Consider the following 72,089-nt stretch of genomic DNA (forward strand, 5'->3'; position numbering starts at 1 on the left):
GATAGTTGCATATTGTTTAATTTGGAAAAAATAAATTTGAATTTATAAGCCCCTATTTCCCATCTAAAATTTTTGGTTTGGGTCCTATTTAGGGTTTCAAATATGAAGATAAAATTTATTTTTTTTGGGTCAAAATTTTAATTATTATATATTATTTTAAATATTATTTAAAAATTTTAAAAATCCAGAAATTTCTGAAAGAAAACTGGAAAATATACAAAATTAAAAGGCACTTAATTATGTAGAGATTTATTTTATATATACGCAACCAAGTTATTTTTTATTTTTTTAATTTTGAAATAAGCAACCAAGTTATTATATTAGTCAATTATGTCTACTAACAGAGAGAAATTGCATAAGAGCTATTTATGATTTAATATATGGTAACATAAATTGTCCAATCTGATCAACTTTGGCAATGTTTACCTTACCTACATCCCACCTTTAAATATATATGTCCAGACTTGCATGTCAAATGCAACTTTGTGAAGGACCCCTGAGATCTTTAAAAGGATTGTCAATTAAAAGACTTGTAGTTTATATAATTTGTTTTTTAATCTCAACTATAATATTTGTTGTCAATTAATAATTTTAAAATTTGAGAGTTTTGATTAAATATAATATTATTTGATATACAAGTTTCAAGTGTATCTCTTCTAAATATTATTAATCAAATATAAGTAAGTTTAGTTTGATGTATGATTTTTAGTTTAATTTCATTTTGTCTTATTTCAATTTAAAAAAAAAAATTGACTTTGTTGTTCAGTTCCTTTATAACTAAATGCACAAATATAATCAAACCCCAATTCTTTTTTATGGAAAATTTACTATAGTTTAATCCTTAAAATACAGGTAAATATAAATAGAATGAAGCTGCAAATGAATGTTAAGCTTTGGGCCACTTTCTATTTTAACCCATAACCAAAAAACACTCTTGTCCTCCAAAATTGTGTATTTTCACGCTCATTATAATTTGAATGCCGAGATAGCTACTTAGAACGATGTGCAAGCTGATGTAGATAATCATGTGGCATATTTTACTATGTCATCATTTTAAAAATTATTTTATGAAAAAAAATAGCACCAAGTGAGTAATAAAAGGATCAATTCTGAAGTTTGTGTTCATCTTTGGGCACCATACCTGTAATGTTCACATGTACAATCATATATTTCTCCAATAGGATGTTTATAATATTGTACATTGTTCCTAGTCTTGTTTGTTATCCGACAACTCCATTCAAAATAAGTAAGTCCTTTATTGAGGATCAGCCTATGGTTTTTTTTTTTTAATCTACAACCATGTAGTTTTTTTTTAAAACTTTTTCTTTTTTAAAGAGCTACCATCTTCTCATCATCCATCAAGGGATGGAAACCTATCAACTGCAACATTCCAATCTCTAGGATCAACCCAGTTTTAAGCAAATTATCATCTTAGACATATATTTATAAATGTCTTCCACTTCTTTGGCAATTCTCCAATTGGCAGCATCAGTTCTATTTTCCACCTCCTAAATGAGTTCAACACAATCTGTGTAAAGGTTACCTAGCTCAATCCTAGTTGCATAGCGTGCTTAATTGCCTAGTTCAACGCAGCTGCAAGCCAGCCTCTCAGACTTCAGATGAGTCCATATTGTTGATACCCTACAACAATAAATCTCTTATCAATTGTAATTATAATGAAACCCATTCCCTTTGCAGTGCGATCATTCACCTAGGAGGCATTAGAAAACATTAACAAATTAGTTTGGTGATTGAAGCCATAGTTTAAGAGGAACTTCCTCAATTTGAAAAGCACTCCATTGGCATATTTGTTGGCTTGATCTATAGCATGACAAGCTATCCATTGAAAGTCAATCCTCACATCCTTCAAAATACCATCACATCTGGCATTCCAAACTAGCCATAAAGTAGTGGCTATGACTGTGTCTTCACCAAGGTCTAACCAAGCACAATTTATAACATTTCTATGAAAATGAATGTTGGAAACCAAGTAAGCACCAATTTGGCTTCACACAACATTAGCTTTGGGACACTTATGAACATATGGTGCACATTTTCCCAATTTAGGCTACGCAAGACACATAAAGTACAAGGGCCCATATAAATGGAATATAAATAATCATATGTTGCAATCCTGTTGTGACAGAGAAACCAAATGAAGAATTAAATTCTCAGAGCCACCTTGAGTATCTAGATTCTATGCCAAAGTTCCCATGAGAAAGTCTTGATGTTTTTGCTGATTAGAAACCTGTAAACTGCAAATGAAATTTTGTTGTTATTTAATATAGGAAACTTGCAATTGCTATTTGAATTGAGTCAATAGAATCACTTTTTATAATAGGAGAATTAAAACAATGATCAAAAGCAAACCTTAAGCTCTGAAAATCCCACTTATCATTAACAACAAAGTCCAAAATCTGATAATCATCAAGATCCAGATCCATGTTATGATAGGTAGGTTTGAGGAGCAAGGGAATATCAAAACACCAAGGGTCATTTAAAAAGGAAGTTGATTGAGGGTTAACACAATTGATCCAAAGATTAGGTTTAATAACTTCAAACGTTTACATAAGGCCTTGAAGAACCAGGGGTATCCCCACCGATTTCCAACCAACATTAGAGCCATATTTCAACTTTTAGAATTCCACCCCAACCACATTCTTAGAGTTAAAAAATTTTAAAATATTCTTAGACATCAAAGCATGCCTAGCCAATCTAAGGTTCTTAATGCCGAACACCTCAAGTGGAGCCCACTATGATTACAACTTTTGGCCCATAAGAAATCTCTAGCCAGTTTGGAAATAGAATCTAAAATGCAACTTGGAATATGATAGGAATATAAATAGTAAGTAGGAATAGAAAGAATAGAACTGTTAATCAAGATACTCCTATTAGCCTTGGAGATAGAATTATGGTTCTAGGAGAAGATGGTATTGGAAACCTTGGTGACAATAGGTTTGAACTGAGCAATTTTGATTCTATTAGTGACAATCATGACTCCCAAATAAGTAAAGGGGAAGCTACCAAGCTTAAAATTCAAGAATATTGCATATGCTCTTGGCCACTCTTTTATTAAACCAGCTAGGAAATTAGACAGCTGACTTAGTTGAATTGGAACTCTGGCTAGTGAGCTAGACGTAGATTGACAGACACATGTTATAGTTGATAAGTGCTTGATATAACATATTTTTCATATTTATTTTGATAGCATTTTATTTGATCTTTGAGCAATTTGATGAGTTTTGTTACTAAATCTTGTCCCTTTTTCATTACTAGGGTCATTTTATATATGTTGGAGAAAAAGAAGTAATTTGAGCATGTTTTGAACAGAAAATATATAGAAAACAAAGAAGCTATATTGAACACGCATATAAACACTACCGTGTTTAGATTTTGTATTGGCGTATTTTTTATCAAAGTTCCTACTCGATAGTTGTTGATAAAAAACATTTAACTGCCTAACATAGCCAGTAAAACATCCCATGTTCAGTAGCCGTGTTTATCCTTCTAGATTACCCTATAAATAATTTTTCAAGATTTGTTTCAATGGGAGGAGAATAGAGAAGAAGAAAGAAGAAAGATTTGCTTGGAGCTTTGTTCAAAGGCTTCCTAGAGATGATTTTAGCCCTCTTTATCAGCATTTTAGAGAGGAGGTTGAAGATCAAGAGAAGATTCGAGGAAGGGTATCAAGCTTTGAAGAGCACTAGAGTCATTCATCAACCTCAATCCATCAATTTGAGGGATTTCTTCATGAAACTCGTGTTCTCTAGCATTTTGATCATGTTTTGTATGATGTTTTCACCCATGTATAGCTAGACACCTTCTTGGTTCTTGGATTTGGTGAAACTTGGTTATAAATTATTTTCTTGAATTCTTTTATATTAATCTAATTTATTTTGGTATTAAGAATCAATTCTGGCAATGGTTTATTTGTGAATTTAGTTAGCAAAAGTCCAAATTTATTAGCTAGGTTTAGTTAGCAAAAGCACCATCCTATAGTTGATCACATGGTTAGTTAGAGAGCTCTAAAGTGTACATGCTCTCCCACAATTGAAAGAGTTTGAACTCATCTCTCATAATTAAAATGATAATAAAACTTTCCAGACTAGGATGACCTAATAGTGTGGTTCATGGAATCAAAATGCATTCAAGGGGATAATGTGTGAAGTACTTCCTCCACCTTGTCTACATGTTAGTCAATTAAAGATAAGGGCTAATCTAAGAATTAGGTTCAAAATTTCATAAATAGAAGTTATCATCTTGAACAACCAAGGAAAATCTCATCAGAGCACCATTCTAGTTATCTTGATCCTTGCTAGATTGTATTTACATTTATTGGAAGCAAAATTTTAATTTTAGTTAGTTTTCTTATTAAACACTTGAACAACACTTTGACTGCCTAGAAAATAGGATTAGAGCTAGTATTAATACTCAATTTCCTCATGGGATCAACTTTTTCATATTTGCACACTTTTACTACTAGATACAACATGTGTACTTGTGTCACATTAAGGCTCACTTGGTCACCTCATCAGCAGTTTGTAGCAGCCTTCCTTCTAGCTCTAGTGACCAAAATTAGATCATTGGGGTACATAAAGTGGTTGAAATTGAGGTTCATTCTAGAGTTAAAACCAGGGACCATATGCATTTCCAAAGATTTATTCAGGGTAGCAGTAAGGTCATAGTAGGTTAAAATGAAAAGGTAAGGAGAAAGCAGATCCTCTTGATGGACACACCTAGAAGGGGAAATCCAACCAGTGGGTTGTCTATTAATCAGAAAGGAAAATCTAGAAGAAGACATTCAAAATTTGATCCAAGATATCCAAACTTGAGGAAACCCCATCTTATATAAAGAGGCAAGAACAACAATCCAATTTAAGGTTTCACAGGCATTTTCTACATCGATTTTAATAATCATCCCAAGGGAGGTTTTGACTCATGTTCAATAGAGTGAGAAACCTCCTGGATAGCTAAAATGTTATCCTAGGTATTGCAGGAAACAATAAAGCCACACTACTCTCTACTAATGAGACTAAGAAGGACAACCTTAAGTCTATTAGCTAAGATTTTAGTGATGATCTTATAGCAAATATTGCACAAAGAGTTATGGTGATCATTATTGAACAACTTAAGGCTTGTCATTTTTGGAATTTAAATCCACATAAGCATTGCTCAAAAAGTTAAGAGGGGTAAATGTGTAGAAACAATTACGACTTTGAAGAAATGAGTCCCCACATCCTTCAAAAAAACAAAAACAAAAAAAATCATCGTTAAGGCCATCAAGACGTGGCCTCTTCCAAAAAGGGAAATAGCACAAGGTCTTGTAAACCTCATGTTTAGAAATCTGTTTAACAAGCATAACTTTATCAGACTCTGAAATATAGTTCATTAAAATTAAGAGCATAAAGAGTATCTGGCAAAGAAGAGTTGTTATGATCAACCCACTAATTAGAGTAATAATCTAAAGAAATGCTGCTTGACAATGGCTTTGTCTGTATGAGTGTTACCAAATCTATCAACAATGTGGGAGATGAAATTTCTACATCTGTGAATGAGGCACTATTATGGAATAAGCTAGTATTGAAATCACCGTTTTAAACCGACATAAGGCGAGAGTGTTGGGCCCATTTTAAGGAGTTTTGGTGAAGTAAAGCATTATAGTTATTATAATGGACTCTAAGTTCGCAGGACACATGGGCCAAGGACACGAACTTAAAATCAGAAGCCTCCAACTCTCCAATTTTCAACTCAATATTCTTAAGATCTCTTTCTAATGAATGTAAGCTAGAAGTTCTCTAGGTAATAGCATTAGCTTTGGTCCGGGCAACAAGGTGGGAAAAGGCATGAAGAGGACTGGACCTAGCATTGGAGTTCTTGGTTCTATTAATGAGACGATGATAATCAAGGTATTCTATTAATGAGATGGAAAACTTTGCTCTTAAAAGTAGTGCATCTTAAGGCAACAAGGAAAAGAGGGTTGTGACTCAGAAGAAATACGAGGTAAATGTGAGTTAAGATAAGAACCAAACCTCAAAGTGCAAAGAGGATTTATAAGGTAATAGTCCAATCAAGCCTACTGCAGGCCAAGGCTAACTTTCAGTTAAACCAAGTAGACCAAGATCCAATAATAAATATTATAAGCAATAATATTGGAAAAAATTTTTGCTTTGGGGGAATAATACGTGAAACCCCCACCCCCTCTCTCTCTCTCTCTATGCACCCCCTCCCCTCCCCTATGCTCCAAAGTAGAGAAAATAGAATTAAAATCCTCTAGAACAAGCTAGGGAAGGTCTAAAGTGGTTATACTTGATAACTCCCTCCAAGGTTTCATTTGAGCTTTAATCCTTTGTCCATTGTAGACAGTAGAGAGGATCCAAGCTTTTTGGAAGGTCTGAGGAAATGACCAAATGGAGGGTTGCTCTAGAAATAGTAGGCGAAGTAATCTTACTTAAAGATTCTTTCCCAAGAATGATGATACTGTTGAAAAGCCTTTATCCGGGATCACCCAATTTCAGTTCCTGAAACTGTGACAGATTGCCTGATTCTATCTCCATTGGCTTTACATTCAACTAGGAAAGAACACTTGCTTTATGCCTCTGAACAAGATCATGAATTCCTTGTGTTATTGCTTGAAGCACCCCTATAGTTCCAATAGATAATGGTGAATAAATCAATAGAAAAAAAAATGAATGATAAAGAAAGACAAAGGAAAACATGAGATAAGATTAATATGATATGAAATACAAGGCCATCAATTTCTAGAAGAAGTTGACTCCATTCTTCTTTTATTATGATTCAAATCCCCTTAGTTCTTTCTCTAACAAACTAAAGCTTATTTTATCACCTCTATTTAATCTTTGACCAATGTCATGCCATCATCTGAGTCCTCACTGTCCTCCAAATATTCATCATCATTGGACGAATCTCTCATGGTTAAATCATGCATCTCTGGATCAACCTATGAGTTCAACAAAGATGCAAAGACTTGATCCACCATCATGGCATAACGCATCAAGCTCTTCTTTGAGGAGGATGGTTGTGTGCCCGCAAGTGTACGGGGTCGCCAAGTAATATCTTATGCAAAAGCACAAGGATCGTATTCCACGGAGCTAAGGAGCTCCTATTACTCTTCCATCACTTACTTTCTCACCTTACAACTTAAACATGGTATACTACTCTAATACATGCAAGAATGTAAATAAATCACAAGTATAACAATTCCAAGGCAAGCAAAGAGATCACAAGAGTAATGATGATGTAAATAGGCCTATGGATGAGGATCCCCATGAGGGGTCATCATGATGTATGGATGCATGATAATAGTAATGCAAGGGTGATTTAAATCGAAGGATTTCAAGAATAGTCCAATCCCAATTTCTCGGTGATTGAACCCTAATCCCATACAAATGTCAATAAGGATCTCTCCTTAATTACATTCCTATGATCACATTAAGTGTAGGGAAATCCCTTAATGAGGACAAATTACTCTAAGTCTATCCTTGGGATTCGGAGGAGTTACCGACACCAAATCTCTTGGCATATTGATTCAAGAAAACCCCTTCTAGCTCATTAATGATCTAGTACATGCAAGTAGGTCACATCTACATGTACAACTCAATAAAGAACTAAGGATCTCTCCATTTTATAGTTCTAGACATGAAGAACAATGAGCCAAGATATAAATCAACCCAAATGCATTCCAAATAAAGGTTTAGCATCCAAAATACATGATGAACCCCCCAAGGTTCACCTACATCCGGTGGCCTTGGGGGTCTAGTGTGCCATCACACAAACAAATGTAACAATCTCAAGAAAAACATAAAGCAAATGCATAAAAGGCACTCCCTAGTCCGAATGATGATGAAGAAGAACAATGCCGGCCGAATGATGCTTCCTCTAGCCCAAGGAATTCCAAATGTTCCTCCTCTCTTGATGATGAAGCTCTCCCCTTGAAGTTCAAGCTCTTGATCACCTCCAAGCCTCAAGCCAAGCTCTACCAAGATGATGTCGTTTGTTTCTCCTCTTCTTCCCTAAGTGTTGGCTGCCAAAAATCCAAAAAATCCCCCAAGAATGGCCTCCAAATGCCCTCATATACCCTGGTGTACTCCCCTCCAAAGCAACCCGTATGCCTCTCAAAATAGACTCAACAACCCCCCAAAATGGCCTCCATACTGGCGGTATACTAGCTCAATGAGGACCTCCATACTAGTGGTATATTGGCTCAATAAGGACCTCATAGAGGCCGTTTGGGGTAGGCAAAAGTACACTCTAGCACTCATAATAGTATCCATACTGGCTCAATGAGCACCTCATTGATCCAGTTTGCCTTTAAACACACTATCCTCTTCTCTGGTTACAGTAATTATCCCGGGGTCAATCCAGGGCAGCATTGAGGCCGTTTGCCATGGTTCAATTTCTGACTTGAAAACTCTCCAGGTGCTACAGCGGCCGCTACAGTAATCTTGCTATAGTGTTGATGCTACAGTACCACTTCTACAATACGCCATCTACAATGTTTTTGCTCCAGTGAATTCTCTACAGTACCATGACCTGGTTTTCTTCTCTGTTTTGCCCAAAAGGTATCTTCGTGTCCTCTGTGGCATTTTCGTGCCCTTCAAAGCAAATAACACACGATTAAGCACAAAACGGGCATCAATCCTTATAGAAATACATGCTAAATACATCAAATATATACACTAAAATACATACATTTAGACACTTATCAGAGGATCATAATGGTGAAGATGAAGATGTTAGAATAAAATAAGATAACTCCTTGGAAACCACTATAGGCTCAATCAAGACCCCTTTTCTCTCTTGTCTATTCATGACATAAGCCACTTCAGATTGGACCGTAGATATTAAAGGCTTATTTCTCACTTGAGGAGGGTGACCATTGGATTCCACACAATTATCCACCACATCCTTATAGGATCTAATCATGCAATTACATAGTGTGGCCAGTGGGTGATCCATCGCATCATGCCCTATACCTAAGATAGGAGCATTAGAAAGACTCGAGCCACTATGTCCCTTCATCATTCCCATGCCAAGTGTTTTCTTATCACCTACAGGCCACGTCACTTGGCCCTAATATAGATACACCTTAGTTTTAGTGGTTATAAATGTTGTAAAGTGTACCCCAGTGAAGATGAGCTCACTGAAGCACCACCTCTTCCCCTCCTTAGTTACGCCTTGGTGTCACTACTAACCATGGTCCATAGCTATCTCATTCTTTCTTTAGTCGTTCATCCAGTGGGGGTCAAACATCCAACATCTAGAGCCATGTCCTACCTCAGTTCCAGTACCTTCAAAAGGATGCATGGCATCCTCATTAGGTGGTTCTTCAAAGGGTCTTAACTAACAGAGGTTCCCTTTCCCAAAGAATGATGACAGGGTGATTGTATGACTTTGAATTATACCCAATCATTCCATAGACATAATAGAAGATTGAAAAACGCTTGTAAAGGATGACAACAAGAACTTGTTGGTAATCTTCTTCTACCTAGAAGCCTCCCAAGGAAAACTCTAGCATACTTAACCATATTAAGTAACAATGTGTTTTTATTAAACTTTAACAAGGAACAAACATGCTTCGTAATGATCTCAAGGATGTCACCCTACCAATATTCAATTAGGAGGTGATAAAATTGCACCCACATAGTAGCACTAGTTAAGCAGGTTAGTACAAATTGAAAAAATCCTTCTAGTACAAGAGTTGAAAAACAATTCCGTTAACCATCCACGTCCACCACCACTTAAAGAGCACCGGCTTCATCATTTCTAGAGAATTACAACAGATGAGGAAATATCCATTTGGTATATCTGCTATATGACGAGTCCCAGGCTTGACATATTTTTCCATTGAAATAGTTCTAGCTTGCTCCCCGGGGAGGGAAGCTTTTACCCAGGAACTTCCCATAAAGAGCATTTCATAGAAGGTCATCAGCTCTTGTCCAAAGTCCACCATCAATGGGGATGAAATCCTGCGCAGAGTTCTTTAATTTCTCTAGCATCTCACATTGAACTAGAGGACTTTCATCATGTTGCCAAGAAGAGGACCTTGGAATTGTAGCCTATGAAACGCCATTCACAATGGCCAGCCCCAAGGGAGTAATTGTGAATGGCGTTTCATAGGCAAGTAGTGCCATGAAAAGTGAGGGCAGGATGGCGTTTGTTAGGACATTAGAGAAGGAATGCTCTACCAAGCACTTTATGGGAGCATTACAACTAAACTTGGTGTTAATTACTAATTTAATTTAGTTACTAATGAGTGGATGTAACTGAATGCCCATCTTTTTCATTCTTCGATAACACGAAACTTATCTTTTATTTGGACCTAAATACCTACTATCTAGACCCACTTATATAGATGAATGATAAATATATACATATCATAGTTCATTTTATCCATAATATGAAAACTTCTTTAGTTGCTAGACATTAATAAGGATTCTAGAGAGTTAATTCTATTTGAATCTCTTATGATGTCCTCTTGATGCGTGTTTAAATGTGGATGTTTTCATTGTATTATTTTATACACTTCACATGTATTTTTGATGGATCAATGCCCATTTTATGCTCAATTTGGTATTTTTCTTTTCTAGAGGGCATAAAATAGGCCATTATGCTTGAAAATGCATTGCGGATTATTTTCAATGTTAAATGGGCATGTTTGAAGAGGATTACTATAACAATATATTGTAGCAGTACTGTAGTAGTAGTATTGTAGCACCCGCAAGGAATTTTGCATGGCACCCACAATAGCATGCACTTGATAAGTTAAAAGGTGCGGGCATTTGTGCGCCTACACGGGAGGCCGCACACGTCATTAAGTTTTTTGGAATCAAGTTTTTACACTCTGTGTGTGCTCCGTAAGGCACACAAAGCAAGCTGAAAGGTGTGTGGGCACTTGTGTGCCTGTACGAGAGGCCGCACACATCCTTAGGTTTTCTAGATTCAAGTTTTACACTCCATGCAAGCTCCATAAGCCGCATAAAGAGAGATGAAAGGTGTGCGAGCACTTGTGCACCTGTACAAGAGGTTGCATGTATCATCAAGCTTGCCATGATTCCTACTTTTAACACTCCATGCAAGTTCCTATGTGCCCACACGTGACCCCTACATGTGTCAGACTATAAATAGGTCTTTTTAGATATTTTTGAGGAGAGCCTTAGAAACCATTAGCTGTCGGCACCTCTTGGAGCAAGTTTCTCATTATAGAGAGGAGATTGAGGCATAAATGTGAAGAGGAGAGGTTGGATCTTGAAGATCTAACACCAAAGAGTAAGCATTTTTGAAGGGAGCCGTATTTTGGGTGGATTAGGGGCAATGTCCTTGGGTGCTTTTGGTTCTCTTCTTTGCTCACCATCATCTCATCAAAAGGTGAGTTTAGATATGATTCTCTCATTGTTTGTCATGCTTTATCTTTGTGATTTTGTGTTTGTTGGATATTTTGGATTGTGAGTTAACCTTAGGGTTAATATGTGATTTTGGGATATTTTGGTTTGGTTAATGCATTGTTATTTGTTTGAGATTCAATCTATGACACTTTTATGTCTTTGATTACATTATGGAGAAAATTCATGTTTGAATTTTCTCTTTGAGGAAGGTGTTCCCTTTGCACTAGCTAATGCATAGATTGATAGGATTTTGATGTTTCGGCATAATTGAGAACTCGGTAGCTTGACAATTACCACATCTTATTCTTCCAACAATATTGGAACACTTTTAAGAGGATTCTCCTTAAGTTGTCGAAGAAAACAATAATTTCTATGATGGACATACCAACTTAGAACTCATTAATTGGGCAAATATTGAGCTTATTGCTAAGAATAATACATCTATTAGGATCAATGATTTCCATCCCATCAGTCTTATTAACTCACTCTTGAAGATCATTTCCAAGATATTAGTTTCCATGTTGAGCATTATAATGAATGATCTAATCGATACCACTGAATCTTCTTTTATTAAGGGTGGACGTATTATAGACAATAATGTCAAGTGGAGGAGTTGATAATGAATCTCTAGAAGTAGAACATGATGGCACAATCTTCAAAGTTGATTTTGTGAAGGTTTTCAACATGATTAATTGGACTTCCTTCTCAATATCCCTATGGCAAGAGCTTTGGACCTTATTTGACTAGCTAGATTTCCAACATTCTCTCCTCTACCAAGGTAAACATGCTAGTCAATCGGGGTAACTCATGGCTATATTTGCTAGCAATGTGAACTTTAGTAGTAGGATCCCCTCTTTCTCCTTCTATTTTCTCTAGCTACTAGTACTCTTGGTGCCATGTTGAGCCACAAAGTCAATGTCGGTGTTATGTATGAAGTTCCCCTTTGATACGGGGAAAAATATATCCCTAGTATATGGATAACCTTATCGTTCTCATACCATTATAGGTTGAAGATCTTTTGGCTTATTAAGCTAATGCTTTACATCTTTGAGAGTATTTCAGACCTGGCTATTAGTTATCCAAAGAGTTCTCTCTTCTATCCATGTTTGGGATTTATCCAGAGATTAGATTAACTTTGATCCTTAACTTTAGAAAGCAGGTCTGCCTAACAAAATTGGGGGTATTAATCTCAATTTGATGGCCTCATTGTAAAGACTAGATGAAAATGATGCTCTAGGTCTGATCTAGGTTCTCTTATTAGGAAACAAAATATATTTCTCCTAGATGAAGAATCACACTTCTCTCGTATGTAGAGACTTCCTCTAGCATGGATTGAGTTTAGGCCTAAAAGGTTTTCAAGTTGTTCTAAAGAACCTGATATGCAAGTCTTGCCAATAAAATGGATGGGGTATACTCCACCACTAGGATTTTAATACCACACTATTGGGTAAATGGTGGAGAATGATCTGATTAGGATAAATATGGTGTTTGTTCCTAGTTGTCCACAATGGACAGTATAATAAGGATTTTATCTAGAGCATCCATCACACACTTCTAAAGAGAATGTCATGCTTTTGGATGGGAATCATGTAAATTCTATTGGATTTTCAAGCTCACCTACTACAAATTATCCCAAATAGAACATTCACATTTTTTTATTTTACAAATGGCTTGACAGTATGGCCCTTTGAAAATTATGGATACTCTCTTATGTATCACTTTCTCATTAGACTCAATCTAGGATTTCCTTACTGGCCTCTTCACTTCTACATACATGTTCCATGAAATATCCCCCTTTAGAACTACCTAGCCATGGAGCCTCTCTTTCACCTTTCTCAAATAATTCAGGTGGCTTTAAAAATTGGGCCCTCAAGGGTAATAATACCTTTTAGGTTAGATCTTTCTTTCAATTCTTTACTAATGCTGAACTGAGATGTCCCTTGGGCTTCTCACTCTTTAGGTTGCACTTATCCTCTTAAAGTCAACATCTTTAGCTAGCTCTATTGGGAAATAAAATCCTCATAGTGGATAACCTATCAATGCGATATTTTAATAGTCTACCTACATCAACATATATTTTTTGTTACACCACTGTGGAGATATCTGACCACCTTAATCATTTACTTTGCCACTCAAATCTTTTGTAGTGCCTATGCACTACTGAAATCTAGAGCCACTTTGGTCATTTACTCTGCCTCACTGGTTGCCCAACCTTAATCACTGAGATTTAGTCTTCTTAGAGACTTCACTTGCACTAGCGAAGTAGAAATACTTGGGATCTCCTCTATTGAGCAATTTTCTGAAATATCTGATTAGAGAGAAACAGCACATATTCAGCCAAGGCTTTTTCCCATCCATTTCACTTCTATTAAAGATTAAATATACCATTTTTTTCTTAGTAGGAAAAGACCTACAAGACTTCCACAAATTTGTAGTTAGCCATGAGGTTCTTGAAAAAGATGATTATAATGTTGAGGACTTGATGATGATGATGATGATGATAATGATAATGAAGGGATGGGGAAAAATGATAGAAAAATTGAATAAGGATGTGACCAAGAAGGAGAAGAATACCCGTAAAAAAGGAACATTCATACAAAAAATAAAAAAGAAAAGAAAAAGATGGATGCTAAGATTCTAACAAGTCTACTATTTTTTTGCTAATTCTATGACTAAATTAACCTATCAATTCAATGAGAGAAACCAATAGGTTAGTGATCTTTCCTATCAGTTAGGTGATAGCACTTAGCAGTTCAATGAGTGGATAGTTGTGGTCTCTTGTTAACAAAGTGAAAAAAATACAAGTATGAGGATTTAAACCGTGGTCATTTGATTACAAACCGATTATCTTAACCACTACACAAATCTATCTTGCTTGTTTAAATTTAGATTTTCAATATATTTGAACCTACCTAATTTGGTTACACATGCTAAATTTAGTTATATATATATATATATATTTAAACTTAAAAAGTTTTAGATACACTAATACTAATAAATTAGCTAACTCTTGTCAGTTTTGTAACTACCTTGCAATATAGATAGAGCTGCTACCTACCAGAGATCAATCTTACTAGTTCAGGGATTAGATGATTTATTCATTAACTAAATAGTTACATAGTACTTTTATTAGAGCATCTAATAGGTTAACAATTTCTCTTACTAGTTCAGTGAATAGATACCTATGATCTCTTATAAAAATAATGTAGAATGTGGATTTGAATTATGATTATATAGATACAACAGTAATATCCCATTTCTCTTCCTTCATACCTAACTTCTTCATCACCAACTATTTTAGATGTGCTCCCATTTCTCTTCATCTTTCTTTATCCTTGATATCATAAATAATACAAGAACATTAACTGTTGTTATTGGAGTTCTACAATATATTTGAGATAAAATGATGAAAAAAACATAAATAAGAGTGATAAGGGATTACATAAATATAAGAAGTGAAAAAGGGAAAATATTAATAAGAAAAACATATCTAAGAAGAAGAAGAAGAAGAAGAAGAAGAAGAAGAAGAAGAAGAAGAAGAAGAAGAATCACAACACCAACAAGAAGAAAACTATTTAAAAAAAAAAAGAAATGATGATGATGAAGGATGAAATAAAATGAAAAAAAGAAAAAGAAAAACCACAAGGAAAATTTTGGTATTATGAAAATTAAAAGGTTGATTGATGTGTGGAGGTACGATAGAGAAATTATAAGTAAAAATTGGGCACATATTGGTCACTGCAAAATTTATAGGCCTTGTTTGGTCAATTTGAAACTATTGGGAAATCATACAATAATTTTTCCTTTTTTTCATTATCTATAGACTAAGACATGAAGAGATTTTGGCTAGAGGAAATTATAATACCAATCAAATGTAGACTTGACTGCATCTCTACTAATGCTAGTGGGAACTTTTTTGCCGTGAACGAACTAGCCGCAATCCCTAAAGCTCTAGGCTTGATAGAGTGACCCATAGATGAATGATCCCTTAGATGGTTATTATTTGAAAGCCCTATCTTGCACCCTATCTTTCTCACTTTTTTTGGGGAAAAAAAAAATCTTGCATGTTTACAAAGGATGATTTGTAGTATATGAAAATAATAATTGTTAAGGCTTTCCCTTATATGATAATAAATTCCATTTGTTTAACTAATGATGTACATCCACAGAAAACTTATGTAGGAAGTAACAACGGAGATGAACATTTCCTTTTTCAATTGAGTGTTGGCTCATAGATATTTAAAAGATTAAGATGTAAACATTTAGCAAAATAGAAACCAAAACATAATATAAAATTTCCATTAGCCCATGTCCGAAGGGTCAAACAATATTCATTTGTTGCTCCTTTATATGAGCTCAACATGGATTCATCTTGCTTGTGTCCAAAAACAGGTGAATCCCTAGTTCTCCAATTTTGATTTGATACGTCTTCACAAAGTGCTGTCAAGTGCTATAAGGAAAATAGAAAATGTTGTTTCTTGCAGTAAAAGACCATCGATATTCTTAAAGAGTAGATAAAGAGTGGAAAACTGAAAATTTCAAAATGCGCTGTTGTGATTTACACCTCCGGTGAGCAGAGATACAACACCGGCAACTAGAAAAAGAGTAAGCTGAAAAACAGAGAGGAAAGGAGAGAAAGCAGTCAAGAACACACGAAGACTCTTTCTCATTAGCTTCTTACCCAATCAACCTTCAATCTTCCCACTATATCATCTAGTCAAAAAGTTAACATAAAGATAACACGCTCCTAAGCTTCCCATTGGTTAATTTAAACATTCTCAAAACCATGCTTCTTTCTGGACTTCAGTGCAAAGCTCTATGCTGCTAATCTCATAGTTATCCTGCAACCATACCCGAGAGTAACACCTCTCCACTCCTCTAGGATGACTCAATAATCAAACCTCACCATGCTTAAATCACTGAGCTGGGTCAACACAACACCCTCCCTTGATTTAAGCATCCTTACTCCCAGCCGATCTCTCAACTTCGGTGCTTCTCTACAGGTAGAGGTTTGGTAAATATGTCCGCCAGCTGATCTCCAGTGTTACAGTGCTTAATTGTTAAGACTCCTTCGGCCGGATTCTTAACAATGGCAATAGCGGACTGATTATCACACCAGAGAGTTTGATGATTGTGCACAATTCTTTCCACAATCGCTGAGAATTCTTCGCAACCATACCAACTGACAAGCTGCTGACGTAGCTGTAATGTACTCGGCTTCCGTTGTAGAGAGAGCTACAACCTCCGCTTCCTTGAAGCCCAGCTCATTGATCTAGTGCCAATCTTGCATACCAATCCCGATGTACTCTTCCTGTCACTCAGAGAGCCACCCCAGTCGCTATATGTGAAACCCTCTAAATGACCACAACTTTCTTTTGAGTAGAACAACCCATATGCAGCAGTCCCAGCTAGATATTTCACAACCCTCTTAATTGCATTCATATGTTCTGTGCCTGGCTTGCTCATGAACCTTGAAAGAAAATTTACAGCAAAGCAAATGTCGGGTCTTGTATGCACAATGTACAAAAGCTTGCCAATGATACTTCTATACATTGTAATATCTACCAATTCTTCATAACCCTCAAATGGTAATTTTTCATTCACTCCCATTGGAGCCTCAGCATGCTTGCACTGCTTCATGTTCATCTTTGTTAAAAGGTCTTCTGTGTATTTCCTTTGTGAAATGAAAATGCCCTCACTAGATTGATAGATTTCCAGTCCAAGAAAGAACCTTATCTCCCCTAAGTCTGACATATCAAATGTAATCAGCATCTCCTTCTTGAATTGCTCAATTAAAGCTTGAGATCCGCTTGTGTACACCATGTCATCTATATACAGGCTAATCAGAATGCGATTCCCTTCACCATCTTCCTTCCTATATAGCGTGTGCTCGGTCTCATTCCTCTTATAGCCATGCCATCTGAAGTGAGTATCAATCTTCTCGTACCAAGCTCTCGGCACTTGTTTAAGCCCATATAGAGCTTTCTTCAGCCGATACACCATATGCTCCTTCCCACTGACCTCATAACCTTCAGGTTGATCTACATATACTTCTTTAGAGATTTCACCATTGAGGAAAGCAGAACGAACATCAAAGTGATATACTAAATGACCAGCTTGAGCAGCCATAGCCAACATAAGTCTCACTGTTTCAAGCCTTGCCACGGGTGAAAAAACCTCTTCATAGTCTAATCCATATTGCTAAACATATCCTTTTGCTACTATTTGCCTTGTGCTTCTAGATCTTGCCATCTGCTCCAAACTTAGTTTTGTACACCCACTTAAGACCCACGGCCTTCTTAGCTGATGGTAACTCTGTCAATTCCCAAGTGTTGTTACTTCGGATTGCACCCATCTCAGTGTCAATAGCCTCCTGCCACTCTCTATGTATCATAGCATCCCGGTAAACTTGTGGATCACCAACATGAAGAGCATAGGTACACGAATTATATACCTCGATCAGTGATCTTGTCTTTCGTGGTGGTGTCCCTTCACTATGTTCTTCTGATAAGCTCGAATCTTGAGTATCCTCCCCAGTGCTTGAAAGGACTCCACTCCTGCTTGCTTCCATATTACCAACATTGCTCTTGTCTATGTCTTCATTGGTATTCTGGTCATCCACTAACACCACTGGCCCTCCTTCACTTGCTTCCCACTTCCACCTTGAATTCTCATGAAAAATTACATCTCTGCTTTCAAACACCTTAGAGGTTACTGGATTATACAGTCTGTAGGCCTTTGAACCAGAACAGTACCCCACCATTATACACTTCAAGGACTTGTCATCCAGTTTACTGAGTTTCTGTGAGGGAATCAAGGAAAATGTAACACTACCAAACACTTTGAGATAACTCACATCAGGCTTCATTCCATGCCACAACTCGTATGGTGTTTTCCCTTCCAAAGCATGTGTAGGAGATCTGTTCATCAAGTAAACTGTGGTTGCAGCTGCTTCTGCCCAGAAATCAGTAGGCAATCCTCCATCTTTGAGCAAACATCTTACCATTTCAACAATTGTTCTATTCTTGCGATCCACTACCCCATTTTGTTGGGGTGTATAGGGGGCTGAGAACTCTCGCCTAATCCCGAGCTCCTCACAATACTCCTTGAAAGCTTGTGATGTGAACTCACCACCATGATAACTTCTTAATACTTTCAGTTTCCTTCCCATCTCCCTCTCCACCATTGTTTGGAATTTTTTGAAACAACCGAAAGCCTCTCCCTTGCTCTTCAAGCAATAGATCCAGCATTTCCTGCTAAAATCATCAACAAGGAGAAGGAAGTAGTTATTACCTCCCAGTGAAGGTGTGCTCATTGGTCCACAGACATCCATATGCACTAGTTGCAAGCAGCTTGAACTTCTTCTAGCTCTTGCTGTGACTGGGAATATACCCTTTGCTTGCTTGCAAGATGCGCACTCTTCACACTGAGACACCAAGTGTAACTTTGACAATCCATTGACTCCCTTCTCTCATGCAAGCTTCTCTAGACTTGTATAGTTCATGTGTTCGAATCTTCTATGCCACAGTTCAGACATCGGGTCCTTGTTCACAGCTAGATTTAGCCTCTCGATCCTTGAGAGATCAACTGGAAACATGTTGTTACTCAGCTTTGGAATAACAACCACTGATTCGCCTATAAGACCATCCTTGATGATGCATTTGTTCTCACTAAACATGACTGAGTACCCTTTATCAAGAAGTTGCCCCACGCTAAGCAGGTTATGAGTCAATCCTGAAACTAGCTGGACTCCCTGCAGTTGCTTGATTTCTCTATTCTTCATACCAACTACAACTGTGCCTACACCGAGTACTTCCATCTTCTTATCATTCCCAAGGTGAACAGTGATCTTCTGAGACTCATCTAAGCTAGTAAACATACTTCTCTGGCCTGTCATGTGACTCGAGCACCCAGAATCCACTAGCCAAATTGAATTCGATGTCGGGATATCATCAACACTGGCCTTGAGAATATTCATGACTTCCTGTTCCTCAGCCACCAGCGAAGCTCCTTCTCTATGGGCTTGCTCCTCTCTCGACACTCGGCCTTAACATGCCCGCATTTTTTACAGGAAAACACTGAACATGTGCCTTGGAGTCACTCCCTTGACCTCTAGACCACCTTCCTCTACCCCTCCCTCGAGAGAACCCCCTTCCTCGACCTCTGGTTGGGCTCCAACCAGTAGAGGATGTAGAATTTCCCTTCTCCTTCGTCTGAGATGATGAACTATCAACCCTTAACGAATAAAGCTTTCTCATTAGCTTTCCCTGAAAGCCTCTTCACTCTGAACTCATGGACTTGGAGTGACCCATAGAGCTCATCAAGGGTAAGAGTCGACAAGTCTCTGGACTCCTCCATCGCGACGGCTACATAGTTAAATTTCGGCGCCAAACTTCGTAGCACCTTGGACACCACCTCAGCCTCTGAAAGCTTGTGCCCAAGCCCTCTCACTTGGTTCACAATTGTGACGACCCTTGCCCAATAACTCTGCACACTCTCATTGTCTTCCATTTGTAGGGTTTCGAAACTTTGGCGAAGAGCTTGTTTCCTCACAGACACCATCTTCGAAGAACCTTGATGCTGCTTCTTGATTATCTCCCAAGCTTGATGTGCTGTCTTGGCCTCCGCTATCCTGTCAAGGACCAACCCATCAACTGCTTGTTGGATGAGGCACCTGGCCTTCGCATCCCTCTTCCTGCTCTTCTTCTTCTTCGCTTCATCTTCTCCTTTTGGCATACCACTCTCCACCAAATCCCAGAGGTCTTGAGACTAAAAAACAGTCTTCATTCTCAAGCTCCATCTCCCGTACTCTTCACCTTTGAAGAAGAGCACGTAATGCTGCGTCAGGCTCACCGGACTGTCACTCGCCATCACACCATGGGCTCTGATACCAGATTGTTGTGATTTACACCTCCGGTCAGCAGAGATACAATACCGGCAACTAGAAAAAGAGTAAGATGAAAAATAGAGAGGAAAGGAGAGAAAGCAGTCAAGAACACACGAAGACCTTTCTCATTAGCTTCTTACCCAATCAACCTTCAGTCTTCCCACTATATCATCTAGTCAAAAAGTTAACATAAAGATAACACACTCCTAAGCTTCCAGTTGGTTAATTTAAACACACTAATTCCCACCTGATTGGGCAGTAACCTTAGACAAAATACTATATTGTATATATTAACCAATCACAACACACATACTCAAAACCATGCGTCTCCTGGACTTCAGTGCAAAGCTCCATGCTGCTAATCTCATAGCTATCCTGTAACCATACCCGAGAGTAACACCTTTCCACTCCTCTAGGATGACTCAATAATCAAACCTCACCATGCTTAAATCACTGAGCTGGGTCAACACCAACATGCGCTCATCTAAATTTGGGTTTGAGATGGCTTTAATAGAAGAGTAATGGTCAATAAATTACACCAACCCTTCATCCATCTCAATCCACCCTGTGCTAGTGGTCCAATTAAATACACTAGCTCCCAGGTTTTTAAAGTCTTCATGGTCTTGGCCTCCATCTTTGAATTGGTATTTAACGTGATGCCCTACACCTATTGATAATGGACTCTGGATGAATTCAATCCTATAAGCAAGCAATTTATATTTTAAATAATATTCTTCGGCATACTCAATGCATCTTTTCATATTTTTAATAGTATCCTTTGGAAGAATTCAACCCTATAAGCAAGCAGTTTCTTCCTTGACCGATGCATTACATCAAGTAGGGTGTGCTGTCCCCAGCCCTCTAGATCAATTTGAAAATTTCTCATTGGTTCCTCTTTTCCATTTACAAATCAATCGTTGTTTATAATTCTCACTCCAAGTGTGGTTCTACTTTGGTTTCATTTTGTTTCCAAAAATATAGGGGGAACACAGTACTAAAAACTTACCAATCCTAGGTAGAGCTTCTTTATGATTTAATACATTTTTTTCTTTAAGTTTACATATGGAAGAAAATCCGAGGCATTAAGTAAAATAGAGCCAGATGGGTCCAATTTTACAAAACTTTTGCTCTTGATATGACAGCGGCTATGCCTATGAGTTAACACGATTGCATAGATCAGCTAACCAATATAATGTGCTAGAAAGTAAGGCTCTCGATCTTACAATGACTTTGAATTATTATTATGAGCTACCCTCCTGTTATTTAGCTCAATAAAAATCATAATGAATAAAAACTAATGAAAATTCATAAAGCAATATATAAGGAAAATAGAGCTAAAACTCTAGAGACAACCAAAAAAAGAAAATACTCCCCCTAGGACCGTGGTTAAGCTCCATACTTGGATGTTTTAAAAGTGATTAAAACAAATTGGACAGAGGGAATTTCTAAAGTGCACTAATTCCTTTCTTAATATAATTAATACCTACTCCTACATGAAACTTATACAGACATCATATGACTGTATTTGACACTTTGTTAATTCCTTTCAGAGAATCGATCCCTGGTTCCTAAGGTAAGCTGATCCTTTTCTCAAGTTGATCAATTCTAATCCTATATAGATATCAAATGAAATCTTTTCATAACTGACTTTTCCTATGATTGTACTAATGAGTAGTGAGTCCAAAGAAGGATTGAACCTACTTGGGAGAATTGCGGGAATTTCATTTCAACCTCAAAGAGACTTATCTCCAAGTGGACTCACAGCTCCCTCCAACTATGGTAGCTCTACATATGATGCATTTCTCAATCATCACTCATGTGAATCATTCATAAATTTTGGAGCTCTCGAAACATGGAAATCATTGCATCAAAGAACATATAACTAATTCTCAAGCAAAATATCAATATAAGAAAGTTAACATGCAAAATCTTAAAATGAAGTAGCCTTAGGGTTTATCTATTCCCTAACACTTAAGAAACTATTTCCTCATTTTTGTGCAACAATAATCCAATCGAAGATAAATCAAAGACAATAACAAAAGCACAGAAACTCCCTCAAATCTTGATATCTTCTAGGATTGGTAAAAGTCTATCTTGTTATCATTCTCCATAGTTGTTGTGGAAGGAAAATTATTGAAGTTGACTAAGTGATTTATGTTATAGTCACTTGTGTTAAAATAGGAAATATCATTTAAGGAAAAATATGATAGAACTTGATGACAGAGACAAAAATGTGAATCAGTGCAGTCATGACAATGAGAATCTTAATTTATAATTTAACTGTTTTGTGTAATTAGATACATAATATTGACAATTAAAAAATAATAAATAACTGGATTTATTTTTTCGCAATAGAATGGTGATATTTTTGGTGATGATATCCCCAAGTTGTGTAAAACCTTTAGTACAGAGGAAGAAGAGTACTCCTTTTACAATGAGTATGAATTGAAAGTTTGATTTAGTGTAAGGAAAGGATGGGTAATGTAAAATAACATTGGAGTGGTGAAATATATAGGCAATTTTGTTGTTCTAAAGAAAGGAAATGTGTTCAAGACAAGCGGTATGAAAATTTGAAAATTCATTGTGTAGAAATAAGAAAAGGTTGTTTAGCTCATATGATAATTTTACGAGAAAATAATAGGAAGTTTATAGTATCAAGTTTTGATGGCCAATACAATCATGAACTTGCGCAAAAAGAGATTGCACATATGTTACGATCACACCGAAAAATTAGTGCATCTTAAGTAATGTAGATAGAGTTGGCTAATGAAGCAAGACTTACAATAATAGAATATACAATTTGCAGAGTAAGATGGTTGGGGATTGGTCGAATGTTGGTTTTATGAAAAAAAGATATTGAAAATTATTTTGGGAAAAAATTAAGAAACAGGTAAAGAAAGGTCTCCATAAAGTGATAATGCACTATTTCAACAAGATGCAGCTTAAAGACCAACTTTTTGTGTATGATATGCATTTGGAGGATGAAGGGATAATTAGGAACATTTTTTGGGCAAATGGGGGAGGAAGATCTGATTATGAAGTTTTTAGTTATGTAGTTACATTTCATGTTACTTATTCAACAAATGATTATAATAGACCTTTTGCTCTATTGTTGGGGATCAATAATCATTGTCAAACAATAGTCTTTGGTGTAGCTCTTCTATATCAAAAGAATGTGGATTTATTTGTTTGGCTATTTTAGAAGTTACGTAGATTTCATGAATGGGAAGCTTCCAATGGCTATTCTAACAGAGCAGAGTGTTGATATGGTGAAAACAATAGTGATAGCCTTACTAGCTACTCACCATCGCCTCCGTATCTAACATATATACCAAAATGCAACCAAACACTTGGCACATTTGTTTTCTAGTATATGCTCACTTGCTATCGAATTTCAACAAAATATTTATGACTATGAAGATGAAGCATCATTTATTGAAGCATGGGAAAATTTACATGAAAAATATAATTTAAGAGAGAACCCATGATTTTTAAATTATTTGAAAAAAAAGTGGGTGATGGTGTATGGTCAAGATATATATATATATATATATATTGGCAAAAAAACATGATGAGCACCCAAAGAAGTAAGAGGTTCAATGGTGTGTTAAGGAATTATTTGATGAGAGAGTTCTTGAAGATAGGCGATATGCAGAGCTTGAAGAGGATTACAAGATGATGGATTACTTAGTACTATAAAAAGAGTTGTAACCAATCTTGAGATAAATGGTGTAATTTTATACTCCTACTATTTTTTAGAAGTTGAAGGAGGAACACAATAAGATTCTTCACATGATGGTTGAATTATTAAGTGAAACAAATAATGTGAAGACCTACTCTGCTATTCATGTTGATGCTTCCCGCTATGCTAGCGTAGTGACATTTGATTCCTCAATTAAGACAATTGAGTGCAGCTGTAAAAAGTTTGAATTTTCAAAGATTCCTTGCATCCACATGTTCCATATCTTGGATGTAAATAAAAAATTTGTGCTTCCAGATAAGTATATAATGAAAAGATGGATGACGAAATTTACAATCTATAGATACTTGTATTTTAGTATCCACCACAATAGAAGAAGACCCTAATGTGGCAAAGAGCAGGAGATGCATGGTATGCCCCATCATTACTAGAAATTAATTTCAAAGGCATCTAAATATGAGGAAGCTTATAAAGATGTTGTCAGCCATTACTTTGTGCTTGGTGTGAGGATGAAGGATATTGTGAAGATGTCTCATTTAAGGTGAGAATATTGTCTATTAACAGATGATATGTCTAATCACAACTCGAATTTTGACTATTCTAGTGCTAGTGAAGTAGCTATAAGGGATAATCGAAGTTGTGGAGGCCATAGGACTAAGAGAATAAAAAGTACACTAGAGGAACCTAAGAAGAAGAAAAAACACACACGAGTGAAACTTTATATCGAATTGTAATGATAACACTTATAAAAAAAGTGGAAATAATCCTTGTTAAATTATATTTTTTTGTTAACTTGTAGGTGATCCATTGTAAGGGAAAAAGTGATAAAAGGCTACCACTAGTCTGAAACTATAAATCATATGAGGTATAACTAGTTTTTAACTAGTAGTCACTTTTATTTTTCAATGCTCTTGGATGGATAATCCACTCTTGGATTACTTGATTTCATGAATTTAGTTAATGATTAATCATTTCATTTCAGGAAAAATAAAGATTTTTAAGCCCCTCTGCAACCTTCCATGTTTCTTAAAAGTTTTTGTTAACAATAGAAAATTCAAAAGGACATGTAATATTAGATTATTTTGTTTGATTCATTGACTGTGTGGTTTTGGTGCCATCTACCTATTTTATTACTTTACATTAATTGTTTCAACAGCTTACATAGAGTTTAGAGATAGCAGATCATTAATAGTTACATGAACTACGCAGAGAGATAGCTGATACAAGTGGCACCAGTTTATGAAGACATAAGTAAGTGGGTCACTCTTCAATTTATTTAGAGTTATTATAGATCATGTTCAAATAAAGGAAGGGACTTAAATTGGAGTTGATTATGAACTAATGTCTGCTATAATCGTCATGCTCCAAATTTTGTAGTTTGTATGGAGTAGATAAGAATTCCGATGGAGATTGTTTTGTCAATACTTGTCAAAAGCATGGGTGGCGGCTCATACTTTACAAAAAGTTTTCCTTTACATTTTGTCAAGGGCAAAGGAAATATTAGATTTTACATTTTTCTCATTACATCTAAACTACTATCCATCTTCATATCAAGATGACTATAGTCATTATTCATCCTATAGTCATCTTTTATCCTTCTTAGAGTCCTCGAATTTTGATCTATAACTTATTTGTTCCACATCCCAGCTCAATTTTGAGGCAACTCTTTTATAGCAAATAAAGTACCCCTATCAAAGAAAAGAAAAATAAAAGGCATCACCTAGAAATCAAATCAATTGCATAGATGTAAATTAAGTTCAACTATGATACTTAATGATGTCAATTGAAACATTCTACAAGGCAACTGTGATGAAGATAAAATCAGTTTACTTGATTTGCTTATTCTCATTCAAGCAGTACAGCTTTCAGTTCTTTGTTTTCATCCTTGGTGACAGCCTCAATTTCCTTTGGTGTCTCTTGAACACTCAAATCATTTGCAATAATTTTTTGATAATATATCTCATTAAGTTGAAAAACATAAAAATTTAACCAAAAATCAAATTGAAACCAGTTGTTTTTTGCTAAGTTGGCCGTGCTTCATGAAATTGGTTTATAATATAATTATAACCAATAAACTGACAGAAAAATATCCTTATCTAGAACCCAACACCGATGTCACGGCAGCATCGATGGAGAGGTCGTTGGGGATGCCTTTCAACTTACTTGGGCGCGGCACATCAAAGTGAGGTAAAGGTTAGGGCGGAAACTTTCTTCTTAAGAAGAGTGAGTAGAGGGAGAGAGATGCATGAGAGAGGGATGCATTCACATGAAGGATGACATGAAGATGGAGTAAAGGATTTGTTTATCGAAATCTTGGGATTGTTATTCCAAATTACTCATGGATGGAACCAAGGGTTTGTTTTTATTTCAAATTGCTCATGGATGGAACCGAGGGTTTGTTTTTATTTCAAATTGCTCATGCTTTCTTGCAAACACCAAGGGGCCTTATATAGGCTCCAAGACTTAACCCTTAAGTCATGCTATTCATGACATTACATATACCAAACTATCATGTAGTAAACATGACACTTACCAAACTTACCTATTCCTACCAAGACACTTACGAAACCCACTTATTACAACATGTCATTCAATAGTAAAACTATTGTTGCTACAGTTGCACACCTATTTTACACACTAAAAAAAACACCGACTCCTTTACATAAAAAAACAAACACCGACTCCTTTACATAATAAAAACAAACAGCACCGCTTTAGTCCACCAAGATGTCGTAAGTTGGGATAGTTAAGAATCTGAAACAATGAAAGTCTGTCTAGCCTTCCATCATGTTGGCTAAATTTTCTTCAGCAATATCATCCAAGCCTTCTGGATATCCTTCTGGACTTGGTAGCATTAAAATATATGTGGGATACTTAATCTTGAATAATCTCCAAAGCGATACTCTCTTGCCCATGAGCAGACTTGTTTCATTTGTAGTTCAGTAGCTGGCATTTGTGAAATAAGATTTGGAAAAGGACAGTACATGGGAAACATATACTAGTCCACATATATCTTCATGATTTTTGTTTCCAGCACCATTTGACATCTTTGATTATCAACAATCGTAGGGCAAGTTCTCTTCCAATCAGTGGAGATTTCACATACTCCCCATAGCTTCATTTGTCTTTTGATATCTCCTTGAATGATCATATCTTCAAGTCTGATAGGAGTTACCCTTTCTTGTTCAGGCTTATGATGGCGAAGGAGAGTGATCTTGATATGATGCCTTGCTTCATCCGGATAACCCTTTATCTTAACAAGGAGGGATTGAATTTAATTCTAGATTTACATATCCATCAATTTGTGGTCCAAGAGCTTTGAAGAATTTGTGTAGAAAGATGTATCAGTTGCCAATAGTCATTTAGAAAATTTGCTTGCTCCAGACTTGTCAGCATAATTCTGGATAGGTAACCATGTTTGAGAAGATTGATGGCTTTTATCTGGACGCCATTGATTTCTTGGTCAAGCCATTGTGCCATATCAGAGGAACATTTGACCATAGTAAAACCTTCTTTACATTGACATTCCAGTATCTTTATGGGCTAGCTCTCTGAGAACATTTCCGGCTATTGCAAATCCTGCTGGAAAGATTTCTTATTTTGCAAGTTATCTTAGTACTTTTTGTTCAGAGATAAACTGGTCATATTGAGCTGCCATCACTTTTTTTTAAAAATGAGTTGTTTTACTTCTTCTATTGGTTCTGGAAATACTTCAAATTTCTCCATTCTTTGTTTTCTTTCTTCAATCATAATTTCCTTCATTTCTTAAGCTTCTTTTGTAATTTGTTGAAGTTGAGCCTTGATCATAATGACTTCTTCATTCTTTTTGGATATTTCAACTTCTAATGTTTTGATTTTCTTTTCTTGTTCTACCATGTAGTCAAGTGTTTGAGGTTTCAAAGAGAATTTTATACTGGGTGTATCCAGTAATGGTAAATGAGGTGGATTTTTTATTTTTTCATTTGTCTTGTGAAAGTATTTTACTAAGGAGTGGAATAAAGAGATAAGGGGTTTTTGGGTCATGTTTATTAGCCCAAAGATTGATCAAGAATAACTTGTGGTAACAGGTTTAAGTTGGCTTGCGTTCTGAATTTTAGAGTGGAGTTTGGTAGGAATATAGGAAGATTTAACAGAGGTTCAAGGGAGGATGATTGATTATAGAAATTTTTGAATGCCATTTCTGCAAAAAATAAACTTTGTTAGTTTAAATAAATTTACATGCTTTGCATGTCGTTAAGGTTTAAAGATAACCAGGTTTTCACCATAACAAGAGACGCGTATGGACCTACTGGTTTTGTAGCCACAACTCTTATTATCCAAATGAACAAACCTTTGTCTGTTTATGTTTCTTTTTAGGGACTTGGTTACATAGTTCCCACAATTAAAGAAAACGCAAATGAATCTGCTGGTTTTGCAGTCACAGTTTTCTCTAATGCGAATGGACAAACTATGGGGTAATGTTCAAATTACATATTTCAGTTACATGTTTCCCAAAGAGATAAGAACAATGGAGATTCAGTTTGTTGTGAGACTTCTATTCCTACATTCAAAGAGGGAGATGAACAGAGATTAAATTCTTGTTGTAAGAATGGGAAGTCTATTGTTTTTTGTTGTTTTAGATAGTTATTAGTTTCCCATTGTTTCATATTATCTTGTATATCTTTTATTTCTTTTTCCATTTTTGTAATCTTTTGTGACATTGTTAATTTTTTCTCTCTTAATTTATTATTTTCTCCATTAAGTCTTCTTTTTCTTTTTGTAATTAAATCTATAGTATTTTGTAATGAATCTACAATTTTACTTCTAGAATGGGTTATGTGATATTTCAATATTATTTTGTCTTTAAATTCTTTTAATTACTTAATCATTGTTTCTAATTCTATAGTATTTTCCTTATCTATTTTTCTTTTTTTAGTTATCATATATTTCTAATGACTTATCTAAAATAATTCCTTCTTCTTGTTCTTGAATAATTATACATTTTTCTTTACTTTGTTCTTTCTTATTTTGTAATTTTTCTTTTAAATTATTGACTTCTTCTTCAAGATTTTTTATTATTTTTAATAATTGTTCAATTATTTCTTTATCTTGTCTGAATTTAGTGGTTGGCTTTTCTATTTTTTGATCTTCAAAAGTAAAATTGCATAAGTCTAATACACATTTTTTACATAATGATAATTCACATTTTAAGCATGTTACTCTATGTCTTGTTATGTGGAATTTATAGCATTTATCACATCTTGTTTTATAATTTATTTTAAATGGTTCGAATTTATGTTCACATTTTTTTAAAATTTTCAACTTGGTTATATTGTTCTAATAGATATTTAGGATTTATATCTAGATTATAAGTTTGTTTACTCATTTTTAATCATAACAAATATTTATGGAATCATATTCATTTTTCAATCTTGATCTGTAATTCCATAATCTATGTTGATCTTTTAAATATACATCTTGATGAAAATCTATATATTTTATTTTTGTTGGTTTCCAAATAGATTTACCATTTTCATCTTTTTCTTTTGATTTGATTCTTACTTCTATTAATGATTTTTCTTGATAATGAATCTAATCTCTTAAAGTTATATATCTTTTAACTCCTTTTAACCACATACATTGTCTTGCTTTTATTTCTTCTTTTAAACTTCTATTATCTTTTATTGTATATTTAACTGAGTTACTTATTAAGGTATCTATTAAGATTATATCTGTTGAATCTATTAAATCTTTCATGTATAACAACTTTCAATAGATTTAAATTGTTCTTCTAGGGATTTTTTCCATTTATTTAATCTGATTGTTCTTTGTTGATGTTCTAATGGATATAATTCTTTTCTTGGTATGTATTTTATATTCCATATCCAATTTCCTTAATTATCATATTTTACAGTTTTAGTTTCTATTTGTATTTATGAGCTTATTTGATAAAATTGTTTCATTGTTACATAATCTTTAACACATATCAGCCAAATTGGTCTTCTTTATTTTATTTGATCTGTCACTGGTTCTATTTATACTTCCTAAATATTTTCTTAATGGTTTTAATTGTTCTTCAATTAATTCTGGATCTGTTGTAAATATTAAATCCATTTTATACTTGAAGTTCTTCTATTTTTATGCCTTCATTTGTATAATTTATCATTCTTATACTTGTACTACCATTAGTATTTTCATAGAATTCTGCATTACTTGGTCTATTTGATGTTGTTGGGATATCTATAGGTTGAATATTCCATTCACTTTCTTCTAATACTTTTGATGGATAAAATTTTCCTTCTATTCCTTTTAGTCCTTGGTTTTTTAGAAATAATTTTGCTTTTTTAGGTGTTAAAATATAGTTAATTCTACAACTGTTTGTCAATTGTCATGTGAATGTTTTTGTTATTATTAAATTTTTTACATTTGAAATCATGGTGTAACCTTTTGAATTTATTACTAATTTTATATATTTATAAAATGTTTCAAGTGGAACTAAAAAGTCTGGGGTCATATAAATTATTTATGGATGATCAAAATTCATATTTAATTCCATGGATTCTATAGTTGCTTTTGTCATATTTTTAATTTGTCTTATATCTACTAAGCTTAATAAATTCTTGTTCCTAATCCTTTCTTGTGTAATCTTATTACTCTTAACATTAGTAGGACTAAATGGATTAATGTAAAGCCTAATGATATAAGTTTATTATATGATTTTTCTGTTATTAAATCTAATATAATTTGTTTATCATCACTTGTACAACATATTTCAATTTCATCATAATGTTCACATATTTTTGTTTTTGTTTCAAATATTCCAAATTTATATAATTCTTCTCTTGGGATTAGTTTTATATTCATATTTCTTGCTTTATTTTGTTGTTCTTCAATTGTGTAAGTTACTTCTTGTCTTTTATGATGTATATTAATATGATTTGTATATTTTAAATGATTTAAGATAGAAAATCTTCCGATGTTATCTATATTTTTTACTATAGTTTTGTTTTTTGAATTTTCTTGAGTTTCTCTAGACATATTGAATTTCTATATTATCAAATTCTTGTAATAATTTAATTTTCCAATTTTATAATTGTTCTTTTTCTTCTTCTGATCCATTTGTAATTCTTAATTTTTCTGTTAGATATTCTTCTACTTTATTAAGCCATATATATTTTTGATATTTTATTTTATCTTTTAAGTTATTTTGATTTAGTTCTTCTAAAGGATAATATCTTATTTTTTTATTAATTCAATTTTATAGTATTCCGTTGTTTCAAGTAGATGTTTCATTTCTTGGGAATTTTAACCTATATTCTGGTGGTTTTAATAATTCTTCTTTAGTCCATATTTTAAATGGAGTTATTGGTTTTCTAATCTTTTGATTTGTTCCTAATTGAATATTTTTTACTTAATTACATAAGTCATCTATTTCATTTTTTCTATTCTCCTTTTCTTTTATACTGTTTTTTTACATAGTCTACATTAGATAGGATAGTTTCTAATTTTAATAATTGTGTTTCTAAATTATTTAATTTCTTGATAATTAAATCCATTTTTGCATCGATATTTGTTTTTATGATTCTGTTAATATTACTTCTTCGATTATTTTTTCGATGATTTGTATTGCTACCTTTAATGCCATTAAGACTCTAGTTATTATTTTTATTTCTTTATGAATATTTTTTATTTGATTTTTTTTTTAAGATATTAAGATTATTATGTTGTTTATTAGGATAAACATCATATTACTTGTATTATAATTATTTTCTCTATTGTTTCTTTAATAATTTGATGTTTTAATTTTTGTTTTGATTTCATTTTTTATTAATTTGATGACTTTATGATTTCTATCTTTTTATATTTATGTTGATATTGTTGATTTGATATTTTGTTGTTATATTTTTTGTTTTTTGTTTTTGTTGCAGTAAAATAAATTTTGATTTATTTTGTTTTTATGTTTTTTGCAATGATATTTATATAAAATTGAAATAAGATTTGCAGAAACTATAATCTACTTCTACTTTGCAGTAAATAAAAGTTACTACTACTTTGCAATAACTTGAAATAATTAAGAGAGAATTATTATACAACAGCAAGATCCACATGTAATATGATAGAAGTTAAACATGGTAAATAACTTTTTTTGATCCATAATTATTGAAAGTAAAAACTGATTTTTGGTTTTTGTTGGTTTTTATAATTTTTATAGGTTTTTGAAAAATTATCTTCCGTTCACCATAGACATTCTCTGTCGGCTCATTCAACCTTACTGTCTTAGAGTGTACTAACCTTTCCGTATCTGCGGTACTAGGCCACCTTTGTAGAGTCTCCAATTTCCAAAGCCTGAGTGTTCCACTTTGCATAAGTACTTAGAAGAGTAATTTTTTGCAATTCAAATGATTATCTTTTAATATGTGAGAGTTCATTCTTTCCAACTTTCAGAGTTCAGACGTACCTCCACACTCTTTTTCCCCTAAACGGACCAACTGTCCTTCAGACAGGTACTTTTTAGTGTACTCCAGTTTGTCTTACTCCTCATATTAGTTAGATTAGCTCTTTTCACATAAAAGATTCATTTTTAAGCTCAAAATATTTTTTCAAAAGATCTGTACAAAACTCATTTTCTTTTTAGATTTTAAGATAAGGTTCATGGATCAAATAAAAGTCATACTACCAAGATAAAACTTACTATCTACATGTTGGGGACCCCGTTAAGTGTTTTACCCCTGTATGGTAAATATTACCTTGAGGTTGTTGTCGAAGAAAGTTATTGTATCTCTGATACCACTAGAATCGAACACCGACGTCACGCCAACATCGATGGAGAGGTCGTTGGGGATGCCTTTCAACTTACTTGGGTGTGGCACATCAAAGTGAAGTAAAGGTTAGGGCGGAAGCTTTCTTTTTAAGAAGAGTGAGTGGATGGAGAGAGATGCATGAGAGAGGGATGTCGTATTCACATGAGGGATGACATGAAGATGGAGAAAAGGATTTGTTTATGGAAAGCTTGGGATTGTTATTCCAAATTACTCATGGATGGAACCAAGGGTTTGTTTTTATTTCAAATTGCTCATGGATGGAACCAAGGGTTTGTTTTTATTTCAAATTGCTCATGCTTTCCTACAAACACCAAGGGGCCTTATATGGGCTCCAAGACTTAACCTTTAAGTCATGCTATTCATGACATGACATATACCAAACTATCATGTAGTAAACATGACACTTACCAAACTTACCTATTCCTAACAAGACACTTACCAAACCCACTTATTACAAGCATGTCATTCAACAGTAAAACTACTGTTGCTACAGTTGCACACCTATTTTCTCCTACCCAAATTAGATTGAACAACCATAAACTAAGCAAATCAAATTTGAATTGTCACTCTTTGGAAAATCTAGTTTGTCTAAAGAGAAATCATGAGAAGGAAAAAGATTTAAGTCATGCTATTCTTTGCTCAATCATTTGAACTTTTCTAATACACTTAGTCTAGAAACATGAAGCTCTAAGAGGCCTTCTTATGTGTCAACCATTGCCAATGCTTTGCAAATTGGCCCAAAACACGGTATTCAAATCTAGGTAAAGGTTGAAATTAGACAATATTCACTTCTACCCAACTCTGCAATTTCATACCTAAACATAAGCACTAAATCATAGGTCATAAAAAAAGTTCTTACGCTTTAGAGTTGCTACCAAGAGGTGAAGGGCATCATGCTAAATCCTACCTTTAGGATGGAGGCCTATGTCATGAAGGAATTGTATCCAATAGGACCACTATCACATAGTGGATCTAGGTGGACTGAGGGATGGAATTTCTTTGCCGACCTTTCTTCTCCTCCCCAAAGCTATTGTAAACTCAAATTTAGACAGAAACACTTTCAAAATTTTCAATTTTCTACTATTTCAAAAATTGACAACCCTTAGGGCTTGTTTGGCTGCAAAATAAAAAAAATATGGCATAATTTTATTATGTAGGAAGTGAAAGTGATTATTACAGAAATTATAACATATTTTAGTTCTACAGAATGAGTGTTTGGTTACCAAAAAAAAAAAAATTACGGAGATCGATCGATCGGCAACTAGACCACCGGTGGATTTGTGGCCAGTCGTCGGAGGTCGGCCGGAGCACTGGTGGATCACCAGTGTGTCACCGGAGGCTAGCCGGGCGGACCACCAATGGATCGCTGGCGTGTCACTGGAGGCCGGTGGACTAGTGGTTGGACCGGTGACTAGTTGCCGGAAGCCTGCCGGACCACCGGTGGATCACCGGCGTGTCATCGGAGGCCGATTGGACCGTCGGCCGGACCGGTGGCCTGTGGCCGGAGGTTGGCTGAGCCACCGGTGGACTGGTGGCTTGTTGCTGGATCAAAAGAGAGAGAGACTTTTTACAATAAAAAAAAATTCCACTAAGAGTGGAATATTTTTTTATGCCATAATGCCTATATTATGCCATAATTTTATACTCTAAAATAAGTTCCCAAACAGCCAATATGGCATAATTCTCAGAAAATATTAAATTATGACATATTGTACAGATTATGCCATAATTCTGGCGTATCAAAAACAGGCCCTTAGTCTTTAAGAGACGACATTTTCAGTTTTCCATGCCGCCATGTGGTACCACCTTGGGGAAATGTGTGCCAAACCACAATTAGAGGACTAGATACTCACATATTCTCGATCCAGGAGAGACAAATCTATTCAACGTGGAAGAGATCTGAGTATGTATGTTTTTAAAGTAGAATGTATTTAGTATTATACTTTGCTCCTAGACCACATGATTCTGGATTTATGTCTTTCATTCCTTTTATCTAAATCAGCCAACTCTATTTGAATTAAGACTTCACTGCCAAGAGATCAATTTCGTTTCATTTGTTTCCAGTTTCAAGTCTACAATCATTTTTGGTGCCAACAAAATTACCATGTTTGCATGAGTTATTTTATTTTACCTCATTTCTAAGGCATGAAGTCATTGCTTGTGCCCAAAATTTCTAGAAAAAAACTCTTCTTCATATGAACATATGACTATAACATTGATCTCCGTCATGTTTTTGTCCTCACATCGTATTGAAAGGTTAAGTTGAAATTCCAGGAATGTTGAATATAAGAAGTATCAAATAAAGCCTGCTATACTCTAAAATTTGAATATATATTTTTATTTTTCATTATTGTCATTTTTTTTAAAAAATAAACAAACCACTTAGATATATTAATAAAACTAATCCAAATACAAGGTAACAAACTATTTCCTGGGTGATACTAGTATCTTTGTTAGCTACCTGCTAACTTAGTATTTTGTGTAAGGCTCTACTTTTATAGTTGGTGAAACTAGGAGATCATAGTAGTTTTGACTAGGCTTCGATATCTTGTTTTGTATGTTGTAACTGATCCATGACTTATGTTAAAAATTGTGATTTATTAACTTTAATAAAAAGAAATACAGGACCAGCATCGAAATCCTACATAGGAACAACATCAGCAACAGAGCTATTCTAAGTCCATCTAGCTAAGCCCAGGGCGAACCCACATAGTTGGTGGCCCGAGTGAAGCTCGGTCTGGCTGGCCGAAAAATTTTGGAATACCTCTGTTCGATGAAGTTTAAGTTTGGGTTGAAGTTGGGTTGCGGTCAAGGCTGTCGACTGTCCAACCATCATTGGACGGAGCCGCGGAGCTGCGAAGGTCCGGAGGAAAGAGGATAAGAGGCCGTAGTTTGGCTGTCGGCCTACCACAGAGTGTTGAGAATGAAACATATGCTTGATTGCTTGAGAGTTGGGAAGATGAAGCCACGAGGGCCACGAAGAAGTTGTAATTTAAAAAAATAAATCATTTCACTTAAGGTGAAACACGTGTTTCACTGTGAGTCATTTCACTTAAATAAATCGTTTTCTTATTTTCCTCAAATTCAGAAGCCCTTTCATTAATTTTCCCCAAAATTAAAATCCCAAACCTTTTCCCCAAATTTACCTCCAAACTTCCACCAGGACCACCCCCAATTTTATTCTGCTATTGGTCGCCAAAGTCGCCGTCACATTGCCTCTCACAGATTCTTCTCAATCACAAAGTCACAACTTCTTCTCAATCACAAGGCTAAAGTTAAGCACCAGTGTACCAAAGCAGAGACTCGAAAGTATGTTTTCCGTTGATGCTTTTTTTTCTCTACTTCTCTTTCTTATGTTTGTGATAATTCCTGAGCAACAAAGCTCATAGTAGACTAGAATACTCGTGTTTTCATTCTACTTGATTATCCCTTGCAGTTTCAGGCTATTGCTACAATTTAGAAAAGTAACCACCCGACATGATTTTCTAGTCATTCTTGATGTGAATGTGAATTTGAATGCATCATGCTTGCTGACATAAATTGATTATTTATCTTGTGGTATGAATTGTATGATCACATGATTCACATTCATGCATCTTAATTCTTAAAGCTTCTCGGAACTCAAAAGGAATGGATTAAAATTATGAAATAGAAGAGGTGGGATAGTGGGACCCATGTTTGATGCTTGAGAGTTGAGAATGAATGATTAATTAGATACATTTAGTCGTAAAAATTGATTTTGGATATCAATAGAGTTAGCCATGACATGATACTATAATTTCTTTTGCATTTTGGCATTATTTTCTAGTTAAAAGGGTATACTTTGATTCTATGCTTTCTATGCCATAAGCTATAACTATGGGATAATTTATTTATTTTCATTTTTTCCTTTTGGTTTTTTTTATTTTTACCAACATTGAAATATTTTGCTTGATGTGAATCTAAGGCCATGACTTATTTTTAAAAAAAAATTACTGCTTGCATAATTTATCACACACAAGTATTTTGTTTTTTTAAATTTTTTAATTATATATTTTTAAAATTGAAACATAATGGTTATTCTAATATTTTTTAAATTTTTTTAATTATATAATTTATATTGTTTTAACTAATGTTGCATATGTTCCTTTGAAGCAAGTAGTTAGTTTATTCATCTACTAACTCTAGTTTGTTGAGATTATTGATTTTCAAAATTGTTAATGTGTTGAGATTTTTGTATGGTGTAGGTTATTTAATATGGACAATTTTTTGACTAAAAGGCCAAAAAGCACTGAGTCGAGTGTTAAAGATAATAACGAGACCACATCTTCAAATCCTAAATGAGCAAGAGTTGAGTTTGATTAAAATAATCTAATCGTGGATCCCGGGCTTCGAATGTTGATTGAGAAATATGATGCCAACATTAGAGATGAGGTGAGATGATCTTATGTAGCAAAAGGTCCATGTCAACCAAGGACTCACAACTTTCCTAAGAAAAAATATGGGAATCAGAATAGGTGTTTCAATCCTTCATGGTTTGATTCTTTTTCATGGCTAGAATATAGTGTGGAGAAGGATTCTGCATTTTGGTTGTGGTGTTATTTGTTTAAACCAACAACTTATAGATTGCAAAGCGGGAGGGATGTGTTTTCCAAAATGGGGTATAATAATTGGAAGAATGCAATTTCTACTTTTAGAGATCATGAAGGAAATGTTGCTACCATTCATAATTTTTTAGCTGATAAATTGGAATTGTTCAAGAGCCCATGACAAAGTGTCACACAAAAGATCTCACAACATAGTTCATAAATGGAAATTGCTTTTCGAGTAAGATTGACAGCGGTTCTAGATGTTGTGCGATTTTTGTTAAGACAAGGTTTAGCTTTTCGAGGGCATGATGAATCTTCAAGTTCCAAGAACAAGGGTAACTTTTTAGAGTTACTCTATTAGTATGGTGCATGTGTTGATAAGATTTCCAAGACATTGAAAGCAAATGCTCTCGGGAATAACCAAATAACTGCTCCAAAAATTCAAAAGGACTTGGTGCACTCTTGTGCTAAAAAAGTGAGATCACTCATTATTGAAGGCATTAGTGATCAGATTTTCTCACTTATGATTAATGAAGCTAGAGAAATTTCAGTGAAGGAACAAATGGCTATTGTTTTGAGATATGTTGATTCTCGTAGACATGTGATTGAGAGATTTCTTTGTATAGAGCATGTGACAAAAACTTCATCTAAGACTTTGAGAGAAGCTATTGATAATTTATTCACAAAATATGGATTGTCCTTATCAAGGTTATGAGATCAAGGTTATAATGGAGCTTCTAATATGTGAGGAGAATTTAATGGCGTGAAGTCACTCATATTGAAGGATAATCCATATGCAAGGTATATTCATTGCTTTGCGCATCAACATCAATTAGTTGTCATTGGTCTTGTGAAAAAAGGCCTATTATCAACAACTTCTTTGGATATGTGATTAAGATTGTCAATTTGGTTGGAGCATCATGTAAAAGGAAAGATGCACTTCGACAAAGACAACATGAAAATATAGTTACACATATAGAGAAAGGTGCAATTTCTACTTGTAGAGGCCTCAATCAAGAGACAAGCTTTGCAAGACCTGGAGAAACACGTTGGGGATCTCATTATTATGCAATACTTCATCTTCTAATAATGTGGTCAATGGTAACAAATGTTGTTGGAAATATTCATGATGATGGAACTAACCTTGACCAACAAGGTGTAGCTTTGGGTTTGATTGATCATATGGAAAGACTTGAATTTGTGTTCATATTATTTTTCTATGAAAAAGGTGTTGGGTATAATAAATGGCTTGCCACAAGCATTACAAGAGAAAAATCAAAATATAGTGAATGTTTTATACATGGTTGAATGTATGTCAAGTTTAAGTTGCAATCATTGAGTGATGATGGATGGGACGAATTGTTGGCTTATGTTTCAGAGTTTTGTTTTAAAAGTGATATTGAGATGGCAAATAATATGGAAGATACTATGTTGGTCCGAGGTCATCCAAGACGTGAGAAGCAAACTACTACATATTTGCACTACTATCGCATTGATGTTTTTTACTCCATTAGTATTTTTCATATCACTTTCACTTTATTTTGTTATTAAACTTTACATTTTTATTGATTAATGTTTGCTTTATTTATTTTTATGTCAGATTCTTGATATGATTATGCAAGATACGAAGAATAGTCATTTTTCAGAATCTACTATTGAATTGTTTCCTTGAATAAGTTGCCTTGATCCAAAACAATAATTTGTCAAGATTTGATTCTGTTAAATTATTTCATATTGCCATGCTTTATCTGGAAGATTTCTCAAAAATTGATCGAATGGAATTGGTAGATCAATTAGAGATGTACATATGTGACATTAGAAAAAATGTTGATTTTTCTTCGCTAGGAAGCATTGGAGAACTTGCTATAAAGTTGGTTGAAACAGAAAAACATGTCAGATATCCTCTAGTTTATCAGTTGATTGAGTTGGTGTTGGTCTTACCCATTTCCACTACTTCTATTGAAAGACTTTTTTCAGCAATGAATAACATCAAGACCAATTTGCGTAACAAAATGGAGGATGATTTTTTGACTAATAGCTTGGTCTGCTATATTGAGAAAGACTGACAACGCCCTTTGCGTATGTCCTACTAGTGCACGGGTTTGTCGAAGTAATAAATCCTAAATGAGTGGATATCGTATCCACAGAGAGTAAGGAATAAAAACACTTAAATTGTTTCTTAACTAAACGAAAAGTGAATAATAGTTGTGTGACAAGATGTAATGTACCAAAAGTAAAAGAGACAAGAAAGACAGCACAAGTAAAGGGGAGGTAAGGCAAAATCGATATAAATGGGGTACCCGGATATTATTCCGCCTAGGACAATCGTTTCAAGTGCAAAACCCCTATTATGCTTTCTAACTAATGCATTAATAAGTCATGGAGATCCTTCAATACATGGTCCCAAATCTAAGGTTAACCATGCCTAACTCTATATATGTCCCGGAGGAGAAATTGAACAATCTCTCAACCTCGCACTCATATAGAATCTCAATGAGTTCTAGGGATTCCAAGTGATAAATCCTCTTCCTAGATGTGGACCTAACCCTTTGGTCCAGGAGGAAGGTCCCTAGTCACAATTAAGTCCTAGGTGCTAAAATCATTTCAACGCTTCACTCTGTTGCCTCTACAACTAAGCCCCAGCGGAAAGTCATCCCTTAGCCCATTCACTCTACTATGACCACAAAGAACTTGAGGAAATAAAGGTAGGATAAATCACACCGGAGGGGAAAGGGGACGCTCCACTATCTCTTGACTGATCCTCTCAACCCTCTTCAATCTAGCTTTGTCTAACTCTCGTGGTGTGTCACTCACTCACTCACAAGGGTTACCAAGGTGAACTCTCAACCCTAGTGTCACTCTAAGGGAGCATTCAATCAATCAAGTATTCAAGATTGGAACTCAAATAAAACATCAATTAATGAAAGCATAATAACAAGGTTTAATGAAACAAATACATCCTAGGGTTCACGAATCCAAGTACCCACTAGGGGGTTTAGCTCTCCATGGAGCTAGTTACAATCAATGAAATTGAATGTAAAAATAAGTAATCCATAGAAAACCTCCTCGATAGTCATGATGATGGTCTTGTGGAGAAGCCCCTACTCGTCCAAGGGTCCCTTTGTCCGGCCTAGGATACACCTCGCCGGATCGGTGCTAACAAAAGCTCTCCCACTAACCTTCTTCCAAACGGAGCGCAATGTCGGAGCCGTAGAACCTCTTCCAATCGCTAGCCAATACCTCTCAAAACTCTAGCCGCTGCCCTCTCTCAAGTTAGGGAAAAGACGGAGAAAAGAATGCTGAAATCGGGGTTGAAATCGGACTTAAATAGGGCTGGAATCGGGAATCCACACGCCCCTATGGATTCACCACACGTGCCTGTGGAATTAATGCACGGGCGTGTGGATTCTCTAAAAATCACTTTTCTCAGCCGGCTGTGAACATTACCTGCTACAATGAATTGCTACAATAACCTGCTACAGTGCTGGCCCAAAAATACTCCCAAATCCATGTTCTCATCGAGGTAATGTAAACGGGCACACATTTACGTCATAAATCGCTTTGCTCTTTCAATAAACGGCTACATTGGTGGAGATCTTGCTATACATGCACAAGCCAGAATACTTGAATGTGACTGCTTTTGTGCCCCTCCAAATCATTGTGTTAACTTGAATACGAGGAGGTTGGCACACATTCTCTCATCTTGAACCCGACTTATGTCTTCACGTTTGATCCTTCTCAAGATTTTCTCCAAATGGTGCATTCATGATCTACATTAGCTTCTTTCTCTAACATTCGGCTTCATAACTTTATATGCATGAAAGTAATATAAATGCACACATATTAGCGCTAAAACCTGATAAAAGTAATGCTCATCGTAAGGAAAGAACACTTCGCATTCTTATCACACAAGCACTTATCAAAGACATATTTAATGAAATTGATAATGAAGATATTTTACTGTATTTTCAAAATATGAGAACTCGTAGGATTCAATTGGCACCTCTTGATCATAGAAATAACAAGACTAGTTCAAGCATTGGCTCGTAGTTTGTATTTGTATTTTTTATTTTTATTTCAGTTACTATATATTGCCTTTGAACTTTGTTTGTATATTTATTATTAATATTGAATATCAACTTAGTTTGTATTGTCCTTTAAATTTGTCGATGTATTTTGTAATTAATATTGAGCATTAACTTTTATTTAAGCCAGGTCTGGATTAAATTCCTCAGTCCGCAATTGGCAGACGCTGTAATGCCGAGTTTGGTGGGATCCACACCCTACCAAAGAATGGCACCAAACCGTCCCGAAGTGCAAAATTTGGATGAGCGTTAGAATATGTGCGATGGTAGTGAGTAATTTCAAGGTATCAGGGTGATTGTTGTAGGCTTGACGAATTTCTTCCCATATCACTATCTGTGGCTGTGACTCGGAGAATAGGGCATGGCACGAGACTCTGTTCACCCGAGACAGGGCATCTGCTGATCCATTGAATACACCCGGTTTGTACTCGATGTCAAAGTCGAATCCCACTAGTTTATATAACCAACACTGCTGTTCTAGCATTTGAATAGTTTAATGCATCAAGGCGCGAAGGCTTTGGTGATCCATTTGGATGGTGAAACGGTAGTATTAACGCCATTTCCAAATCAACTCTGTGATGACGAACATTTCTCTATCGTAGATGGATGCCCCTCCTGAGTCGTGTATTAATTGCTTGTCGAAATAAGCGATTAGGTGTCCCTTTTGAAGTAGGACGGTACCGACGCCAGAGTTGGATGCATCTGTTTAGACCATCAAACTGAAGGGAAAAGTCAAGCAATTGTAGCACTGGACTTTGGGTGAGTGTCTACCAGAGTTGCTGGAAGATGTGAGTAGTGGAGGGCTTCCACACAAAGGCATCCTTCCGTAATAGCTCCGTTAGTGGTGCTACAAGCTGGGAATAGTTGGTGGAAAATCACCTATAATAATCACAGAGGCCCATAAATCCTCTCAAAGCCTTGACAAAATCCAAAATAGGCCAGTTAGTGATCACCTGAATTTTGTCTGGATCAATGGCGATGCCGGCACCGGAGATAATATAGGCCCAGATAGACAATGGTTTGTCATCTAAATTCTCACTTCGATAACTTGGCTAGTAAACGGTGAGCTTGTAATTGGGTAAAAACCTTGCGAAGGTGAAGGTGAGAGTCACAATCCAAGCTGTAGATTAGAATATCATCAAAAAAATATGAGTCTGATTTACACAATACTTTCCTGAAAGTGGAATTCATCAGTGACTTGGACGTCGATGGGGCGTTTGTGAGTCCAAACGGCATCACCAGAATTTCAAAGTGCCCGTCATGTGTCTGTAATGCAATTTTGTCGACGTCGTTTGGGTGAATCCAAACTTGGTGGTACCTTGCCCTCAAATCCAGCTTTGGAAAGATTTTGGCACTAGAGAGCAGCTCCTCCACCATGGAAATTGGGAATTGGTCTTTCATGGTGGCAACGTTCAAGGCCTGGTAGTCGACACAGAAACGCAAGGTGTCGTCTTTCATCTTGACAAGCAAGACTAGTGAAGAAAATGGGCTCGTACTTGGCCTGATAATGCCATCGGTGAGCATTTCTCCATCAAACTTTTCTATCTCTTCATTATGGAAAGAGGGGTACAGGTAGGCTTGACATTGACTGGTGCTGTACCCAAAAACAAAAGAATATGGTAGTCATGTGCCCTGGCCGACGACAAACCCGTCGGAACAGCGAAGACGTCATGATAGCTGCCCATGATTTCTTTAAGGCCATTGAGGAAGATGACGGATGTTGTGGCATCAAAAGTTGGGGTTGGATCCTGGTTAACAGGTTCAACTGTAAGTTGATAAGGTTGGGTTGAATCCAAATTCGGGTGCTGTGAATCTCGCAAGTGTACGTGGTCCCCAAGTAATACCCTATGTTTGATACATGGATCATATTCCTCGAGGTTAAAAATATATTATTACTAATTCACTGCCTATTTTCTAACCTAATTCTTAAGTGAAGGGTTTCTACTTAACTAGTTGTGGAAACACAAATAAAAGGCCTCTAGAAGTTGAAGGTTTAAGCAGGAGTGATAAGTTCTTAAGTGAACATATTTTTATATGTGTTTTACATGCATTGAGCATCATTTTATATGTGGTTTATGGCTCATATCGTGTATTGGGTGTTCTTTTATGCATATAGGTTGTGAATGCATTGGAAATGCAAAATGAAGCAAAGATAGGCTATTAAGGCACTATGTTGAGAGTTCTTACGCAAATCAAGGACGAAAGCACAAGAGGAGTTTATGAATGAGGAGATGTGTGCCAACTTCCATAGATATGCAAGTCAATTCACCATTTGGAAGGGCATAAAGATAGTCACATCTTCACATTCCTACTCTTTGTGAGGATTTCAAGATCATTCAAGATGCGTCGATGAAGAAAAGTCTTATAGCCTACCACATAACCGTGTGCCCGATTATGTGGCCTCAGGAGAAAAATGTTTGGATCGCATCTATGGAAAACACTATAGCAATTTTACTGTAGCAAAATTACTATCTCGCTCGTCATAGCACTTGGGAAGCCACCGGCAACCTAGCTTTGGAGAGGAATCCTTCAAGATGTTGAACTACCCATCAAGGCCAATCATCACGGATTCAAGGGGGTTTTCTCTATGGCTTTTGGTTCTTTTCATTGTATTATTCATTGTTTTGTAACTTGCCCCATGGAAGGCTAAACCCTAGTAGGTACTTGGGCATGTGAACCCTAAGATCTATTCTTTTGTATTGATTTGCTTTATGTTTCTAGTTAATCCGAGTTGATTTGAGTTTTAACCTTGTGATTTCATTGCTTGAATGTGTTATTGATCTTTGTGATTGATCTACATTGCATGATTTGTTACTTTGATGTGAGAGGTCTCCATTTGGGTTAGAACTTTGAGGTTAAAGAGGGTTGAGAGGATCAGTCATGAGATAGTGGAGCGTCCCCTTTCCCTTCCGATTGAGTGTTTCCTATCTCCGTATTCCCTAGACTCTATGCAACCATATTTGGTGTGAGGCATAACATTGAGAGATTTCTTTGCTGGGACCTTATAGCGGGTTAGGGATCCTTCGCCAGGGAATTAGGGTTGGATCTATCTTTAGGAATCGGTTTCACTCTTAGGTATCCCTAGAGCTTATTACGGTCATATGTTGTGTGAGATGTTGAGATTGAGTGATTTCTCCACCGGGACCTTATAGGGGACTAGTAACGGTTGCTTGGAGACAAGGACTAGTTGTTCTTGGATTACCTCGGCTCATTAGACTCGGTTTAGAAGCATTTAGCAAATCTTGAACTTCATGTTAGATCCTAGGGGGAGCATTGGCCGGGTACCTCATCTTTATTGATTGAGATTCACCCTCCATTTCACCCTTGCATATTCATCTCCAGTATTCATTTCTTCACACATTAAATCACTACACCTTTCCATTTATCATTATGCTAGAAAGCAGAGAAGAAATTAGTACTAGTAGCCCTGTTCCCTATGGATTCGACTACCCGACTCACCGGGTATTTAATTACTTTGACACCAGTGCACTTGCGGTTTACATGCATATTCAGATGTGTCAAAGAGGCTACAAAGACAACAATAATATGTAAAGGGCCACTGATGTGAATCCCTTTAGGGGGTCAATCATAATGCAAGGATAAATAACAAAAGATGCAAAGGTGGTTTGGACTAAGGGACTTCTAAATTAGGTCAACCCCAATCTCTTGGTGAATGAACCCTAGTCCCGTACAAGTGTTAATCGGAATCTCTTCCGGATTAACCCTCCTACGGTTGCATTAAGAGCAATGAAATCCCAAAATAAGAGTAAACACAACCTAGGTTCACTCTTAAAGGTTAGAGGGCTACTGGCATCCGATCTCTCAGTGTACGGTACAAGCAACCCATTCTATTCCATTCAAGATCTAGTGCACGTGAGCAAGTTACATCAATGCGAACAACTCATAAAAAAACTACGGATTAGATTAGATCACAAACCAATGCAATAGAATTAAGTAACAATCATCCAAAATACATGATGAACCCCCAAGGTTCACCGACATCCGGTGCCCTTGGGGGTCTAGTGTGTCATCATACAAATATAAACAACAATATGAACAAAAACACAAGAAATTTCCATAAGTGACACTCCCTAGATGAAATGATGATGAAAATGAGGTAGATCAAGCAGAATGATGTTTCCTTCTTCCAAGGATTGCTGAATGGTGCTTACCCTAGCCAAAGGCCACTTCCCAGTCCTAAACTCCTATCTTTCCAAGGTGATGGATCTCCCCTTTGAAGTATGGTAATTTGGAACCTCAAATGCCTTTGAAATTTCTTTGAAGAATCGCTGCAATTTTCTAGGTTTCTTCTCTTCTAAAGGTGGCCAAGAACTCTTCTTTCAGCCCTAGAAGACCCCTTAAATACTCCCCAAGCCATATAGGCCATATGAGACCTTATAAAGGCCGTACGAAGCTAAAATGATGAAATCTCACTATATAACAGGGACATACAGGTCTGATAAGGACCCGTATGGAGGCCGCATGACTTAGGCCAAAGTTTCTATCTCGAAAAATCTCCAGTTGCTACAGTAGTCTACTATAGTAAAAATTACTATAGTGGTCTGCTATAGTAAATATGCTACAATATTTTACACCCTCAGGTTTTCTCCTTTCTATTATCAAATCGTGTCTTCATATTCTCCATGGGCTTCTCTATGCCCTACAAAAGCAAATAACACACGATTAAGCACAAAACAGGCCTCAATTCTAATAAAATAAACATATTTAGACATTTATCAGTGGCTGATGGAGAGAAGCTTTGCCTAGCCGAGCCATATTGGACATGATCCAAACCCTTCAATCGGACCTGTTGTCCCATGTGACTAAACTTCATCCATAATTCATTATAATAAAATAAGATAGGGCCAAAGTTGGCGCTTCCATTGCAAACCCCAAGAACAATGTCGGCTCCATATATGGGTAGTAAAAGGTGGTCAATCATGAATTTATTTTCGTGTCACCCAACTTTAAGGGAAACTTAGAGCACGCACCTCATGTGACTGCATCACCATTCTCAATTGTGACCCATAAGTGGGTTGAGGGCTGGATAGTCAAACCCAGATGATTGGCTAACTTCGTCTGCATGAAATTGTTGGTGGAGCCACCATCAATAAGGACAATGATGTCTTTTCATTGATGGTGTCGGCAATCTTTAAAGTTGACGGAATGACCTACCTCATAAGTGCATAAAGTGAAATACTCGGGGTGTTGGCCACCCATAAATCTTCATGGGTAGGGTCCACTGGTGGAGATAGCAACTCCGGTGAGATTAAGTCCTCATGGCTTCACTTATAAATAGAGGAATTGAGCAGGATTGCATCTGTGTCTCTGTGTAAACTTGGCATCGCAATTAAAACACAGACCTTTCTCCCACCTGGCCACCATTTCTGTTGGCGTGAGCCATTTAATTGGAAGTGGGTTGCTACGCGGTGCCGATGGGGTCGGTACCAAGGCCTGTGGTCAATGAAATAAAGGTCGAAGTATAGTGGATCTACTAGCTTACCACTTGTCTTCGACAAGTTTGGGCAGGCAAACATCATGGAGCGAGGCTGGCTTCAGTAAATAGAGTTCTCATTGGATCTCATCATGGAGACCCTATAAGAAATAGTTTGAAGGCTTTGTTGGCACAAGCCAATGACTCTAGTAGACAAGGATTCAAACTCCTGAAGGTATGTACTGAGAGAAGAGGTTTGTTTGAGTTTGAAGAGAGCCACTTCATGGTTCACAAAAGAGGAAGGTCCAAAATGAAGCCTGATTTTACAAAAAAAAAATCATCCCAATGAATCAACTGATTGGTGGAGTGAAGCCAATGGAACCATTGGAGTACCAAGCTAGATGTATAGAATGCCACAATGGGGAGGCTTGGATCATTAGGGATTTGATGGAATGAAAAGAAATGGTTGATTTGAAAAAGCTAGCTTAGGATATTTTATAAGTGCATAAATGTGTGTATTATCTTATATGTATTTTATACACTTAGCATTTTTTTTTGTTAGAATTGATTCCCATTTTGTGCTTAATCATGTGTTATTTGCTTTGTAGGGCATGAAGAATCCATGGAGAACATGAGGACATAATTTGGGGGAAGAAAGGAGAAAACTAGGTTTTGCAGTACTATAGCAGTTTCTCACTATAGCACAAGGAGATTTTTTGAGACAAAATTTTGCCTAACTCATACAGATCCCATACGGGTCATTATCAGACCCATCCCCGGTATTGACCCCAATATACAGTGGGAATTTTGGGTTTCATACGGTCTTCATATGGCCTCCATACGGTTCGCATGGCTCTAGGGGTATAAAAGGGTCTTTTAGGGCTGGAAAAGGAATTCTTGGCCACCATTGAAGAGAAGAAAAGCTAGATATGGCGATAATCTTTCAAGGTGATTTCAAAGGCTTTTGAGGCTCCAAGGCATCATTATTCAAAGGGGAGACCTACCACCTTGGGAAGAAAGGTATTTTTGGGTCCAGGAAGCGTCCTTCGACTAGGGGAAGCGTCATTGGGCGATCCTTGGGAGAGGAAAGCGTCATACGGCCTGATCTATCTCATCTTCATCATCTTTTCATCTAGGAAGTGTCATTTATGAACATCTCTTGTATTTTAATTATATTTTTGTTTGCATTTGTTTGATGGCACACTAGATCCCCAAGGCCACTGAATGTCAGTGAACCTTGGGGGGTTCATCATGTATTTTTGATGATTACTACTTAATTCTATTTCTTTGGTTTGATTTGTGATTTAATCCATTGTGCATTCACACTAGAATTACATATGGAGAGATGCATAATTCTTTTATGAGTTGTACACGTTGATGTGACCTACTCATGTGTATTAGATTTTGAATGGATTAGAAGGGATTGCTTGTACTCGATATGCTAAGAGATTGGATGTTGGTAGCCCTTCGATTCTTTAGAGTAGACGTAGAAGGAGTTTACTCTTATTTTTGGATTTCATTGTTCTTAATGCAATTTTAGGAGTGTTGATATGGAAGAGATTCTGATCAACACTCGTATAGGATTAGGGTTCAACTAGGGAGAGATTAGGGTTGATCTAATCTAGAAATCCCTTGGTCCAAATCATCTTTGCATCTTTTGTTCTTCATCCTTGTATCATGATGATTTCCTAAGGGGATCCATATCTCTGGCCTTTTGCATATCATTGTTGTGTTTATAGCCTCTTGCTTTTATCTTCATTGTGTGGTGATCTTTTATTTGTTTTCTTATATCTAGTTAAGTAGAAAACTTCTATTTAAGAGTTAGGTTAAAAACTAGGCAGCGAAGGAGTAATACTAGATCGTTAACCCGGAGGAATACGATCTTTGTGTTTTACACGAGGTATTACTTGGCGACCCCTGTACACTTGCGCTGAATCAATCAAGTTTTTGGCGTCGTTGCTGGGGACACTTAAGGAATACTAGGAAAGTATTAGCTTATTGGTCTGGCCATTTTTTCCTTTCTTTGTACATATTTATTTCATGTTTTATTTGACTTTATTATTTGTGTTCTCTTTTGTGTGAGATACAATTTCCTTAGCAAATGCAGGGGACTTACACTTGGAATGATTCAAAATAACCCTTGAGTAGCAAAGTTAATGCGCTTAATGAAAAGATTGACCAACTTATCACCTGTGAATCACTTGAGAGCAATCCATACACCACTCCATGTCATCTATATTTTGGGAAACATCTAAATACATCAAGTTCTTATCATGAGCAACACTGGGAGCACCCTCAAAATATACCGACAACTTTCTCCCTACCTCAAGAGCAATGGTATGAGTATCCTTCGAGTTCTTGGTATGAGCATCTACAAGGAAAGAAATTTAGTAACAAGGATACTTTTGCCAAATTCTTGGGAAGCAACACCAAGTTTGGGACCCAGTTTCAGTGATATAAACACTTGCTTGGATAACATGAACACTCAATCTAGAGGGCAGTTTAATGAATTAAGCACTAATAGAAGAGATATCCAAGCATCTTTTCACAGGCTAGAGAGCCAGGTTGGAGAACTCATCAGAGAAATAACTGAGGAACAACAGGTAATAACCATAAATCTTGACTTGTTGTTACAACATGTTGAAGAGAACTGGTCAGTTACACAACTACAAGAGCCCAATTTGGATCCTATAATTAAGCAAAGAAAAGATCAAGGAAAAGAGACTGAAAGTTATGTGCAACATGCTTATGGCATGGATGACAGTTCAAATGAGAGTTTAGTTTCCACATAAAAGATAGAGTTTAAATAGTATGATGGGCCGAGGAACAAGGGTATGAAGCCATCAATAGAGGAAACGCCCAAGTTGGAATTGAAGACATTACCCAAACATCTTGAGTATGCTTTCCTAGGGGAAGGGACTCAGCTTATAGTTATTAATGCTTTAAACTTGACAACTGAACAAAAGAAAGATTTAGTGAATATTTTAAAATGGCACAAACAATCAATTGCTTGGAAGATAGCTGATATCAAGGGGATAAATCCATCTTTTTGTACTCACAAAATTCTGATGGAGGATGATAAAAAACCTACTGCCTTGCCTCAAAGAAGACTCAATTCGAATATGAAGAAAGTGATAAGGGCTTAAGTCATCAAATTTCTACACGCGGCATTATTTATACAATATCCAACAGTGAGTGGGTAAGTCTAGTGCATGTAGTCCCTAAGAAAGGGGGATGACTATGATCACTAATGATAAAAATGAGTTAATTACTACTCGAACGATCACCGGATGACGTGTATGCATTGATTACAGAAAATTGAATGATGCTACTCGAGAAGATCATTTTCCCTTACCATTCATCAATCATATGCTTAAGCAACTAGTAGGACATGCCTCCTACTGCTTCTTGGATGGGTTCTCTGGTTATTTCCAAATCCCCATTACACCAGAAGATCAAAAGAAAACCACCTTCACATGCTTATATGTCACATTTGCTTATCATCACATCCCCTTTTGGGCTATGCAATGCCCCAGCTACTTTTCTAGAGATGCATGATGGTAATTTTAACGACATGGTGGAAGACGTTATGGAGGTATTTATTGATGACTTCTCTGTCTTTGGTGATTCATCCGAGCTATGCCTTAAAAATTTAGAATGAGTCCTTACTCGATGTGAAGAAACCAATCTTGTGCTCAGTTGGGAGAAGTACCATTTCATGGTCCAAGAGGAGATAATCTTCGGTCATAAAATTTCAAATGAGGGAATTGAAGTAGACAAGGCAAAGATCTCCACCATAGAAAAGCTATCATCCCCCAATTCAAAGAAAGCTATCAGAAGTTTTTTGGGATATGCAGGGTTCTACAGAAGATTTATCAAGGACTTCTCCAAAATAGCTAGGCCTTTAATGAGGTTGTTGGAGAAAGATGTTCTATTCGAGTTCGACAATGAATGCATAAGAGCTTTTGTTACACTCAAAAAGAAGCAAATTCAAGCACTCATAATGGTAGCTCTAGACTGGGACTCTCCATTTGAATTGATGTGTGATGCAAGCGATTTTGTAGTGGGTGCAGTCCTTGGGTAGATTTGAGATAAACATTTTCATTCCATATACTATATAAGCAAAACCTTGATGAGGGCCCAAGAGAATTATACTACCACTGAAAAGGAACTACTTGCTTTAGTATTCGCTTTTGACAAATTCCAGTCTTATTTAGTCCTTTCCAAAGTGGTGGTATACATTGATCGTTCACCTTTGCGGTATCTACTCAGCAAATCAGTTGATTAGATGGGTCTTATTACTTCCAGAGTTTGATCTTGAGATTAAGGACAAACAGGGTAGAGAACCTTATGGAAGACCATTTATCTCGTTTAGAGGATCCCAACATGGAGGTCCTGAGAGAAAAAGACATCAATGACATATTCCTTGAAGAGCACCTGTACAACATCCAAGTAATAGAAGAAAAAGAGCCACCATGGTTTGCTGACTTTGGCCAACTACCTGGTTGGAGGGGTCATCCTGAAATGGTTCACATATAAACAATTAAAGAAATTTTTTTCGAGACCTCAAACATTATATATGCGAAGATCCATATTTATTTAGAGTTTGCTCTGATTAGGTTGTTCAAAGATGTGTTTCCCGTGCTGAGAGCCTAAATATCTTTAAAAATTGTCATGCAGGACCCATTGGAGGGCGTTACAATGCAAACCGAATAGCTAAAGATGATTCTTAATGCAGGTTTCTATTGGGCATTATTATTCCAAGACACCCATAAATTCATACAATCTTGTAATAGGTATCAACGAGTAGGCAACATCTCTCGCCAAGATGAAATGCCCCAGAAGATATGTAGGGAATTGATTTCATGGACCCTTTTCCCAAACTCTCATGGGTACAAGTTCATCCTCATAGCGGTTGACTATGTTTCTAAGTGGGTGGAAGCACAAGCCTTGTAAACAAGTGATGCAAGGACAGTGGTGAAATTCTTGAAGAAATTGTTCTCTAGATTTGGCACACCACGAGCAATCATCACCGATAGAGGCACTCATTTTTGTAATGCCCAATTTGCAAAAATTTTGAAGCGTTATTGCGTCTCCCACAAAATGGCAACACCATAACACCAACAAACCAACGACCAAGTTGAAGTTTCCCAATAGAGATTTGAAGTGAATTCTAGAGAAAACAGTTGCGTAAAAAAGAAAAGATTGGGCAGAACATTTAGATGAAGCTCTCTGGGCATACATAATTGCATATAAGACTCTTATAGGGACAACTCCTTATAGTCTAGTCTATGGAAAAGCCTGCCATTTTCCTATTGAACTTGAACATCAAAGCTTATTGGGCTATTAAATTCTTAAATCTTGATTCTACTCTTTCAGGTAACAAGAGGAAGCTCCAGCTAAATAAATTGGATGAAATGGCTCTTCGCTGCATATAAGAATTCAAAACTTTACAAGGAAAAAGTAAAGGAGTACCATGACCGGCACATCAAGTACCCTAAATAATTTCAAGAGGGAGACCAAGTGTTGTTGTTTAATTCTAGGTTGAAAGTATTCCCAGGGAAGCTCAAATCACATTGGTCATGTCCATACAATGTCACTCAAGTCTTCCCACATGGAGCGATAAAGGTAACACACCCTGAAAAAGGTACTTTCAAGGTGAATGGACAATACTCCAAAGATGACCGAGGGATAACTTTCAACTTTTTGAACCCTCATGAGATAAGCAATAAAGTACATCAGGCTCATAACGTTAAATGAGAGCTTCTTGGGAGATAACCCAAGCATTTGAGGATGTGCATTTTTGTTTTTTTTTTTTTGTATCTAGGGTTTAGTTTTATCATTCTTGTAGTTATTTTTTTGTGTGTTATTTGTGTGAATAAGTTCATGCTCACTTGCCTTATGTGTTTCTCTCATTGTCTTTCTTGTGGTTTAATCATTTTTCTTGTTGAGAAACTCATGTTCTTGGTGTTATTTGATGCATTAGATCGAAGTTTGAAACTTATTTTATTTATTGAAGGAGTTCTCTTTTCTCATTTGAACTTGATGTGCATGTTTAGAGAAAAGTTTTGAATTCAAAAAGGTAACACTAGTTTATACGGCCTCAATCAAGGGTTTATAGAGGCCTCATGAAAATTCCAGATAGTTCTACTAACTCTCACGGCCTCTATACCCCCTTGATTGAGGCCGCATGCCCAAAAATAGAGAAAATGCACTAGGCCATTCAGCCTCTATGCGAGCTACATAGAGCCCCCATGGCTAGTGAAGCACATTAAGTTCTCTTCTTCTTGCTACCTTTTCTCTCTCCTCATATGTTCTTCTTCTTCCCTCGAATTATCCTCTTCTTTCTCTCTTATTTCTTGGCGAAATCCTTCCATTTCTTCTCCTAAATCTCCTCCTAAACTCATGGTGACCTCGATCTAGTGGGTTTCCTCGAGTTTAATTGTGGTTTTCTCAAGTTTTCATCCTTAAGCTCTTTGGAGATCTAGTTTCTATCTTTTTCTATTCTCTTGGTTTTTATGGTACGATTGTCTTGGATGCAATTTCCCTTGAATTTATGTACAAAAATTTTGGCTACCATGATTGTAGGGAGGTTCTTGCAAAGTGAATATTGCCCATAAGGGCTCTGTACAGCCCGTATGGTCACTAGGCATCATTTTAGCCATTTTTTCTTCATTTCATGCACCATATTTCGAATTGTTTCGGGTTCCTTTACGCTTGATTAAGTTAAACTATGTTGTAGGAATGCCGAACATCAAGAAACTCACCTCCAAACGTCCAAGGAGCACCATGCCAACCCCCAGAGAACCTCACTTAGTGCATGCTCATCACAAGGCAAAGTATGAGATCTTGAAGACTAAACCTTTTGGCACATTTTGGCATATAGAATGGGGTATATTGGAAACACTTGGGATGGATGAACAAGTGAAGGAGTTACTCTCACATGGTTGTTGAGCAAACTTTGTTCGCAATTGATGATCTTACCCATCGCCAACTAACCTTGGAGGTGTTAAGCACTTTTCGACTCATGCCAAGATGAAAGAACTGTCGGTGCTCGAAGACCAGCTACCATTCACTTTCAAGCCTTTGGAAGGTCTTATGAGATGAATCACATGGAGTTTGTGGAGTACATGGGTATTTATGACAGAGAATTTATTAGGAGTATACCATTTGGCCGACTGTAAATAGACTTTCCACCATACATGAAAGCGAATTAGTATTGGACCACCCTAGCTATCATCAATAGTGAATATTCTCGAAAGTTCACTGGCATAAAGAACTCAGTGCACAGACATATTCATGCTCTTATCAGTTGTTCTATTGGGGGTCAAAAGGACAGTACTAGGATGGTAATAGAGTAAGATCTGTATGCTATGTTTGGCATTTTTGAGCAGTACCCTGTTCATCTTTAAACACCTTATTGCTGAGGTATTCACACATCAGGGGCAGTGTGTTCGATTAGGAGCCATCTTCGTTGGCCCCTATATTACTAGGTTGATTCGTGGAATAAGCCTAATTGAGCAAGCAGAGGCATGACAATAGTAGCGGATGTGGCACCCCTTGGGTAGGTCATTCTACGAGTGATAGGATTGGTGGAAAGAAAGGCGACAGTTATAGACTTGTTTGATACTAGGCTACAGGAGAATCCAGTCAATATGAACCAGTTGAGACAGAGTCAGAGTATGAAAATACACCTCCTTCTATCCCCGAGACTACAGCTCCATCAGATTTCGATGCTAGATGAGAGGGATGGAGAGTGAGATCAAGACCATGCGTCACGAGTAGCGCCAGATGCGAGGCCAACTTTTTTAGCTTGTAGAAGGACAGTGACAGTTAGCAGAGGACTTCCATCAGTTTGTTTTTTCTTCTCATGCTTCCTCCTCACATGCCACCATAGCTTCATGTGCCTCCATGCCTCCACCACCTACAGCAACCAACGATGACCAGTTCTTCTCTTGAGCATGGACACTTGTTTTATTGCTTTAGTGTGTCTTGTTATTCACTTTTTAATTTGTGTGCTTTTGTACTGTACTGCTTAGTTGGCGAGGGTCATGCCCTACCAACCTTTTGTTTTGAACCTTGTTTCCATTGTCTAGTATGTTTGTTTGACTACTCCCGAGTGTTTATTTTTGTGTTAGAATTTTCTTTTCGTGGAATGATGATGTCCTCTTTTTGCCTTGCAGGGAATTAAGGGAGTGAGGTGAGCCTCCCCACATTCAGTGGAAGCCAAACCCAATATGTTCAGCTCGTCATACCCTTTGTTTGGGTCACACCTCACCACTTGCACAAGATCAACCGGGGAAGTTTGTTTTCAGCCTCCTCTATTGTTTTCATTGCTTATACTACTATGCTTATCATGGTTAATGTACATTGGGGACAATGTTCAACATTAGGTGTGGGGATGAGTGTATTTCGTTTGTTAGAGCCATTGATTACATGCTAGTGTGACCTATGATGTCTTTATCATTCTTGTAAGATTCTTCTAGCTTGGATTAATGATTGATGGGAATTACATGCTTTTTGTGCTCTCTTGAATCCTGTTTCACCTCTAGTATTATCTTGTGCACTGAATCTTTTGTTGATGCCCTGGTGAAAAGTCAACTTGACTACTCTAACTCTCTTCTATGCTTAACACATGACTTTGAGTACTTGGCCTTGGAATATTAAGTTCTATCCTTCAATGGACTCTTAAGAACTTCTAAGTCTTGTTGAACTAGTCCTAGTATTATGGCGTGTAGAGCAGTCTAAAGACATGATTTAGGGGATATATATATATATATAGGAGAAAAGAGTATGACAATCTTCCTTTGCTAGTGAAGCATAAATGCATAAAAGTAGATTTGTAATCGAGTACCCTTTTGATCTTTTTAACTGCCTACTTAGTATTTTTGAGAAATGAGGACTTAGTCTCAAGTTTAAGAGTTAGAAGGATCTTAGTTTCCATTGAAGTAGCACTTAGTGTTTTAAGATTCAATATTCTTTGTACATGGAGTTATTCGCATTTAGAGTTATACTGGTTGAAGTCATTAGGCTAGACCAGATCAAGGTAAATAAGATAAGAGATTCACACAAACGTCATAGACATATAAGAGGTGAGACAAGATCTTTCTTTCATGTTTCTTAATTTTAACTTAACATCTTTATATCATTATCCATTGCTGTTGGATTCTTTTGTTTATTTAAAGCTGGAGATAATACATTTAGCCACTCATCAATCTCTATGTTTTTCATGTTTTGTTTGCTTGGGAACATGAAAACGCTTAGTTGTGGGGATATTAAGATAAGTGCCTAAATGTGTGTATTATCTTATATGTATTTTATACACTTAGCGTTTATTTTTCTTTGAATTGATGCCCGTTTTGTACTTAATCGTGTGTTATTTTTTTTGTAGGGAATGAAGAAGCCATGGAGAATATGAGGACATGATTTGGCCAAAGAAAGGAGAAAACCAAGTTGTGCAGTACTATAGCAGATTTACTGCAGTCGAATCATTGTATCAGATTACTATAGCACATGGAGATTTTTGAGACAAAACTTTTGCCTAACTCATACAAACCCCATACGGGTCCTTTATCAAACCCATATGCCCCCGGTATTAACCCCCTGTATTGACCCCAGTATACAGTGGGAATTTCATCATTTTGTGCTTCGTACGGTCTTCATACGGCCTCCATACGGCTCACATGGCTCGAGGGGTATAAAAGGGTCTTTTAGGGCTAGAAAAGGAATTCTTGGCCACCATCGAAGAGAAGAAAACCTAGAAATAGTAGCAATCTTTTCAAGGTGATTTCAAAGGCTTTTAAGGCTCCAAGGCATCATTATTGAAATGGGAGACCTACCATCTTGGGAAGAAAGGTATTTTTGGGTCCAGGAAGCGGCCTTCGACTAGGGGAAGCGTCATTGGGCGATCCTTGGGAGAGGGAAGCATCATTCGGCCTGATCTATCTCATCTTCATCATCTTTTCATCTAGGGAGTGTCATTTATGAACTTCTCTTGTATTTTAATTATATTTTTTTTTGCATTGTTTGATGGCACACTAGATCCCCAAGGCCACTGAATGTCAGTGAACCTTCGGGGGGTTCATCATGTATTTTTCATGATTACTACTTAATTCTATTTCTTGGGTTTGATTTGTGATTTAATCCATTGTGCCTTCAAGCTAGAATTACATATGGAGAGACGCATAATTCTTTTATGAGTTGTACACGTTGATGTGACACACTCATGTGTATTTGATTTTTAATGGATTAGAAGGGGTTGCTTGTACTGATATGCCAAGAGATTGGATGTTGGTAGCCCTTCGATTCTTAAGAGTAGGCCTAAAAGGAGGGAGCTTCAGAGTACAACTCATAATGCATTCAAAATGGATTATAATGATTTGGTAGCCCTTGGTCCAAATCATCTTTGCATCTTTTGTTCTTCATCCTTGTATCATGATGATCTCCTAAGGGGATCCATATCTCTGGCCTTTTGCATATCATTGTTGTGTTTATAGCCTCTTGCTTTTATCTTCATTGTGTGGCAATCTTTTCTTTGTTTTCTTATATCTAGTTAAGTGGAAACCATCTATTTAAGAGTTAGGTTAAAAACATAGGTGGTGAAGGAGTAATACTAGATCGTTAACCCCGAGGAATACATTCCTTGTGTTTTACACGAGGTATTACTTGGCGACCCAGTACACTTATGTGGAATCAATCAATATTATTGCCGGTGAACATCGGAATGTCAATAGTCAGTAACTGAGTGGACGACATATAGGATGAGGAATAGAGAGATAGATGGGTAAGTGGTGAAGCTTGGTGAAGGTGTGTACCTTGTTTAGGTGTTGGGAGTGGAAGAAGTGGTGGAAGTTCAGAAGCTTTGTCAAGCTGCTATAATTTCAGCATCATCTCCGCCATCCCAGACTACTAAGTAACGAGGGAGCTTCAGAGTATGTCGAAGGACTTGGCATGGCTCTTGCACAGCAAATTGAAGGAATCAGAGTGTTACTGCAATATCGCAGTCGATCTTGGTGAAGACTGCATCATGGCGAACGATCTGATTAGTTAGGGCTAAGAACTACTCGTCCACCACTCTTACTTGAGTCATCATGCTGTCCATCATGGATTAATGAAAGCACTAAATCGTTAGGACAATTCGTAACTTGTAAGATAATTTCAGAAGAATTACAAAGGCGAAGAAGAAGGTAGAGGAAGGAGGAGATTAGAGGAAGAAAAAGACAGGTAATTGAGGGGAATTATGGCCAAAAGATGTCATCATTCACATTGATCATTTAGTTGTACAACCATCTCTTGGAAAATCATTACAATTGTACCCAAATATTCCACTCTTGCATTTTAACAAACACGTACCGTGCTGGGACATTGTGAATGGATATAACAACCTTGTAATAAATTGATAATAAAAAATACAACTAATTAATTAAAACTACAAAATTACAAAATTAAAGTAATCACATCCATAATGAAATCTTCAAACTTGTTGTCATTCTTTCCTTGATTCCTGCTTGAGCTTCACATGGTGTTGAAACTGTCCTGTTGATGTTCTGAGCTGGCCCTTTTCTCCAATTTCTTTGCAACATACAGAATGGTGTGGATCCATCTCTGAATCTTTTCCCTAACTTCAAGTTCTGAGTTTGGCATCCTATGTGCTCTCTGGTAAAACTGACTAGTCCCTGTCCAAGCTCTGAAATTTGACTATATTAGACTCCACCAGGAATAGTTTCTCTTCAAAGGAAACCTAAATTCTTTGAAAACTTTTCATCTTTGAATGTGCTTAATCTTCGTGCTTATGAACTTCATGGCTTGTTTCCAAAGCAAAATTTCCCAAAGAGAGTGCTTTACAGAGCTTGATGCTTTCATTAACTAATTTCTCTAGACTATTGCATGCATCTTTAGGAAATTTAAAGTGTTTTTTAGAATTAAGTCCTCTTCATATCAATTCTCCAAGCTAATACCATTTTCAATAGGAAGTCAGAGCAATTTGTTTTAATTTAGAACTCTTTTTGAATGGTTTTATCAAAGACATACCATCTATGGTGGGCGAAGCCAGGATTTAAAAAATTTATTCTTGCTAGTAAGTATTTGAGAGGAAGAATTCCCATTATTTTAAGCCATGCCAATCATCTTTAAGTTGCTTGTTTTGGGAACAACTCATTCTATGAATTAGTCCCCACTTCTTTCTTCACTCATTCTCCTCATTGCAAGTGTTAAGGCTCGGCAAGAACAATTTTTTTCCACTAGGAATAGTTCACATAGTTGTCAATCTCATAGGATATGGGATATGTATCGCACGAAACATATGTAAAAAAACAAGATTTTGAGACTATCGGTAGGTGTATCGGTATAATTTAAATTATCATAATTTATCTTGTGTATTTATCAAAATATAAAGTATTGTAAGAAGCAATGATACTTTAAAACTTAAAAATTCAAAAAGTCATGACTCTATCCAAGATACTTTTTCACTTCTGTTGTTTCTTTCTTTTTGCAAAGTTTTGACGGTAGAGAAAAAAAATGAGATTTTTTATGGAGAAACCCTAAAGAAGATATTGTGGAGACTCTCGGACCCTCTGTTTAAATTTATGATTCATTCTTTTTTTTTCCTTTTATCTACTAAACTTATATGTTTTAGGATTTCATAAAAATTTAGATTTGAAGTTTATGATAAGTTCATCCTTTATTTTAATAGCAAGTTTTAAATTAAAAAAAAATACAATTTAAATGTATCTATCTAGATCATACTTGGATAAGATTCATAAGATTTATAATTTTTAAATGTTATTAGATACTTCATGAATTCATGATCAATAATGTATATATATTATTACATATATATAATACAAATCTATTTTTTATTAGTTTAATCAAGATTATTCATGGTTTAACTTTTTAATTTTTTTTATCAATGTTATCAACATGGCTGATATCAAAAGTTGGAGAAAATAATATATTATATATGAACATTGCACCTGAGTTGATAAAGTAAATAGAATGAAATTAAAATGCAATTACTGTGGAGGGATTTATACTGGTGGCCCAATTCGAATGAAACATCATTTAGGAAGGACTCACAAAAATGTGGCAGCTTGTAATAAAAATCCTAAAGAAGTTACTAACTTATTTCAATGCATACTTAAAGATTTAGAAAAATAGAAACATATTGGAGATGAGGGGGGTTGATGATCATTTTGAAGAAACTTATGAACAAGTTCCTAGTGGCAACATAAGTATTAAGGCAAGAACTTTAGACCTTATAGTTACAAGAGAAGGGAGTAAAAAACAAACCACATTGAATGCAATGCTAAAAAATAGTGAGACAGTATGCAGAGATATATGTAGATTGTTTTATGGCAACTCTATCACGTTTAATTTGGTGGAAAGTCCATTTTTTAAGAAGATGATTAAGTCCATTGGTAGATATGGACAACGATTGAAGCCTCCTAGCTATCATGAAGTAAGGGTTACTTACTTAAAAAAGGAAGTAGAGAATGTAAATTACTTGCTTGAAAAATATAAGAATGAATGGAAAAAAAGGGTTGCACATTGATGTTTGATGGTTGGACTGATGGAAGGGGGGCATTCTATCACTAACTTTTTACGGAATAGCCCTAGTGAAACTGTTTTTTTGAAATCTATTGATACATCAAGTACATCACACAATGGTGAAAATTTGTTTGAATTGCTTGACTCATTGGTTGAAGAAATTGGAGAAGACCATGTGGTACAAGTTGAGACAGATAGTGCTTATGCTTATGTTTTAGCAGGTGAGTAGCTACTGGACAAAAGGAAAAAAACTTTTTTGGTCACAATGTGCTACACATTGTATTGATTTGATGTTAGAAGATATTGGACAATTGCCATTGCATGCTAATACCCTCTCCAAGGCTAAGAAAATTACCACTTTTCTCTATCGACATACATTATTGATAAATATGATTTGAAAGTTTGCTAATGGCTATGATTTGATTCTGGCTGGGGTGACAAGATTTGCAACTTCCTATCTTACTTTGAGTCATATGCATGAGCTGAAGAAGGCATTGAGAAGTATGTTTGTTTTTGAAGAATGGTTAAATAGTCCATTTGCAAAAAAGAGCAATGGCAAGGTGGAAAATTTGGTTGTTGGTGATGCAAAATTTTGGGATGCCATTGTGTGTTGCTTGAAAAGTGTTATACAATTAGTGAATGTTTTGAGACTTGTTGATGGAGATTCTAAGCCTGCAATGGGATATATCTTTGAGGCTATAAATAGAGCAAAAGAAAAAATAGCAAAAACATTTTGATGATGTGAGCTCAAGGTATAAAAGAATATGGGAGATAATTGATGAAAGGTGGTTGTTGCAACTCCATAGGCCGCTACAAGTAGCTGGACACTATCTTAATCCAAGGTATACTTTATTCTTCATTTGTTGATTTAGTTTTTATTTTACTATATATAATTGATTATTATGCATTTTTATATAGTTAAGCACCTTTTTATTTAAAATAGATTTCACTTTGATCCTATTTTCAACCATCATGATGAGCAAGTGACAGTTGGTTTAATTCAAACTATTGAGAGGATGTATCCAGATGTTCCAACAAGGCTAAAGATAGATAGGAAACTTGAGAAATCTAAAAAGGCTGAAGGGATGTTTGGAATGGATATGGCGGTTGTAACAAGAGATAAAAAAAGCATCTAGGTATCATTTGAATTTATTTTTGTCTTTATTCTTACTTATAAGATGTCACATTTATATAAATATAAATTTCAAAAAGTAGTTATTCTGTGGCTAATATGTGTAGCATTGTGGTGAGAAAGCTATGGAAATCAATGAAAAGAGCTTCAAACTTTGTGCCATTAGAGTATTAAGCCTCACATGTAGTGCTACATGATGTGAAAGAAATTGGAGTACTTTTGAACATGTACATTCCAAGAAAAGAAATCATTTGGAGCAACAACGTTGGAATGCACTTGTTTTCATTCACTACAATATCAATTTAAGATTGAGAGAAGAAAAAAGACAAGAGAATGGTGATACATATGATCCTATCTCATTATCAGACATGGAATCAGATGATGAATGGATAACAAAAAGTGAAGACCCTTGCTTATCTCAAGATACATCATGGATGGATGTTCATGAATGTTTTTCAGAAGTGGCTTCAACAAAAATGGAAAAGATGTCAATTTATATATTCTAACTATATAATATTTTATAAATTAATATTTTAATATAACTGTTTAATATGAAAACTTAAAATTTTTATTTTCAAGTCCTAGAAACTTACAAATGCAAGCAAACAAGAAAGGGAAAGAGATCAAGACACAAGAAGAAACTATCGAAAAATGATAATGATGAAGAATTTGATGAAGATTTAAATCACGAGATAAGATGGAGATAGTGATGTAGCAAATTTGGCCATTGATGATGATTTTTGAAAACTTCTGTACTTATCAATTCTAGACTATACGATACATTGAGATAAGATGGAATTAGACTATTTTCAAAACATATGAAATGATGTTTAATTTAGTTTCATGAAAAATGTGAAAATGTTTATGTTATATATTTATATGTGTATATATACTATCCATATAAATATCTTACAATAAAAAATAGCCTATGTTACGTTACATAAAAATAACCAAATTGCACCTTCATTGTTGAAATTTGTTTATTTAAGTAGCAATAACATCACACTGGGTCTCTCCAACAACAGAATTACTAGTGTCATACTCAAGTGGATAAGGAGCATTGGGAGCTTATACATGAATTTATCTTCCAATTCTTTTGTTGATATTAAGCGGCCTCTTTTAGATCTTCTAATGACTCCCTTGAGTGATTTTGGTCTCAATTCTTATATGCTTCAAGGAAAATTTCCATTTCCCTTAGATTTCTCTAACAACTTCAACTTCTTATACCTTTAACCCATATAGTTCTTCTCATTATCCAACACTAGATTTACAAGAGAAATCCCTTCATCAATTTACAGCGTGCCACATCTATGACACCTTGATCTTTCTAACAATAAGTTCAATGATTCAAACCATGTATGCATCATAGAGAGGCTTATTAATATGCAAGTGTTAAATGTAAGCCTCAACCATCTTCAAGGAATCATTCCTCAAAATATGAGCTCAAAATGTGCCCTACAATCCATAAATCTTCATGGAAATGAGTTAGAAAGAGTGTTACCTCGATTATTCTTTAAATATGATGAGTTACAAGTTTTAGACATTAGGAAGAACAAGTTAATAGACTCTTTTTCCCAATTGGTTGGGGAACCTTCCAATATTGAAAATCCTTGTTCGAAGAGAAAATGGTTCTATGGAGTATTTATACATAATCTCAACTTCATAATGCTACAAATTTTTGACATTCTTCTAACAAATTTGATAAGTGCTTGTTTATACATATTGTACAACATCTCTTTATGTATATTGAGCATGATTCTTATCAGATATTTTCACTAATATCATGTATTTCATGTTCTTTTATGCAATTACGGGTGTGCGAAGGATATTTGAGAAGAAAGGAATCAAAGATAAGGGTGTGGAGTATTTTCTAAAGTTCTTCTGCAAGTCACGGGAGCAAACACATGGGTTTGAACATGTACATGGGCATATGTGCCGACTTCTAGGGAGTTCTAAAGCCATTTTGACATGATAGAAAGGCACAAGAATAGTCATACGCATGTGTACTAGACCATGCATGATTTTCATAAGCTATTTCAGCCGTATGAACCACCAAGAAGCCACGCACCCTTCCACATGGGCGTGTGGCCTCACATGGGTAGTCATATGGCCATGTACTGTAGCAGATTACAATAGCAAAGTTACTATATCATCACCAGAATAGTACATGGGCATCCACAAGGCCATGTGAGAGGTTGTTTGGAGCCACGGTTTTTAGTTATAAAACCCCACTCAAGTGATTTTTAGGTATCTTTTTTCCTTAAGTTTGAGAAAGGAAAGCTGCTAGAGTTTGGAGAGGAGATCTTTGCACTCAATGAGCATTGTTTCACCAACTTTCATCAATTTTTCCATCATCATAGCTATTAGGGAATCGCCAATGACTTGATTTGGAGATGGTGCACCTAGCTTCATTGGAGGGATCCTTCAAGACATTGGAGCAGCTCTTGAAGACCATAATCACGAATTTAAATGGGCTTTTCTTTGTTGATTTTATATGTTTTCATTGATTGATTGATTGAATTTTGTATTGCTTCTTGGAGGGCTAAACTCTTAGTAGGTACTTGGGCATGTGAACCCTACAATCACATCTTGTATCACTTTTATTGTGTTTCCTTTAATTGAGTTTTTATGTTGAGTTTTAATCTCATATTTTCATTGTCATGCAATCCCGACTTTCTATACTTAGCTTTATTGTATGTTATAATCACTCTAGTAATGAGAGAGATCACCTCTAGGCTTAGATTCATCATGATTGAAGAAGGTTGAGAGGATGAGCGGTGAGGTAGTGGAGAGTTCTTTTTCCCTTACGATGTGATTCACCCTACCTTTGTATTCAAAAACTCTTTGCAATCATATCCAGTGTGAGTCATTGAGAGAACTCTTAGTCGGGACCTAATAGGGGACTAGTCATTGGTTGCCTAGGTATAGGGACTAGTGTGTCTTTGGAATTTATTTGACTTAAATATACTCATTTAGGAAGCATAATATTTGTCTAGTACTTATTATAAGATTTTAAGGGGGAACATTGTTCAAGTACTCCATTTATTTTGATTGATTCCTCTTTATTTCTCTTATTAGTTACGTGTCTTTTTCATCATTTCACTTCATTCTTTAGGCTAGAAAATGATATTTATAGTTACTACTAGTACTCATGTTCCCTGTAGATTCGACTACCCGATTCGTTGGGTACACTTTATTACTAGATGACCCATGTACTTGTGGTCATGCAAGGGTTGTGTCAAAATTCATTAGCAGCTTGACACCAGAATGCTTAAACAATATAAAAAGCAATGATAATTCATCGAAGCAGACTAGTATGCATGGGTTTTAATATATTATGTTCGTGTCAACATATTATCAAGATGTGGTTATAGTCACGAAAGGTTTTAATATCTTTTGAGATTTTTCTTACTTTTGCCTCTTGATGATTACAGGGAGATCTGAATAAAAAAATTCATTCTTTTCATGACCCATTATTGAGGTCCAATACAAAGTGGATGCTCTCTTTTGAGAGTTTTCTCACTTTTGCCTCTTGATGCTCACAGGGTGATCTCTATAAAAAAATTCATTCTTCTCATGACCATGAAGTTAGTAAAGATATTGACTCTTTTTACTATAATTGATTTGTTAAACAATAGATTCACTAGAGATATCTCTATTGTGATTGGTAAACTAAAGGTTCTCCATATTTTAAGCATGTCAATGAATGGTTTCACTAGATAAATTCCAAAAATGCTAGGAAATTTGGAGTTGGAATAATTGACCTCTTGAGGAATCATCTCCCAGGCAAGATTCCAAACTCTATGGCCTCCCTAACTTTTCTATATTTTTTGAATCACTCATACAACAATTTGATTGAAAGAATACGACAAAGGAACCAATTTTAGACTTTCTCCGATTCTTTATTCCAAGAAAATCTAAGATTGCAGGGAAGCACATTATCTAAGCAATGTGTTAACCTAACAAGTATAGCGCCTTCATCAGAATCCATAGATGCTAATAGTAGGGGTCCAGTGACAGCATAGTCCCCAATCATTCAAGAAGTTGTAAAAAGATTTAAAAGTGAAAACCCTCATTAGATGATAGTCTATAAAGTCTCTTATCATCAGTCAAAGTTAGGGAAGAGCTGAGGTTGTCAAGTAAATGTCTGATTGAAGGAAAATCACCCAAAGGAGGGCCCCCCTCTAAATCCATCAGTGCTCGCACTGTACCTTCCTTATTGATGGCTAATTGGTAAAGGTGAGGCCACATATCAGCAAGAGCATGACCCCTCACCCAATTGTCAAGCTTGAAAAGGGTGGTAGTCCCATCACTCACAAAAGAAACAATATTAGTCTTGAAATTAGGTAAGGTTTGAAGAATGCCACTCCAAAGAAATGATCTTATGCATGAAAGAGGTTCCAAAAAGGGGTCCTACTAAAGTAATTTTCACGAAAGATGGCCTTGCCGCACCACTTTCTTCCAGAGAGAAACTTCTATCACTACTTGCCAAGGAGAGCATTATTGAAGTTTTCAACATTTAGAATGTTCCACCCTCCTTGTTCTCTGGAATGACAAAGCCTAGTCCAATTAACCAATCTGATTTTACGTTCTGGGGGTCCGAACCTGACCATAGGAAATCCCTCCTAATTTTTTTCAATAGTCGTCATCACCAAGCAAGGAAGTTTGAAGATCGACATCTAGTAGGTGGGAATAGCTGTTAGAACAGAGTTTAGCAATGTGAGCCTTCCACCTAAGAGAAGAAGCTTTAATTTCCATAATGCTAATCTGGAAGTGATCTTATTTATAAGAATATCCCAATCTTGCTTTCTTGGACGGCCCCTAGAGATAGGAATCCCCAGATAAGTGAGTGGCAAGGAGCCCTTACAGCAGTGCACGATCTCAACAAGGTGATTATGTGGTTCTGTATTTCTCATGGAGGTATACAAACATGATTTAGTCGAATTGACTGTTAAACCAGAAAGTCCTTAAAAAATGTAGAGAATCAACTTGATAATTCGGAGATCTTCCCCACCCCCAGTAGTCATGACAAGGAGGTCATCCACATATTGCAGGTGACACATCTTGACACCAGAATTATCTAAAGCCACCCCATGTAGAATGCCTGAGTTTTATGCATTATTAAACATAGTGCTCAGGATATCCATCACAAGAGCAAAAAATAAAGGGGAGAGATGGTCACCTTGCCTAAGACCTCTCCGGTAATGAACATAACCGCTTTGCATGCCATTAATAAGGAACTTGGCCTTAGAAGAGAGTAGGATAGACCTAATCCAACCTACCCGCCTATCACTAAATCCCTAAGCTTTCAAAAGGTCAAACAAGAAGTTCCAATCAGACAGTGTTAAAAGCTTTGGAAAAATTTCACCTTCGGTATAAGGCTAGGAAGGCGATGCTTTTGCATATAGTAGATCAACTCTTGAGCTATTGCAATATTATCAACTATGAAGCGACCTATAATGAAAGCAGACTGCATCGTATCAATCAACTCATCAATGTTACAACCAATTCTAATTGCTAGGATTTTGGAGATAATTTTGAGGGTAGAGTTAATAAGACTAATTGGGCGGCAATGCGAGGGATCTTTAGGAGAAGGACCCTTATAGATCAATGCAATATTTGACCAGTTAATTTTCTTCAAATTGGCTCTACCCCAAATACAGTCCTTATAGAGTTTAAAGATGTCCTTCTTAACAATTTCCCAAAATTTCTAGAAGAAAAGAATTGGAAATCCATCCAGCCTCGGTGCCTTCTCAGCAGACATGCTAAACACCACAGCCTTGATTTCTTCCTGAGTCAAAGGATTATCTAAATTGGGGAAATTATGATGAGCTTTGGAACCAAGCAAGTCATTCCAGTTAATCTAGTGACGGTGCTCTTGGGAAGTACCATCGAAGTTTTGGTAGAAGGAAGTGAAAGTGGCCCCAATGACCTAGTATCAATAACTTTGACATTGTCCCTCGTCACCCATGGGATGAAATTCCTATTTCTTCTCCCATTTGCGATAGCATGGAAAAACCTTGTGTTCTCGTCACCTTCTCTAAGCCAAGACACTCTCGCTCACTGCTTCCAAAAAATCTTCTCCTGTTTGATAACCAACCCCAGCTCAGCTCTTAAGTTAGTCACACTGACATTCTCCATTGTAGAGTGGGGGTGAGATTCTATTGCCACATCAGATTGTTCTAAATCATACAACAAAGTTAGCTTCTTAAGTTTGATCAAACCAAACTCACATTTCGCCTAGTGCTTAAGACAAATCCCTGATTCGCATGATCTTCTTAGACAAGATGAACACCCACATCCATGAAATTGGGGAGATTCCATCATTCCCTGCTGAGGTCAGTAAAGTTTTCAGTCATGCACCAGATTGTTCTAATCGAAAGGGGCGATCCACTGAGTTATGAATGTCTGACTTAAGCCTAATTGGTACATGATCTGATCCAAGTCTCGGGAGACAATGTTGAAAATACCTTAGGGAAGTGGGCCATCCAGTTGGAGATGACTAAAAAATGATCTAGCATAACCCAGATCGGGTTAGCTTGTCCATTAGTCCAAGTGAACCGTTTCCCGAAGGACGGTGGCTCCAACAGATGTAGATCCCTTAAAAAATCTTGCACCAATCTGATGTCCTCGCGATTATAGTTACCATTTAATTTATCAGAGGGGGCAAAGATAGAGTTGAAATCACCATAGATAACCCAAGGCACTCCACTAGTTGATTGGAAGCTTCTAATCTCAGTCCAAAATCCAAGTTTCAGGTGTCTTGTGTTGGGTTCATACACCGAAGTGCAGAACCAAGTCATGTTATTGGATTTATTCCTAACTTTAATTGACAGACTAAAGGAACCCTCTAAGAGGACCTTCCCTTCAAACAAGGCAGAATTCCAACAAACAATAATGCCACCAGCTGTACCAACAACTAGGATATAAGAGAAAAGGTCTAACCGAGAACCCCCGATAGATCGCTAGATGGCAAGTTCAATTAGACTCAATTTGGGTTCCTGGAGACCACAGATGTCCGCATTATGAAGTTGAAGAAAATCTTTCACGAGGAATCGCTTTGAGGGCATTCCTAGACCGCTCACGTTCCAATTAATAATATCCATTAACAACTAATTAGATCCAGAGACGGGGCCTAAGTTATAGGGTACCGCAACATCCTTTCTAAGGAATGAGCATTAGGATTGAAGCATACGTAAATGAGCAAAGCAATTATCTCTATGATGGATTGAATCAAAGACAATGCCACATGCATTGCAATAATTATTCAATTGAATATCAGACCAATCAGTAATAAGAAGTGGGGCAGAGGAAGTACCTTCTAGAGAAGGAGTGCAATTCACCTTCTTTTTAACTGATCTGGGTGGTTGAGAAATGAATCCCGCCTCCTTGTTCCAACGGGAAGAAGGCTTCTTCCTACGCTCACTTCTTCTCGCACCTTGGTTTATGTCTTCTGTCTGACCAGTGTGAAGTAAGCGCCTAATTTTCTCCTCAAAGTCAGTCTTTGAGTCTTCAGTTTGTCAACTATCTGAGCTATCACCCAGAGTAGCCACCCCTTGGTCCTCAGCACCCTGTAATAAGTCATCTTCCTGGTTTTCACTACTCATGAATGGATCAAGAAGTGATGTCAGAAGTGAACATGGTCAAAACAAGTGGCCAAATGCCATGAAGAAAAACACAATTAAAATTAGGTGAAGGACTAAATTGAGGTTTCCGTGAAGGGTCACAATAATGCTCCACATCCAACGAATCAATATGGGCCTACAATTCTCTTTCGAGCTCCACCTGGGCAGGCTTTACAATTTTTGGCCCAATAGATTGAGGGAAAGGAACAACATGGGCATGTTTCCCAATCTCGACCCAATAACCTAAGAGAGAGGCCTCTCATGTTTCCCAATCTCTGACCCAATAACCCAACTAGAGAGCATTGGAACCAACTTTATCTATAAAACAAACCTCCTGAGAAACCGGAGAAGGTTCTACCGAGTGAGAAACTGGTCTCTATGTCTCATCCCTATTCTCTAGCTCTCCCGAGGACAACGTCGCTGGCCTTCTTGTGCTCGACAATATCGACCAATCCTGTTTTGACAGCACTGATGATGTCGCCATCAACTGTAGGAACATGCAACATCGTCGGTCATCCAGATAAATCATGATTTGCCTCATCCCTACCCAACGGTATTGAACCAACGGTCAATAACCCACCACGGTCATCGGAAGTCGGCTCATGGTCGAACCTAGAAGAATTTGACTGGACTCCCAGGAGTAGCGCTCACCAGTTGGAGTGCTATTGAATTCACCCGAGAAGGCATGGGAGCAACACTCACCGATGGGTTTTCCACCTCCATGGCATCCATGGCCCCTGGAGAAATGCTCACCGCAACGGCCAATGTCATTGTCCTTCTTGGCCTCCATTCCGGAGGGCCACAATCACTACAAACTTGCCATGTCTCCTTCTCTCGATCTTGATTTTGCGTCGCCCGAAGATCAACCTCGACCTCTTTCCTCTTAGCCTCTTTAGGAATCTCATGAGTGAACCTCGACCGAGTGTCCATTTCTTCAGGTGCCTCTTCCATAGTCTTCCCCGAAGTATAAACAAATTTTTCCAGGTCTCCAAAGTCAGTTGGGAAAGGCAATTTGTTGTCAGTGATGAGAACTGTGAATCTCTGCATGCCAAAGCTGAGTGCAACCTCAACAAGAAGCACCGTTTGATGATGACAACGAACTAACACTGAAAGGAAGGCCTTGTGTGGCGTGCTAAGTTCACCAATAGGCCGAAGAAGATCCACAAGCACTGTCCAGGTCCAAGCATGCAGTAGGAAATTCCATATGAGGAGGACTTAGCCTTTCCAAGAAGCCGTTCCAACCGAGCCCACTTCTGCCGCCCAAGGTGAGATAGTGAACACGCAAGGGACCAATCTCGAAGGGAGACTCATATCGCCGATTTTGCTAGCTTTGGTAGCCTCCTCTTCACTACACAGCGTAGCCAAGAACGAGTTTCCCTTGAATTCATAGACTACATCCAGTCGCAGAGTATTCAGCATCCCCGGGAGGAATTCCATGAGGATCTCTTTAATTGTTTATCCAGAGATGACATCTAAAATGATTATCTGCGCAAGCTCCTTTCTGAGTTTAGAAGTCTCTTGTGTTAACGAGATGGAGGGCTGTGTTTTATAAGGGTGAATCCAATCCACAGTAGCCTCCGCTCTACAAGGATGCAACTGCCTCACACTATCTAGAGGTACTCTCCTATCCTTAACTGCTGGTCTGACCCGACGATGTCTAAGAGAAGGTGGCAACTTGATTCTACATCCGACAGCCATATGATAAGCTGTCCCCCAACATATGTAGGTTAGTAAGTGATGGCATTCCTCCAGTATGCGTCGTTCTTAAACAGCGGCCACAAGTCTCCGGAGAGCATCGCTATTTGATCCCAGCAACCACTGCACGATTACTTAGAGGAGAACCCCCAGATTTACAATCCAAAACCACCATTTCCATTCTCGGGCTAGATTTATTCCTTCTATTTGAGACCGTCACCCAGTCCTGCTGTCAGTCTCTGTCAACGATCGCCTCTTCAGTTCGAGCACACCGCTCCGGAGGACTGGCCGCTTGTGCAAATGATAAGCCCAGTCGCACAAGAGAGCTCCTGGGAGCCTGATAAACTAACGCTGAAGACTGATCTCCAAATGAGGAACAGTAGTTTGAGAAAGCCTGCCTCCACCCTCGAACATCCCTTGCCGCCAACGTACCTTCCTATACGGGCACCACCGTGAGCTCCACCCAGGAGGTCGTCATACAGCGACTCCTTTGATCTATTAGTATGAATACTATTGGTTCTAGTGCAAATAATCATGTAGAATTTTTTTTTGATGATAAATTTTGAATGATAAAGAAATCATCTCGATTTTGCTAGCAGTTGGAGTAATTACTAATTATTCAACTAGTTGGGCATTCCAACCAATATAAAATTGGAATAGAAAACTCTCAAAAAATTTCCAAAAAAGATAAACATAAAAAGGACAGAGAAACAATAGCTGATAACCATAGAACAATTTCCATTACAAAATTAAAATTCAGAACTTAATCATTGTGTATTAGCAGCATCAAACTATTTTTTCTTGAACAAAATGAACTAACCACTCAAAATCTATTAAAAAGAAAAAAGCAAATATAGAGAAAATAAGTATAGATATATAGAGTAACAACAAGAGTTAAGAAAATGGAGAAAAATGGGATAACAAGAGATCAGTGACTCTACAAATAAGTGAGAGAGAATGGGAAAGTCAAACAAGGATTCCAATCGATAACTGCTAAAAAGGGATCATCCATCCATGCCCATGGCTCTCATACTGTGACATATATGACACTCACCCAAAAAAAGCAATCTTAACTAATAACTGGTAACTAATTTAAAAGAAACAAGAACTCCTTCAAAACATAAATAACAATCGGTCATATACATATACACATGCATATACATGTACAAATAGAAAGGTTTCAAACAAGATAAAACGACAAATCTATATTTACAA

The 72,089-nt window shown here is 36.5% G+C and overlaps 1 long non-coding RNA gene across 1 annotated transcript; it reads left to right on the plus strand.

Annotated features, from left to right (window-relative positions):
* The first annotated feature begins 21,837 nt into the window (after positions 1 to 21,837).
* LOC120264567 lies at positions 21,838 to 26,222 on the plus strand. Its single transcript, XR_005537471.1, has 3 exons — positions 21,838 to 21,862; positions 21,965 to 22,068; positions 26,090 to 26,222. It is a non-coding gene; the product is annotated as an uncharacterized LOC120264567 (long non-coding RNA).
* The last annotated feature ends 45,867 nt before the right edge of the window (positions 26,223 to 72,089 follow it).

This window comes from Dioscorea cayenensis, chromosome 7 (genome assembly GCF_009730915.1).
Source record: "Dioscorea cayenensis subsp. rotundata cultivar TDr96_F1 chromosome 7, TDr96_F1_v2_PseudoChromosome.rev07_lg8_w22 25.fasta, whole genome shotgun sequence".
Taxonomy (NCBI): Eukaryota; Viridiplantae; Streptophyta; class Magnoliopsida; order Dioscoreales; family Dioscoreaceae; genus Dioscorea; species Dioscorea cayenensis.